Raw genomic sequence first — 72,089 nt, forward strand, 5'->3', positions numbered from 1 at the left:
ATGCACTAAAAATACCGAGACACTCGAAGCTTACTGATAAAACTTTATTATAAGTCAGTTTTTCATTGTTTTGCACACAATACTGCATGTTAACACAACAATAGGTCATGTGACTCAACACCTGTCCTCCACCTTTGCTCAAAGAGTCTTAAAAAGCTACAAATCTTTCATCGCTAAATGAAACGGTGCCTGTGCAGCAGCTCAAGTTCAACCTTATGAGAAGGAAACATGTAAAGCACATGGAAGCTGAGCTGTCACTACTTCATATTCCAGCTTGTGTACAACATGATAATTTTGCACATTCACTAATAAAAACACTTCGACTGTGTAAATACCATATAACATTAATATAATAATTATAGAGGTGTAGTGTGATTCTTACACAGAAAGCAACACACGTGCTTCCAGTCACGGTAAAATGTTCCAAAATAAATGATTCATTTCATCATTTTCTAATATTAGATTTTAAAGGTATTTGGTTAAAATAAGCCAAAAAAGTAAAAACTTTAATGTTCATCATCATTATCAGCAGGTTAGCACATCACTGTCAAAAACTAAACTATACACAGTAACTGTTTTTTCCCTCGTTGGTACTTTTAAATGGATTTTCCTGCTATTACTGTGTATTTCATGCACAACTACCCGCTGACAGTGCCGAGCTTTTCTTGGTTAGTCCGTGGTATTATATGCTGAAATGATAACTCAGTTATTACCATGTTGTTAACGAGCTGCATGCAAAGAACTGTGAAAACATGCTGAATGAACATATGTGTAAAAATGTAGGTTTAAGTGATCACACACGACTGTTTGGACACTTCTGATCCCTCTGAAGGATTTTACTAACCAACACCAAGAAGTGTGACAGTATCTGTGACAGTGTCCTACAAAGGTTTGGATACTAATGAATGCTTCAGTAATTTGCAATAAACCTGAAAGAAAACGAGCTTTTTTCTTCCTTTTTTAAAGCATGAGGACCAACGGACAGGTGTTGTGACACAACGTGACCAAAATCTATCTAGAAATTTCTCCAAAGATGCTCCATTTGTGCTTTTCAATCTACTCACACATTGTCATTTACATGTGAACATGCTTGAGAGTAGAACAGCCCCATCACTGGGCAAATTGTAAACATAATTATTACTCATATTATTCACTACCAGGAAACAGAAACCACAAGGACCGCAGAGTCCTGCATGGAGATTTGCATGCAAAACAACAGTTCATGCATCTGCCTCACCTGGAGATAAAAACTGTGGCGGATGCAGTGAAGGCAGCGCGCTTGTTCGTCTGGCAGAGATCCAAAATGCTTTACAACATACGAACCTTACGAAATTTAGCAAAAATCTCAATAAACTCTTATAAAAACAAATGAGGTGGGGGTGGGGTGGGGTCATACATTCCTTCATCGACTGTTCCCCGCCCATCATGCTGTCTGCAGGGAAGCAGCGTTTAATTGGTCAGAGTTGCTCGTTTGTGTGCTTTTCCATTTAAAATACTCCTGAACGCTACAGTCTGCTCAGCCTGCCGACCCTGCATGCACAGCGGATGCTAAAGGTGCTACGTTCGCAGTTTCAGGCGTGTAAGTTACGATGTGATGAATTCCTTCCTGACCTTCATCCTGTTCTTCCCTTTTGGGACTAACCCAGTTCTCAACCTTTTTTTCTGCTGCAAGTCTAAATGAAGTTTCAGAATGTTGTTTCCACCCACAAAAAGTCCCAGTTTGAGGAATGCTCACTTTACTTTGTGAAGAAAATTTAGGACGACTCGCTGAACATAGTTTTTTATGATTGGTTAAAGCTAAACGATGAGATCCAGGCTTCGTTACACGTTTTTGTCATCGTCCTTTTGCAATGCTATACGCCAAAAAAAGATAAATCAATGGTTTCACAAAACTTGCTAAATTAAAGTTTAGTTTGTCGAGCTGTTCCTTTTAATGCCTCAGCTCCACGGGTCACATCCTGGTCACCACAAAATCCATCTGTCCACAGGAAAGCTCAGTGTTGCAGTGACAGGACCAACATTTTTCCACTAAACAGACACCAACTTGTTTAATACTAGCAGTTTGCACAACACAGACAGGTCATGCTATTCTCTATATCAGGGGCCCCCAATCCCAGTCCACGAGGGCCGGTGTCCTGCAGGTTTTAGATCTCACCCTGGGTCAACACACCTGAATCACATGATTAGCTCATTACCAGGCCTCTGGAGAACTTCAGGATGTGTTGAGGTCATTCAGCCATTTAAATCAGCTGTGATGGATCAAGGACATGTCTAAAACCTGCAGGACACCGGCCCTCATGGACTGGGATTGGGGACCCCTGCTCTATATTCATTGGCTGTAACGGCCTCCAATAAGAAATGTTCTTCACTCCACCTAATAAAATAATAAAGTGAAATCTCCTGTTCAAGGCAGCGTCGCTGGACTACTTTTAAATCGCTCCCTGGACGTTATGTTCCAGTCACTTTCAGTTGTATCTGTGGCGTGTGCTGGGTTTACTCTAATGTGCCGAAAAGGTGTTCAAATCATTTTAGTGACAAATCTGAGAGTAATTCACGCGACTGGTTCAGGCAACAATTATGTTGGCGTAACGTAAAGTTCAGGCGGTCTTTCTCTCAGTTAACTCACAGCATCACTGCACAATCCAAACCAGGTCCACGTGAGCCTGACTGCACTCCTCCCCTGATGCAGCATGGCTCAGCTCAGTGTCACAAAAATCAGGTCAGTTTGACAAAAAAAAGTTGATATTTGCTCTGTGCATGCGTTTCAGGTCCCGGGTGAAATCACAGCTGTGAATGTTACTGCTGTTTGAACAGGACGTCCAGAGAGCGACACACAGAGATGACCCTGAAGAACAGATTGGCCAATGAAACGCGCCTGTTTGATTCTTATTTGGAACGTTTTGATTCCACCTCACACTCCACAAACACTCGCTTTGAGTTTTCTTTGTAGCCTTGAGCAAAAATGCTGATGTGAACAGATCAGGTTTAGTCTTTAAGGATAATAAGAATTACAGCTTAACAAGTATTTATAGCAGAAAGGTTCTCATGAGAAGTTCAGTCGTTCAGTTTGTTTCTCATCCAATGACACGGCCCATTTCCCCCCAAAGCATGCTAACTAAAACTCATGTAATCCAAACGCATCTCGCCTGTTTTTGTTTTGAACCAAACTAACGTAGAGGTTTTCCCAGCTACAAAACAGGCTTCCATTATGTTTAGCTAGACCTGAACAGACCCCAGCAGAGAGAGAAGACAACCAGCAGCAGCAGGATGGTGTGCGGTTGGTTATGCCGACCGATTAACAACAAAGAGCAGCAATATAATAAGAAGACTGTTCCACGGCTAATGCAGCTAAATAATTAGTAGCTCTACATCAGACTGAAAGCTGTGTTTCTTCTTATTGCACCCAAAATAAAAGCAGGTCTAAATAAAAACTTTGGCCATGATTTGCATAAAAGTGGAACAAACAGCTGACGCATCAGCAGGTTTTCTATTGTAAACAGCTCCACTTTTCCTTTAACTTCTGCTCTGATTTCCCCTCAGGCAGTTATCGTGATGATGGATGATAGCATGCACCCTCGGGTAGAAGACTGTATCGGTAACAACGAGACCTGACCTGGTTCAGATTGGTGGAATTTAGACCCAGCACGACTTCTACCCCAGAGACTGACGTCGTCTGCTCACCTTAGGTGCTCAGGTCTAAAGTAAGCCACGCTGTAATGATAGGACACTGCAGGTAGCACCTTCATCATCCGCATTAACAAAGAACAAAAGACAGTAAACATTTTTCTCAGTCCAGGACAGGATGTGCTGTCCAGCGGCAGCTGTGGCAGTAGGCTCATGGACCAAACGGCCTGGAAGACTGGTACTGGCTGGGCACTTTGGGCTTGATGCCCTTGCTGTTGTAGTAGTCAACCACCTGGTTGGGCACTTCTGCTAGCACGCTCTTAGCCAGAGCAGCTGGAGATGCCTGAGGAGGAGAGAGCAGAGCCGTCAGTGAAAATACAGAGTGCAGAGGGAAGTGTTGATCTTTAAATGTTCATAAAACCGCAGCAAAACACCTGCAAACCCCAACAACATATTAGGTGCCATTCTCCATCGCTGATAAAGCAGGTGTTTCACTTTGATCCACGGTGCACGTAGATGATTTTTCTTTTTCTCAAACTAAAATAAAAGTTCAATATTTTGCACACATCTTTTGGAAAATGTAAAATTACTTAAGGAACACTCTGATTAATGGAATAAAAACATAAGCAGCGACCTCCATGGAAGAACTGGTAACAGTTCAGTGACCGTACTGGATTTGTTTCACGTTCGGTAACTGTAGGTAGATACAGGAACCTACTGGCTGCATAGAGCGACCACTTGTGATTGCACGGGTCAGTGGCTGATGGTTTCCTGTCTCCCAACAGTCAGACTGCCTCTCAGGCTGATTCACAAAGATTTGCCAATAACTGAAGTTTAATTTATAAATAGATTGCCAACACACTGCAATGAATCGGAGTCAGTCTATGATGATGAGACTCTTTGCAATAGGAGACTCAACTCATCTGGTTACCAGCTGGTTGCTGACTGGTTACTAACTGGTTGTGCTCCTGTATAAAAGCAGGTTGATGAGGGATTTCCCTGCAACCACTTTCTGACTCTGTCTGATTCTGACTTATTGCTCTGTTGCACACAGTTGCAGTAACTTTGGTCGTCGTCTCAGGCCGCTGTTTTCCTCAGTGCGAGTGTGGCGTAAAAGCAGCAGCATAAATAAACCAGACCCTCAAATCCGAGCACGTGCAGATGTGCTGCAGATGGAATTTAATCTGATGTTCTGTTATGTGGAAGGTAGAACAGTTTAAGACACGGTCTTTAAATTTCATTTCAGCGTCTTTCCCTTGGGAAAAATCCCAGACAGCAGCGGTAATTGTTTGAAGCAGCGTCAGTCGCAGCTGCTCGTCTCTGCCTCGTTCTGCTGCTGTCAAATGAAAATTGCTTCTTTTGGGGTCCAAAGACAGAAAATTCATCACATATTAAATGCAGGACAATGAATCTTCCCGACGCCTGTAAAACGAGTCCGAACTGTGAATCTGTCGTACTGTACTGTCACTACGCTCCGACTGAAAATTCATTTGAGTGAAATAAAGAATTTTCCACTTGAGATTGGCCAGCAGATTGTCCCCATTTCCCTTCTTATAGGGTGAAAACAGATTTTTTTCAACAACTTCACAGCCTCTCCTCTCGTCCTCCTCCGCTTCCAATATGCTCCGATCATGAATTTAAATCACTTCCTCCTCTCGGTTTATTGCTTTCCATCACTTCCTCGTCGTCCGCTGTTATTTTAGGGTCACATGCAATTATATTTAAACACTGCATCTCCCACCAACAAGAGAGTTTTCAAATGAACACACCATCTGGTGCTCTAATTAGAGGTTTGTAGCTGCTGAACAACAGAGAAAGTGTTTCTAGTAATTTACACAAACATGCTTCATAATAACAAACAACACAAAAAAATTACAAAGTGAGGTTAAAGGTTTGTAAACATCAGTGAAGATGTGAGAAAAATGTATTACTGCACAAATAATATGTTATAGTTAAAAATATTTCAAATTTTATTTTTATTATAGAGCGACGGCGACGAGTAGAGTCATTGTTCGGGTCTCACTCTCCTCTACAGCGGTGCTTCAGGTCTTTGAGGTGGCAGCATTGTTCATGCACAGCTCTCTGAGCTCTGGACTCTGGACCGTTACAGAGCCTTCATTCGTTCGTTTCTCCGCTGTGCTCGGCGTCATTGTGTGTTTGATTTAATCCAAACATGCAGCACATGATGAGCAAACATCTCCACTGAGGTCGTGTTTGTTCCAGAAGTCTCCAGAAGCTTTGCAAACCTGATCCCTGCTGCCGTCTTCTTTTTGGAGAGAAGATGTTTTCTCTTCCAAACAAGCCACACTTGTTCATCTTCTTCTAATTGTTCTGTCATCAGTGTTGGGGAGTAACGGAATACATGTACCGCCGTTACGTATTCAGAATACAAAATATGAGTAACTGTATTCCGTTACAGTTACCGTTTAAAAAGGTGGTATTCAGAATACAGTTACTTTGTTGAAATAAATGGAATACACGGCGGTACTTCCCTGTTTCATATTGTCGCGGGTCAGGATTGTTTGGGTTTGTTTGACAGCTACGTTCTGTTGTTCCAGGCGGCAGCGTTACGGTTGCCATGGTTACAGGGTGAAGCGCTCTCTCTCTGCGTGTTTCCTGGGTGAGAGAGCGCTTTTTTGTTGTTGTTGTTGTGCTAAGCTAAAAGGCAGAATGCTACAGGCATAGCTCTAAAGAATGTAGCCTGATGGGCAGTGTAGTCCGTGCTGCAGGGAGAATGGACTACCATACCCGTTATGTGTCTGTGAGCGAGGGAGGGAGAGAAAGGAAAAGTCCGAGCTGTCACGGAGCAAAAACGGGAGCTGGAAGCATGTAAATATAATAATAACCACAGCAGCCAAGAAGAGTGCCTGACGAGCCCAGCTGTAAGTAAGCTATTAAGACTCAACTGTACACTGTGTTCGTGTTTTCCTCCGGAAAAATAAGTTCCGTTGGAGAAGCCTTTCAACGCCTCTCTCTGTCTCCGCAAGCAAAGTTGACCCAGACAACAAAGTAAAGCTAGTTTTTCGCTACCAGCCCGACACGAACCCGACGTATTAGCCAGAGGTCCCTTTACTACGTTTCGGAGCCGCGGACCTTCAGTAACAGTAATAAATCACAGCAATAGGACATTCATGTAGTTGTAAACAGCATGATAATATATTAAGTATTCCAAAGTATTCAGAATACGTTACTCTCATTGAGTAACGTAACGGAATACGTTACAGAATACATTTTGGGGCATGTATTCAGTATTCTGTAGTGGAATACATTTTAAAAGTAACCTTCCCAACACTGTCTGTCATGAACTTTGACCTTTAGCATGTGACCTGAGCATTGCATTGTGCTAACACACCTGAATCCTTCAGGACTGCAAAGGCCCCTAACGTCTACATTTATACACCTGCTGAGGAGCAGCTAGCCTAATTCCTCTGGAGTTTTCCACATGACTCTAAAAACCAACCGCACATAGATGTAACATGGCAGGAGTTGCACGTGTTCACCCTAACCAGCTATTATGTGTTAGTTTAACGAGCACGTTCACCGCGTGAGTGTGACGTTGCTCTGACACGGGACAGTTTTCGAACGCGATGGACTCACGTGTTTGAAGTTGCGGAAGGGGACGAACTGAACGATGTCCCGGAGGACGGGCTCTCCTTTGGGTGAGCGCAGGATCCCGTCGTCACCGTCCAGCATCTGCATGTCGCTGAAGTCGGCGTTCCCGACCCCAACGATGATGATGGACATGGGGAGGTGGGAAGCCTGAACGATGGCCTCCCTCGTGTCGGCCATGTCGGTGATGACGCCGTCTGTCAGGATCAGCAGGATGAAGTATTGCTGGAGGATTGAACATGAAGAGACCCAGTCAGACCAGCTCCTGTGGCCAGAAGTATCAGTAAGTTTAAATCCAGCAGGTTTTAAAAGAAGCAGTGGCAGCATTTCAAACTATTTATATCTATATGTATGTGGTTCGTCTATGTTTCTGGTAGAGTGCGGCTGAAAGTGGATGAAGACAAAGTGGTGGAGAAATCCCAGCGGAGTCATTATAGCAGCCTTGTTAGCGACCGAGCCGGCGTCTCAAAGCCTTTTGTTCCTGTTTCTAATTGCACGATCTTTAAACTGTACTCTGTGAGGAGTGTTTGTCATAAAAGTCTGGTTCATTTTATTATTATTAGGTTTTTATTTGAAGATCAAACAATAACTGAAAGTGTTGAATTGCCAGCCAGCCCGCTCAAATCTGCCCACTTGGCTGGCAGCCTTTCCCTGAGCAGCTCAGGGTGAAGCTTTGAAGTGTAGTTTCTGGTTGCAGTTAAGGACGCCTGCTCTTTCCTCGGCCTTTAAATACAATCGTTTTGTCAAAAGTCATCAGCCACGGTTTGTGGCGGTGACAGCACTGGTCCTGGCCCGTTTGACTCGTATGTCCATGCAGCAGGAACTCTTTTGCAGCATTTTTCGAGCGGCATGGCCAATATTTTAATTTAAACTACGATATTTTCCTAAACCTAACCAAAGAGTTTTGATAACTAAAGATCAGTAAAACAAAGTCAAACACATTTCCCACAGGACACATGATTACTGATTACTGTGTGCACAGTGACTTTTGCTTTTTGAGGCAGCACTGCGTGCTCTCGGGATGATATTATCAAAGCATCAAAAGAGACGTCGAGCATATTCCTGAGGCACTCTGGATTACTGGGCAGAGTTCGACGCCACGAGAAAGAAAACAGGTATGAAAAAGGTTTCCCGTCTGAAAACTTTATTGAAACATGAAACTAGATCGTGTCTCACCATGGCCTCTTTGGTGTGCACCTCCTGCGAGGCAGACTTGGCGACTTTCTGGATGATGGGGGCGATGTTGGTGGGGCCGTAGAGCTGCAGCTTTGGTAGGCAGGCCTGATACGCCTCTACCACACCCTGGATGCCTGACAGGACACAAAAACAATCAGAGACAGTCTTCTGGGGGCAGGGAAGGTTTCACAGCTGCTCGCTGGTTCCTGAAAACTAGAACCAGACAAAGCCAGAGCTGTCTTGGGTCTAAGAAAGCCAGAAAAAACTGGGTTTGGTTACCAGTAGTTCTTGACAGTAGATCTCAGTCTCTAGCTAAACAGTCTTTTTCCTAGAACTCAGCTGTGCACACCTCTTCATTCAGGATTTCAATCAAACTTTTTCCTTCTTATAAAGCAAAAATCACCAGCTTAGAATCAGAACAAGCTGCTGTTTGTTTTATTAACTGGTGGAAAAGGCTGTGGTTGGAAAAAGTCTCTGTTTGTTTGTCCAGTTTTGGGGGATTCAGAGCCTTTAACCGTGGATGATGCATGCGTGATGCTGATAATATAACACGTTGGGAGCATGATTGCTCTTTTCCTGATAAAGATGACACTGGGCAGCGTTCCCTGTACCTTTAATAGTTTTCCCACGAGTAGCAGCTCACTAATCACAACATCCACACCCAGTAACGTTGTTCAGTGAGCAGACAAGAAGCCGCTCGGTCCATAAAGAGCTTCAGGTATCTGCGCCCGTGTGATGCACCTGTACACTGGAGAGTTGTTAACAATGCTAGCTAGCGTTAGCTGCACCTTCGTGGTCACTTGATCACATGTGAAGTTGTTTTAGAGCTTCAAAAATTAATTCTCCATTATTTGAACTCGGAAACCAGTAGTGACATCATGGTTCCTGTTTACATCATTTATATACAGTCTGTGATCTTAAAGGTGTGTTTGAAATATTAATTTTGGGGCAGTTTTGTATAAAGATTCTCTTCTGTACCTTTATATTTGTGTTTTTATGTGTTTCATGTTATTTTATCTCCTTACTTCATTTTTTTATCAGTATTCTTAAATATACTGACGATTTATGTTTGTAGTTTGTTGCAAATGTCACACGGAGGCGACAGCAGGTAAAAAGTCCTGCCAGCCTCGTGTTTTTGGTGACGTGTCCCTGACGAAGCATCACTGTCGTGCCTGAAGCTCGTTCGCGTTGGTCCGAGCTCCTTTCATCCCTCGCCTTTTTACCCGAGCTGTAAGTGATTACACTTCAGTCTGTCTTTATCACACTCCGACGGTCTCAGGTCACCTCGGTGATAGAAATCAGATCCATCACGTTTATTCTGTGAGACGAACCTTCAGCATTATATTTAAACCTGTCAGTGATTTTATTCAAACTGAGTCTTTTCGACTTTTGGAAGAACACAAAAATGACACTTTTCTAATTAAATAGAAAGTCTGCACGCGTTAACTATATTTGGCCTAACTTCATACACGCTGCACAGACAAGAACCGGTAAACCAGCTGCTCATTAATTACATAACTTATGTTTATACATTTAATGTTATGAGTGTCTCCTTCTGTTTCGCCACGGACGTACGAGGTGTGTGAGGCTTCACGGTCCGTCTCTCTGGGTCCAGAGATCCCAGCATGCCCGGAGGCAACACTGATGTGATTTACTGTCTGAAGGTCATCGGGAAGATGCACTCAGACTTAATTAAGAGCGTCGGGGTTGAAGTGTCTCTGAGCTGATCGATGACCTTTAGCAGCCACGAGAGCGAGAGGCCTTTATCTAAACACTGTCTGCCTGTCTCCCTCCAAAACCAGGAGGAAACAGCTGTGAGGTCAGAGCAGCAACTCCAGCTGTCAACATCTGTATGTCTGCCTAAAGTAACAGCTTTGATAAAATAACTCTGCCTCATTTTCACTTTTCCATTTAAGAAGAAAGTCAAAACGTGACACTTGTCAATGTTTTAGCTGTCGGGAAGTTTTCTTCTTCTGTTTCTTCTCTGCTGCGTCATCTTCTGCTAAAACTGGTTCCTGATTGGCCCAAAGCTGTCAGGTTTCCTGCATCTCACCTACGAGGCGCCACATGCCCAAACCACCTCAATCAGCTTCTTTCACTGTGAGTGACGGCTCCACTCTGAGCCCCGCCCAAGTGCCTCAACTCCTCCCCCCGTCCCTATGGGAGAGTCCAGACCCCCTACAGAGGATCCTTAGTTACACCAAGTCCTCTTTGTTTCAGTCACTATGTAGAGATGGAGGTACATCGAGCACGGCACTGACAGCTTCTCACTCACACACACTGGCACAGCAAACGCATCACCGCCAACGCTGTACCGCTCATCTGTCACGTGCTTGAACTCCTCCTCTGGAGGCTCCAGGAAACTCCGCCTTTACAAAAATGTTCAAATTACATTAATGATGCTTCTCAATTATTTTTATGCAAAACAAGTGAAATAAGTTCTAATAACATATTAAGTCATTTGGAAATCGTCCTCCATTACTGCTTACAAAACACTTTCTTTCAATGTGCGTTTGAGTGAATGATGTATTCACTCTATGAAGTCATCATAGTCAGGATGTTTTTCCTCTTTGTTAACAGTGTTGGTAAAATGTGCTGCTGAGGAAAATATCTGTAATGTAGAGATTACTGTTTGGAGGTGATTTACAATATATTGTTTTTGAAAGACACTGAGGAGTTGATTCAGACTGCCAGTGTTAGTACAGGAGGTGAGGTTAGTCACAAAGACACCGCTGAACGATTATATATTTACTTCCACTTTAATCAGGAAGGAGCACAGAAAATATCGCCTGACCAGCTTTTGACTTTTTTCTGATTTTAAATTCATAAATGAATATTTCAAACATTTAGATGAGGTCAGATATCAGCTGTGAATCCTCTGAGTTCTAGTTTAGAGCTTTTCATAAATGTCTGTTGGCCTGTTTGAGTATTCGCAGCCTTTGGGCAAATATTCTTTCACTCATTAAATATTGATCGAGTCAAAGAGGCTGGGAAGAGGAAAAAAGAAAAGGTGAATTTTTCACATCTTTATTCAGCTCAATCTCTTTTTCAGCGCCCGATGCTGGAGAATGATTTCTCAAACTGGGCAGCAAAAACAGAAGCGAAGCAAAGATTCCTGCCTGATCACTGCCACCGTGCTAACGTATTGATCGGGGCTGAGCTCAGATCAGCTCGCGGCTCCGCTGTGTCCTGACCTCCACGACTGTCCCTCAGTGTAAATGTTTCAGCTCAGATGAAGGCAGACGTGCTCCAGCGCCGTCCTCCAAAATCCCAACTGCACGTCGAATGATGCATGTGTCTGCTGAATGCTGACTGGTTGGCAAGTGTGCCAGAAAAGTGAAGGTGAAAGTGAAAAGCAGGCTGCAGCGCACACGGTTTAGTTTTTCAGTTTCACGTCTCTTTGCGTGTTCGGCCGACGGACCAAAGACGGCACAAACAAGAGCGTCTGCAGCAGCCAGGTTAGCAGGTAATAAGCGGTTACTAGCAGTCGCAATAAACCCCTTTTGATTACTTTGGTTGCGAGGAGACTGCGATTGCATGGAAGACGCCGACTTCTCTTCTCTACTGAACGTTGATGCTTTTGAAAAGTGTCTGCTGCAGCAGTAAGGTAGTCTTTTACTTTGAAGGTGAACAGTTTCCCGGTGACTGCCAGGGGTCAGTAACCCTGCATATGTCTGTGAATGAGGCCTCATACAGCCCAGGTGAGGGTTACTGCAGGTCGGCATAACAACAGTGACATCAGAACCTCCGTGAAGACGACGACATGTTCACAAATACTGAATCTCAATGTAATACTTGCTAGATCGCTTCCACCTTTATCTTTTGTGTGGACGACTCTCCTACATGGTTTCTATGATCACCTCGTCACTTTAAGGCAAAATAAAAAATAAAACACTTCCCAATTTAGGAAATCAAACCGAGCCTACAGGAAACAGATCAGTGGCGCAGTGAACGGTTCTTCCTGATTCGCTGTCACCATCAAACTCATTCTCACTTCAAACAGCTTCTGAAGCTCGCTGTCAAATATTTGAGTGGTTTTTCTGCCTGTTTTTAATTTTCAAAGACAGGAAATCAAAGAACCTACCTGCACACTCCGGGTTCTCCTCATTAAAATTCACTGCAAAGTCGTGGGAGACCTGGAGCAGAGGGGAGGGGGGGGGGGGGACAGGAAGTCTGTTTGATTGCTGCATCAAGAAAAAAACAACCTGCAGAAAAAAAACTCACAATAAAACTCTTCACCTTCATCCCTCTTCATCTCTTCCTGCTCTTCTTCTTCTTGACATCTAAGCTGAGTAGTTGCCTGCCTCCTCCCCCTCCCTCCCCCCGCCTCACAGCACACTCACAGGACAGGTGAGTTTCTAGTCTAACCGACAGGTGAGGGAACACCGGGAAAAATTAAAGCTGTAAGCTTTGTAAAGCAAACTGAGGCCAGAGAGGAGCTGCAGTTCCTGCGCTCGGTGTTTTTCAGTGTGTTTTTACACTTTGCAGCGTTCAGAGGAAGTGGGCATGGTCTGCACATCGCGCTCGTTCCTGCACCAGGTTACAGCAGCGGGGAGCTGCTTCATCCAGATACGAGCTCGTCAGACGTGTGATCAAATACTTTCTAACTTCGGCTGCTCTGCCATTCAAAGTGGGATCGGCTGCTAATGTCTGGCTGTTCTCTAGAAGTCCCGGTGAACCTCTGAGTATTTGTGTATGTGTGGTGTGCGCTGACAGTCACCACAGTGTGTACCTGCAGGTTACAGTCACAGAGGGATCTGCGTCTCCTCCCAGGATCAAACTTTCACTGTGTACGCTTCCACACTCAGGAAAAAGTCTTACTGCCAAAAGTTCCTGATCACATTAGACAAAGTGTCTTCCTATTGGTGATTAATGTAACGGTGTGTAAGCTGAAGACTGTTTAATATTCTCGACTAATCTCGCTCCGGCTGCGTGCCGCGCGGTATTTTCAGGGCGCTGACTCGGACTCTGAATGGAGCTAATCAGGACTTTGGAAGCTGATTTGAATGCAGCGTCAGACTGCCAGCCAAAGGCTGCTGCACAGGACAGGAAGCATTCAGCCGACAGCACCCCGGGGAGGGGACGAGGGCAGGGAGGTGGGAAGGTAATCACAGGGTCAGCCTCAGCCTCCGCAGACAGAGTGCATGCTGGGAAAGCCGACGAGCCGGGCTGTTAAATTACCTTGTAGTCTGGAGGGATCCGAGCGCCGAAGCCGAACGCCGGGAACATTTTGTCACTGAAAGGAAAAAAGAAAAAGTAAAGGTGAAGAAGGAAAAAAGACACTGGAGGAGCTTTCTGATTGGATACTTGAGCACAAAGCAAAAGAAATGTCTGCTGATCGGCTGAGAAGTGATTACTTCCTGCTTCATGCAACTGATAAGTGAGAGAAAAGGACGGTCGAGAGGAGCGAGTTTCCAGTTTATTCTGGAGAAATGTGATGTTAGGAATCCCTGGAGAACACGCCACGCTCGAAGATGGAATCTGTGTCTGATTTGTCTAAAATTAAATTAAATACATTTTGTGATTTAGATGTTTGACCTGTTGTTAGCTTAGCACGAAGATTGAAGCGTAGAAGACCTCTAACTCTAAACTGATAAGAGTAGCTTTGTGTGATTTATAGTTAACAGTAATCCTGTTGGTTGGCCTGGTGACGTGTGCTAGTACATTCAGTTCAGGTGAAGCTAGCAGACAGGTAGCAGCTACCATCCACCTGTCAGTCAAAAAGGCCACGCCCCTACTAATGGAAAGTTTCTGTGTCAGGCTGTAAACGTGTTTATTTCTGCTGTAAAGTTTTCACATGGGGACTGACTCGCTGCTGCCTCTGCTGGACGTTAGAAGAACTGCAGCTGTTTGGTACTTTAAGCGGTGGGAGTGTAACCAGGCAGAATAAGTGATGTTTCTTTAATCTTCTGAGTACATAACCGCTGTTATAAATGGAGCTTTGTGATTGGCTGCTGAGTTGAAGCGACCTGTCGTAGTCCTGGCAGATTTCTCCCACAGCCACCAGAGCCTTCAGATACTCGTTGGGCTGGTACGGGTGGATGTAGTGCAGGGAACAGCTGTTCCGAGGGTCTCCGTTGGATGCTGTGAAGTCGATGGCGACCTGCAGAGACAACAGCCAATCAGGGATCAGAACCAGTCAGAGTCCCTCAGAGAAGCCACAGAAGAGCAGGAGGGAATGATGTGACTGTATATTTGTTGGTGCCATTACAGAGACAGATGTTATGATTTATGATTGTAAAGAAGCAGGCATGTTTAGATTTATTTGATTTTTATTGGTTATTTGGCTGAAATGAGCCTTTGAGGGTTCAAAGGTCGTGTCCACCAGAACCTAAAGCATGGACCATCTTTCTTCATTTATGGTTTTTCTTCATTTTGGGCCTCAACCTGATCCATGTGAAGAAATAACGATGGTGCTGAAGAGTGAAGCTTTTAGTTACATTTCCTCTAAATCGAACATATTCACTGGTTTGTTTTTATTGTTTTCATTTCTTTTTTGTTTTTGCTGTGTGTGCAGTTTTTTGTTGCTTTTATTGGTTTCATTTTGTGCGCTTGCTCACTTTTGATTGTTTTCTCATTGTTTGTGGGGCCTTTGAGTGCCCTGTGAACCAGTGTGGTGCCTCTGGGTGAAATGTGCTGTATAAATGCATCGGCTTCACGGCAGCAGCAGCTCAGCTGAAGAAGAAGAAAAGCCTTTATGTTCAGAAAGAGCTCCGAGACGTCAGAAGGTCTGAATCACTGATGAGTCGATGACGACGGCTGCGGACGCTCGTGGATTACTGAATGAGCTTAACTGATTGTCGCATAAAACTCTAAACTTTAACGTACAAAAAATCAACTCAAACAGTCAAGTTCAGAATGACTGAATCAAAAGAACAATAAGTTTCATATGAAGCTAAAACAGCTCAAACCGAGAAAAGGAAGAGGAAGAGAATTCAAAGGATTTTTATTATTGTTAGAAAAGTGCCGTTCAAATAAGCGTCCATTTCGAAAATCCATATAAACAATAAGACCACATCATGGAGTGTTCAGATCTTTAACGTCTGCAGGAAAATGTTCACAAGTATTTTTAAAAACAACTCAAAAAAGGCAACAAAGTTACCTTGAAACTGTGAAAAAAAAACGAGGCATAAAACGAGGAAAAACATGGTTGAAGGTTGAAAATGAGCACAAAGATGCAAAACTACACAAAATAAGTACAAACATGAAAAACAGCCACAAGAGGCTCATGAATCCACTCACAGGACACATGATTTCACCAAGCAGTGTTTTTTTCACGCTGAAACTCTCCACAGTGACCGCCTCACTGAAGCAAACACTGGAGACGGGTTCTGATTGGATCCCCAAAGAACAATAACAATGACCCCGAAACACATGATGGGTAGACCAGAATTACTGACCCATCCATATCAACAGCATTTAATTACCCCTTCATCCTGGTGGCAGTGAGAGGAAAGGAGCTGAATCACATGGAAACAGCAGGAAGTGTCGCTGTGGGTGCTGTGAACAGATCACACGTGACCAAACATGGAGTGGAGGTCCCAGCAAATTCAGCCAAAGTCAGACGGTGCAACGCTCAGAGAAACTCCAAAAAGCCGAGAGCTCCACCTCAGAGGCAATTAGAAAGAGTCTGAACAAGTGGAAGAGCTGCAGGAGAAAGCCTGACGCTGCATGGCGTGCATTTGCAAAGTTATATCTGAACAAACCACAAGATTTCTGGGACAAATGGGACCAAAGTGCAGAAGAAGCAGGTTTGGAGAAAACACTCATACCAGCCGTCAACACAGCGGTGGAGGGCTGAGGGTTCAGGCTGATCCTGCAGCCACAGGATCAAAGTCAGGACACTGACTTCGATTTTCACAGGATGACACAGATTCAAGCTAAACCTTCGTTTTCACACAACTGTAATGAGGACAAAGGAAAGACACACACACACACACACACACACACACACACACACTCTGAAGGCTAATTAGAGAAGAAGAGACAGGCTGTAACACAAACAAACGATCACGAGGGAGAAATAAAACTCAAAGCAAGATGCAAGAAAGCATTAAGTTTTCTGGCCTCTTGGCCCCGATTCTGCTGAAAAATAGATTTTAATCTCAATGAGATGTTTACCTGGATAAAGAAAAGATCATAAAGAAAAGAAATTAAAACAGGAAATAACAGGAGAAGTAAACTAAATACAGAGACAGAAACACTTCGACCCGGGGAGGCGAGAACAAACCCAAAGACAAAAGAGAAACTTTTACAAAAACCCCGACAGGTAGGCAAACTAAACCAACACGAGAACCAAAGCTCAGAGAAACACAAGCTCCAACACGTTAACGGAGAATTAGAAACAGGAAGTGATTTTAAGCCGTGCACATTCATGCTGAAGAGAAGCAAAAGTCCTCAGGAGTCACAAAGAAGCAAACTTTTAACGTCCAGGAGGCGCAGAGTGAAAGTGCTGCTTAGAGCCAAACATCAGTGAAATTGGTCACACGCTTGTTTCCTGTAGGACACGCTGTCTGTGTGAACAAACGTCTTCCCCACAGACGACCGTGAGCGCTCCAGGCTTCAGACTCATCTGGGGAAGAGCAGCGATTGGACGCACCGCCGCAGAGAAGCAAAGCCCTCGCTCCTGCCTCACTCTGTCAGCTCACCTCACTTACTCGCCTGTTAAGTGGGATCATGTGAAACACACGTCGGAGTTTGGTTATTAATCATGAGCTAAAATGTTTGCACAGTTCTAAGCTGCTGCCGTCTGATTGGTTGTTCAGTCAGGACGGCTCTGTGGTCGGAGCTGAAGCTGGAGGAAGTCCGTTTCCTCCGGCTCTGGATCAGAGCGAAGGATCGAGGGGTTTGTGTTACGTCCTCCAAAACAACCAGAGACACGAAACCTGACGGCATGATGCTGCGTGCTGGTCCACGAAGGCGAGATCACAGATCAGAAAGGATGCTCGCTGGTTGTAACGCTCGCTGTCACTTCACCGTGAACAATCTTTACGACTGCTGTGGATCCCAGCACAAACAGGAGCAGCCCACAGACCGGTGGGTGGACACGCAGAGCTGTGTGGAGCACCAACACACAACCATGGCGGTCCTTTGAGAGTGATCCACCACAGCACAATAAACCTTGATGTTGCACATGAATTATTCATCAGTGTCATGTTTCTAAATAAAATGTGTTTGGCCATGAACTCTGCACATTCTGCTGCTGTCCCTTTGATTATATACGGCAGTGTCTCCAGTGTCATGTGAGTGACCATCTCTCTGAGCTGTGCATGAGTTGAAGCCACACCCATTTTCCTCCATGACCATCATCCACCTGCTTTGGTTGGTCCCATACATTCACTTTGTCTGCGCGTCTCATGTGCTGCGTTCCTCTGAGGACTCTGAGATAAACCCGACGCCTGCCGCGGTTTGTTCAGCGTCTTTATCACTTTGCTCAGCGCTGTGAGAAATCAGAGCGAGCGGTCTCAGCACGAGTCACACCGTGAACGTTTATAAAGCAGAACATATTTTCTGTTGTTAGAAAGTTATAGAAGGAACCACAGATCACTACAAAGACAGGATCAGGACACATAAAGATTGGATTACTGATGTTTTATATAGAATAAAAAAGCATTAAAGAGCTTTAGAGATAAAATTCCAGCTTTTCCAAACGTTCGAGGATCCTGAAATTCTGACTCCAGAGCTGCCAGCTCATTATCAGCAACGTTCAGCCTCTCCTCGGTCATTTGACGGCTCTCACTGGTTAGATACCAGTGAGAGCCCAGCGAGGTGCTAACTGGGACACGGAGGCTGCTGAACGTGTCGCCTTGGTTACTGTTTCCAAGGTAACAGCAGAGATGCTTCAAGAACTGAGAACATACCGCCGGACGGAAAAAAGGAAGAGGACGACAACCCGAATATGACCCGAGTGTGTGTGTGTCTGTGTGTGTGTGTGTGTGTGTGTGTGTGTGTGTGTGTGTGTGTGTGTGTGTGTGTGTGTGTGTGTGTGTGTGTGTGTGTGTGTGTGTGTGTGTGTGTGTGTGTGTGTGTGTGTGTGTGTGTCTGTCTGTCTGTGTCTGTGTGTGTGTCTGTCTGTCTGTGTGTCTGTGTGTGTCTGTGTGTGTCTGTGTGTGTGTGTGTCTGTGTCTGTGTGTGTGTGTCTGTCTGTCTGTGTCTGTGTCTGTGTGTGTGTGTGTGTGTGTGTGTGTGTGTGTGTGTGTGTGTGTGTGTGTGTGTGTGTGTGTGTGTGTGTGTGCTCTCACAGTAAACTGGATCTGACAGCCTCCCATGATGTAATCCAGGAACGAGTGCATCTTGATGATCTGCAGACAGACAAACAGCCACGACTTTAAATATTTAACGTTTCAGCTTCACACAGTTTCACTGCTGCTTCGTCATCTTTCATCAGCTGTTTCTGCACCAGCTGATTAGCAGCATCCAATCACATTCACACAGGTGAAAAACAACCTTTGTGGGTCTCCCGGCTCTAACTGGGTTTATTATTGTGAGAATAATGATGGTGAAATATTTTCATTTCAGCAAACTGATGTAAAAAAACACAACCAAGATATTTAAAAGCTCTGAGTTTAAATTCTGAAGGTTTTGGAGGATTTTCACTTATTGAAAATACATCGAGTGACAATAAGAAGCGTGGACTGATGTCCAGTTTTTTCTCTCTTCGTGTCACCTGCCTCTCATGATCACCTGCTCCTGTTCTAATTTGTTGCACCTGCATCAGATTGCCTCCCGTGTGCACTGCAGCGGTATATTTTACCCCGGTCCTTTTAACTGTGCTTGGCCTTCAGCAATCGTCTGTAGCATGTAGCACCGGGTGTTTGACTCACTTCTTTCTCCAGAGATTCACTTGAATAGTGGAAAAAAACCCTTTTCCTCAGCACTTTACTTCGACCTTGGTGGAAAATGTCACGAGGACCCACAGCGCTCTGAGAATTCCTCCAAACTATGCTTCCTGTGTAATGTGATGACAGTTTCCTCAAAATGGACCGCAGAGAGAGAATCTTACATACTTCACCACATGAGCTGTGCAGGTTCTGCTTTTTATATAAAACAGCGATCTGGTTTCATTGCTCATGTTGGAATCAGTGTGGCTAAACTCATCCTATATACAGTTATATCATCTGAAGTGAGGGAGTCCTCTGCATGATCTGAGCAAACACTGAAGCAATAACATAAAACATCCCACAAACTCCTCTGGGAGATCACTGCCCTCCTGTGGTCCTACCACAGTGTGGATCAGGCAGAGGTCAAAGGTCGACTGAAACTGGTACCTCGCTGAGAGGGAAGAATCCGAGGTTGCGGTCAGAACTGAGACCTGCCCAAGTCACGGTTTGGGCTGTGGAACCAGTTTCCTGGAGACAGGGTGGACTGGAGACAGGAGGTGCCCGTGGAGGGAGGTGGTGAACGTGGGCGGGTGCCTGTTTCCTGCCAGTTCAGCAGGTGCATGCTGGGGACCTCCCCGGTGCATGAGAGGTCTGCTTCCCTGCTTCTTGAGGATCGGGAGTATTGCCTGTTATCCTGAGTGCCTGAGGGCTCGTTGGAAAGTTGGAATCCACTGTCCTGCTGTGGGACATTAAGAGTCATGCAGGCCATAAGAGTATAACCTGAGTGCGGCTCTGGCAGTGACCAAGGAGTTCAGTGGGACCTCTGGCAGGGAGCTGAGAGAGAGTGAAGAGCTTGGTCATTCAGATGGGGCTCAGACTACAGCCAATACTCCTCCACATCGAAGTTCCAGGCATGTCCCACCGGGAGGAGGTAGACACAAAGCACGTGAAAGATTACACCTTTCTGTTGGCTTGGGAATGTCTTGATGTTCCCCTGTACAAGCTGGAGGAGGAGGAGACCAGGGAGAAGAAGAACTGCTGCATCCGGTATCCAGACCTGGATAAGCAGCAGAAACTATCATCTGGAATATAAAACTCTGACTGAGGAGAGCTGTCTGTTGTTTTCAGTCTGGCAAAACTGCAAAGCTCTGTGTTGAATTTGTTGAAGAGGACAAAGTGAAGAAGGAGGCATGTAAAAACACTATTTTCATTGACACCTCAGGACTTTACAGGAGAACTCAACAGTCACACAAACCGTGTGAAGGCGTAGTGCTGACATGAAACCACTTGAATCACCTGTGAGGACTCCGAACATGCACACAGTTCCTTATTTCTGCACTGATTTGGGATCCGTGAAAAGGGATGACCTCACAGGGGAGATGTGCAAAATTTAAATCAGGTAGGTTTTGTAGAATTATTATTATTATGGTGAAATTATGTGGTTCCGCCTGTTATGATGGATGGAGGAGGACTCTGAGCCTCATCCATTAACTTTGTCGTACAGAAGAAAACACGTATTAACACGTTAAATTTACACCTAAATTGAAGCAGCGCTGAAGATTTTGCTGGGGTCTGCCTGGCTGTCTGAGTGCGGCCCTGCACACAGTGACAGATCCACTCTCACTCCATCAGTCTGCAGCTGGATTATCCTTAAATATCCGTCGATACAAGACGGGCAGCACTGAAGTGAGGATGGATGGAAAGCTGTTACCTGCCGTCGGTTTGTTGATCCCACCTCTAAACCTGCCTTTTCTTAAAGTATTCAGTTTCATTTCCTCTTCCATCGATCGAGTGTAAATTACCTCGCAGCTTAAGAGCGGCTCAGTAATTTGTCCATGTGTTGCGCTACGCCTCGATCTGAGTCCGTCTTTTCAAATGGCTCTGAAGTCATTTTGAAGTAGGAACTCTTCACGTGTCGAGTGGCATCAGGCTAAATGTTATCCGGCTTTCACTGAGCGGCGGGATTTCCCCAGACTCCCCTCGCTCCATCTGAACACCATTCAGCATTGTCTGGCAGGAAATGTCAGGTAAGTCAGGCTGTTCAGCGCTACATAATTGGTTCTTCTAACAGTGTGTCAGGCAGAAGCCAACATCAACTGCCAAGAAAAACAAGACAGGCGGCGAGGAAAAGGAAACGGGGCGTTTTTTACACCTTAAACGGTTTAAAAACATAAATTATGGAGCAAAAAAACATGCCGACGTCAGTCACCTTGCACTGGTTCAGAATAACAATCCCAGAGTTCTTGTAGTTCTTCTTCTTCACTTTGTATTTGGGATTTATGCACGGCCACTGAACCTGAAACACAGGAAAAACTCAATGTTATTGTCACCTCCCTGTCTCGTCTGCCCTCAGATTTTCTCATATACTCAGTTTAATCTCACTGGCGGCACCCAGACCTGATCACACCCAGACCTGATCACCCCCAGACCTGATCACACCCAGACCTGATCACCCCCAGACCCGATCACCCCCAGACCCGATCACACCCAGACCCGATCACCCCCAGACCCGATCACACCCAGACCCGATCACACCCAGACCCGATCACATCCAGACCCGATCACACCCAGACCCGATCACACCCAGACCCGATCACATCCAGACCCGATCACATCCAGACCAGATCACCCCCAGACCTGATCACGGCCACACCTGTCGAATGATTTCTATAGAAGCTGTCTTTCTAAGTGAAAGGTGTGCAATCAGTTAATCTTCGCTGACAGGTTTAAAAGTGAACTCAGCAGCTGCTTCTTCCAGGTGACCCTGATAATTGCTCCTCCTCAGGTAAATCAGTGTGTCTGAGATTGTCTGTCTGAGCTGTGGGGATGATGCCAGTCTGTTAATGGGAAGCTAACAGCCTGCAGCCGCCGCTCCCGATCACCTGCTCAGGTGACTTCATAAAACAAGCCTGCAGCTGCCCCTCACTGAGAGGATAATTTAGTCATAATCAGCTCATTGAAACACCATCAGTAAGACATCAGTCATCCTCAAATTAATGTTATCGTATCAGATCAATAACTCCAGGGTTTAGTCCTCGGGGTAAATCTAAATTCATCCTGTAGGTGGGGCTGTTTTTGTCCATACCAGGAAGTCTGTTTGTCCAATCACAGTTTGGCCGAGGAGACATGAAAGTGACAGCGGCAGCGTCGCCTTCCTGTTTTTCTCCCGGAGTTATCATACCTCTGCCACGCTGCTGCAGTGGACACACAAACTCTGATGTCTGAGGATCAGGGCATGCAGGCAGTTTATCAGTGCAGGCTCAAATCTAACAGAGGAAGTGACGTCTGAAGCCTCTGAGCTGAAGGTCTGTGGACGCAGCAGCTTCTTCCTGATTTTATATCTTTACTTTGGCTGACTGTGACTTTGTGTTCGTTCTGCTCTCACACAACATTTTAAGAGTGAGATCTCATCTCAGTGATGTTTGCTGGTTTAAAGGAGAGCGCTTTAAATCCCTGAGGATTCTCCGGGGCCGTACACATCAGCTCCGAGACGAACCGAGCGCCACGGAAACGTCTTAAAGATGTTTAACGATGCCAGAGCTGAGTGCTGGCTCGCTGTGTAAAACACACAGTGTCGGGGACACGTTAGGTTTCTTTTAATAATGAGGCCGGTCTCTCGCTCTGACATCATAACCCGTGCACACTCGTGAGGGACGTTTAGAGGCGCGGTGACAGTTTCTTTTTTCAAAGTTCAGGGTTCCACTTCTTGAATGTGGGCCGCGGTCACAGACGTGGATGCGAAATCCATCTAAAATCACCGTGTGTGATAACTAACGGCGTGAGAGGGCAGCGTGTCACCACATGTGACTGTGAAACAGAGTGGAGTGGAGATGGTGAGGCGTACTCAGCCCCTGATCGATAAGCAGGGGTGGAGAGGGTGGGTGGCTGTGCTCGGGTGGGTATGAGGCCACTGAGTGAGTACACTCAAAGACCACAAGGTCAGCTGACACAGTCAGCACAGGTGAGCCTGCCGAGGGCGGGGCACGCAGTTAGGGAGCGAACGCTAACAGAGACTCTGCTGATGAACTTGTGATTCGCACCCCTCCAACTTCACACCAGCGTCTGCAGAAGGTCATGAGGACAGCACAGGGCACCGCTGTGATGTCAGAGGCTCTGCTCTGACATCATCAGAGACTAAACCAGCAAACCCACACTGTCCACACCTTTCTCAAAATAAGCTCATCATTGTTGGGTGAGCTTGTAAAATGAACCATTTCCACAAATAATGAACATCCTCAGCGAACACGTTAGTTATACTAACCAGACTGACCCATGAGTTCTTCCATTTTACACATAACAAAACATTTGAACTGGTTTGCTTCAGGAAGTAATATCGACTGACTCGTCATATTTTATCGTATGCAGAGGACTTTGTTTTGTAACTCGGCCAGTGATGCTCAGTAAGGAAGCCGGCACAGACCTCAGCTCTGATATCCTGATCCAGCTGATTAAATGTTTCAGGGAAAATAACTGAAAATGATTTTTTAAACATAATATTATATTATTATTATAATGTTACAATAATATTAGACATAATATGTGAATATTTGACTGTTTTGAGTGTCATAAACTGATTATTTTTGTCTGTCAGATAAATAAAGGACTTCAGGGAATAACAATGAGAGTCGAGTCACTATTCTTTGACATTAAATACACAGACAAACCAAACTGTTATTAAAGGCAGTGTCTGTAATAATAATAAAGAACTTTGCTGCTGGTTGCAGTTCAGCAGTTTCTCTGATGCCATTATTCTCAGAGAGTTTGTTCTTGTTTCCAGTGTTTATGGCGCCTGTGAGCTCACAGATCAGTGATGCTGTATCAGGTTAGTCACCAGGGTTGAGGGTCCCTGGGCTGTATTTGACTACAGTGGACGAAGCAAATCGAGCAGAAGAAATTATTATACAAGTGCCTTTGAGGGCTGTAATCCAGCCTCAACAGAAATATCACAAACACATTTTTCTTTGTAAGATTCGTCCCTGCACTGAAGTGAAAGCAGCTTCCTGGGAGGTTCAGCTTTAAATCCAGAGGCCTGTCAGACAGGAGCATTAACCACAGGCCCTGCAGCAGGACACAATCCTTCAGCTGCCCAAACAAGACCGCCGAGGATTCGCCCTGACTCCATCACTCGGACCCGCCGAGACCGGGTCACTCGCGGCAGTTAAGACTCTATTTGTGTCGGGATGGAGGACGGATGGAAGAACGGGAGCTCAGCTCGGGCGGGGGGGGGGGGGGGTTCTTGTTTCTGTGTCGCCGGTCAGGAGGAAGCTGCCAGCTGAGGAAGGAGGCCAATAAATATCTTGATGCATTCTCAATCATCCAGGAAAGTAAATCTGCATATGCAAATGTACTGTTTATAAGGTTTGGGGAAACCTGCAGTCAGCTGAGACTGAAGAAGTCACTTGGATGAGTGACGAAACGTTTCTCCCACAAAACGCTACGTCCAGATGAACAGAATCAACTTTTGGAGAGGCCAATAAATACATTTTGTGTAAAAGAAGAAAGGAGAGAGCGAGAGTGGAGGATTCACTGTAGGACTGACAGCACGGCTCTTCTTGTTCTCTCTGTAGGAGGTGAACAAGTTCTCCTCCTGTGCTGGATTACAGCAGCATGAAGAAACGATTCAAACAGCAGTCGGGAATTTTCCTTCTTGGTGCGATGCATTTATACACCAGACAATAAAACTACAGCATTCAGTAACCCAACAATAAAAACAACAGAAGTGCAGCTCCTGTGATGTCCACCGAGTTCTGTTAAAATGTCCAACATGGGTTTTGTTGGTGCCTCGCCTGTGCTCCCTGTTACATCTAGTTAACCTGATTTCTGTGTCCCTGTATTCCCTGTTTTACTTTGACAGTCCCGTGTCCTGTGTTGGAGTATTCGCTTTCCTTCCTGTCTCGTGTGTCACATTAGGTTCAGCTGTGTTTCCCTCCTGTTACGTATTCCCTCGTTACCCTCTGTATTTATTGTGTGTGCTTTCCTTAGACACATTCACCCACAGACTCTCCGAGAGACAGCGAGGCAGCCCTGCAGGAGTCTTAGATGTTTGCCAGTTTATAAGTGAATCCCTGAATGTGTGAAAGCTGCGCTCTAGAATTCTGTGCATCAGCTGTTGTTCGTCTTAGGGTCGGAAAACCGGGCGGTGACAGTTTGAAGTCTGGCTGATTTCTTTCAAACTTTCCATATAAATTCCCTGTTTTTCAGCTGGTATTCATCTCCTCATTTCAATCAGATTTCCTAACGCCCAAACCAACCGATGAGGTGACGGTGAGCACGTTCATGTTTTCTGTCTGTGTGGTCTGTGGTCATATCCTTATGTGATGTCATCCAAAGACCACAGACAGAATATTAGACACAGCTCACCGAGCTGGCTGGATTTATGAAAACTAGGATGTGGTTTTGTCGTACGGCCACTCAACATCCTTCCAGTGAAGATGTTCAGCTCTTTGTCATCAATAATGAGACAGCTGAGCCTCTGGCTCTGCTGAGGATTCCTCTGCAGCTGATTGTTCCTGTCCTTTCAGCCGTGTGTTGTCATCTTCAGGGAATTTCCAGAGAAAACTCACAACCGAAGCATCTGTAAGCAGAACGGTGTTAACGGACAGTCGGAGAGCACTTTAATTAGCGGTCGTCTCCTTTCTGCAGCAGCTTTGCTCTCCGACAGCTGCGTCTTCATTAGCTCTCGGGGTAATCACTTCACACCCTCTGCCTAAATAACCTCGGAGGCACTTCAGCCCCCGAGGAGCATTTTAAAAGGGTGGTCTTGCTGCTAATTGGTGCTTTTCTGGAAACCCGGGAGGTGCAGGACCTAACGGGGTCTTTTCTGCTTCAACCTGCCGAGTTCAAATGTGTTTAGCTCAAGAGAGGTCATCATTATAGGTCACCACTCCCCAGGCTGTTTCTCATTCCTCCTGTTTTATCTGTAATAATAAGGCTACTCCGTTAGTCAGTCATCCGGTTTCTAAACTGGAGTATCTGCACGTCCGGTTCCCACCATGAAGCATGAAGGAGGAGCTGTGCTAGTGTGGTCTGAGCTCTGAAAGAAAAGCATCTGAACTTCTCCTTGAAGAAGTTTCATCCAAGAAGCTTCTTCAGTTCTAAGAGCAACTGGTGGAGAGTCCCAGATTTAAGCCCTGCGGGAGTGCCCCCCGAGAGGGTCATGGACCTCCTATTGATCCTCTACCTAATCACACAAGCCAAGGTGTGAAAACAGGTGTGGGTCACAATCAGCCAAGGTCTCAGGTAAACCCACTGTGAACCCTAGCCCCGCCCTATCATGTGATTTCCTGAGGTCAGATGGCCCAGGGTGTGAGTGGGCGTTAACGCGTCTGGGAAGGATCTCAAAACTGGATTATAGATGGCAGACAGTTGGTGTCGTAAGCCCCGCCCACTGTTCAAAGATGGCCGCTCACAGTGGACATAGATGCTTCTTCACTCCTCTTTCAAACCATCTGTCCAACATGTGAACACTGACATCCTCAAATAGTGACCTTTGACCTTTAGATGCCGATGGACAGCCGAGTCTCGTCCTGTCGAGGTGGATAAGTCTTTCCAAGCTCCTGAGACTATGATTACCTGGATGACTGAAAACCTTCACAGACATATGTGCTAGTGTGGCATCCCCACAACACTGTGCAGAGTGACCCCATCCTATCAGGAATGACCTCATGAAGCTGACCGAAGGATGAAGAGACTTTAAAAAACTCTAAAAGCATCGGGCGTCTGTATATGTCACATGCTGCTGGCATCTTCTGATGGTTTACTCTCCCTGTGAATGGAAACCTCGTAAGAATTTTCTATAAAACATGCTTGGAATCTACACGTAGATATCTGAGGTTATTTGGGGGAAATGGTGAGGAATTTTTGAGGAAACTGTCTGGAAAATTCCTGAGAGGATTGCATCAGGATGGCATGTGATGTAAAAATGTTGCATCCATCTGGAAGACCCTTGTGGGTGAGGGAGCAGCTGAAGGAAGATGGCTGCAAAATGCAACCCCATCAAAACAGAGCATTGCTAAAGCAACACAGACATTAACTGTGTTTTCTGAAGACGCTGTTTTAGAGCAATCTTTGGTCTCTGCCACAGCTGCAAAACTAAAACTGTGAACTGCAAAAGGTTTCCCTAGAAATCTTATTGAAATGTGGAGATGAATACCAGCTGAAAAACAGGGAATTTATATGGAAAGTTTGAAAGAAATCAGCCAGACTTCAAACTGTCACCGCCCGGTTTTCCGACCCTAAGACGAACAACAGCTGATGCACAGAATTCTAGAGCGCAGCTTTCACACATTCAGTGATTCACTTATAAACCGGCAAACATATAAGACTCCTGCAGGGCTGCCTCGCTGTCTCTCGGAGAGTCTGTGAGTGAATGTGTCTCGCCGTGTAACTGTAATGGTGTGTCACAGCGTGTGAGCCGTGGTGTCGCTCAGTCTGACTCTCACTGAGCCATTAAATTGATTGAATAGCTGAAGGAGAAACAGGGTGAACAGATACCTGCCTCACAGGGAGCTTTCTCCTTCAGGAGCATTGGGCAGAGGACTCAAACCACCTCCAACCACAGCAACACGTTCACTGAAATATTAACTGCATCTACTGTAGCTGCTCCAGCAGCAGGAACACTACATGACAGGTTTCTGGTACAATATGACACGATCAGGCTACACGTCAGGCATCAAACATTTAAATAACCTGCCTGATATCGACTGCACAGTACTCTAAAGCTCTCCTGTGCAGTACACGCTTTATGTTTTGGAAGCTACGAGGTGAGGTTTTTCCAGCATGTCCAACAGATTTAGACTGGATTAAGATCTGAGGAATTCAAACTCCATCGCCTTTAAATTCTCATCAAGTTCCTCAAACTTTAAGAATGATCCTTCTGGAAGAGGCCACTGCCTCAAGGGATACTGCTCACATGACCGCAGGGTGTCCGTGGTCTGAAGAAATGTTTGGGTACATGTTTCATGTCAAAGTCGGATCTTAAAGAATCCAAGAACCGGATGCTTCCCAGCAGGAGTTAAGCTCTGACTCTTTAGGCAGGATTTGTACTTTTCCAGTGACTGATGGTGAGGATGGCTGATATTTGAGGGGTCTGGATGTGATTCAGGGTAAGCTTCAAATATAACAACATTGTGCTGTGAGCCAGTCTGTGATTGAATCGGGTCAACGTGGCAGTTACATGCAATCTGTTTGTGATAACACAGCAATTAACTGTGATAATTCAGCAAAATCACAGAGTCAAGCAGTTCCTCCACAAACAGAGATGTAGCTGCTGCAGTCAGCCAGAGTCAGAGCATCATCCTGTGGAGACAGGTTCCCTCCCACCAGGCAGCCTGCAGCACCTTTTGACCACCTTGTAATTGAACGTCGCTCATAGTTGAGGGTGAAACTCCAGACGAGCAAACAAACAGTCTCAGCAACGACCAGATGCAAAAAAACCTCTGTGCCATCACCAGGTGACCACCATTTTTTCTCCACTATTGGGGCAGGCACCAGTAGCCCCAGTACCTGAGCTGCTCTCCCAGGCTGGTTCAGGACCCCTGAACTCCGTCCTCCATAAGGGAAGAACGATTACAAATCATGTTATCGTTAATTAGAAATGAGACTTGTTTTATAAGGAAGCAAAAGGTAAAATAAATATTGGATTGCATTTATATAGCGCTTTTTAAGGCACCCAAAGCACTTTACAATTCCACTATTCATTCACTCTCACATTCACACACTGGTGGAGGCACAGCTGCCCTGGGGCACACTGACAGAGGCGAGGCTGCCATATCGCGCCATCGGCCCCTCTGGCCATCACCAGTAGGCGGTAGGGTAAAGTGTCTTGCCCAAGCACACAACAACCAGGACAGAGAGGGCAGGGGGATCGAACCAGGTTACAGATAAGCTTCCCAATCCAACTGAGCCACGGTCGCCAATTTGGATTGACATTATCATTGTCAATCCAAATAAATATACATACATATTTGACTTCCTGTAAACAGTCAAAGAACAGAATCAGAATCATTTCCCAGCAATTACAACAGTCAGTGAAGGCATCACACCTCAGACACCGGCTCTCAGAAGACAGAGGGTTGAAATGTGAATCACAAACAGGTCGGCTCAGGTTTTAGAGGACAGCCGCTCACCTGCCGTCCATCGATGGCGCCTCTCATCTCTTTGAACGTAGCCTCGAACTCACCGATGTAGTCGTGTTTCCCGTTTGAGTCCCAGTCCCATACGGTGCACTGAGTGGACAAAAAAACCAGAAACAGTTATTCCATCTGAATGATCCAAGGCCGGATTCCACCTTCATCACTTTGTTGGGTTTTCTGTTCTGTGTCCTGCTATTTACGGCTGTAACCCACAAAGCTTCTGTTCGCTCATTAATTGGATGTTTTGCCTTGAACTGAAGGAGATCATTTCAGACTCAACCTGTTCTTTTGTTCTTGTTGTTTTTAGGTCACAGCTTGTTCGGCAAATTGAAACACAGAATCGGTTCAGCCCGGAGCTGAGGTATGAGCGGTGCATGGCAGGAGGAGGTCTGTCAAAGCCTCAACATCAAATATGATTTCCTGTATTCACATTATGATGTTTCTGGTTTATTTCGGCACGCTGTGATTTCTATTAACGAGTCTACTGCGTCTCTCTGGGCAGCAGAGACTGAAGGAAACCACGAGGAGGAATTTATTGGAATTTATAGCTTTTAAAAATCATTCACATTCATTGAAACTGTGAAAATAAACTTGACTAAAACTCAAAGCGAAATATAACAAATGCAGCAGCGGTTCAGTGATGCGATGGAAACAGACGCTCGTGTCATTAATATGTAAATTCAGAGCGTCGCTGTTAGGATATGAAATAAATATGAGGATGTGTCGAGCCCGAGTTAAACCACACTGTACCGCACTTCAAAGAAAAGCCCAGCTGGAGGCTTCGTCCACCTGACTAGTCCTCCCAGCGGAGCGAGCGGACAGCTCGGACTGGCAGCACCGGGACCAGAACGAGCAACGGGAAGTAAACGAGAAGAGACGGCGGACTGAATCCAGGACAGTTTGACAGGGTTCATGAAAAATAGATGGTGAAGAGGAGCGCTGACAGTCTGCGAGCCGGAGAGGAAGAGCTGCATGACTTTACAAACACACACACAGTCTCATGTTCCAGTTCCACTCTGCTGGTTTAATCTTTTCATATATTCATGCAGGAGTTTCACTGAACAAGTGGGCCATTTCCTGCGTGTCCCATCCATCTTTGTGAGGACCAATGAGAGCTTTATGAGGACAGAGTCATTGTTTTCTGAGTGCGTACTCAGAGGGTTTACACGGGAGCTCCGTCATGTAAACCTGGAAACACTCGGGAAGTTTGAGGATTTAGAAAAGTTCTGACATGTAAAAAGGTTCAACTATGTTTCTACGTCATCCGTCAGAATGAAGCAGATCGCTGATGCTGTCAGAGGTCAGACTGACGGATTTGATGGACTCCTCAGTGGCTTCTTCAGCTAAACCAACCTGTAGCTGTGGTTCACATCTGTGCCTCAAGCTACCAGCTGAAAACTGATGAATGCAATTAACAGCAACTAAGTCAGGTGATTTTTAGAGGCTAAACCTGAAAAAAGAAAGACGAACCATGGGCATCGGTCTCCTGACTGATAAATCGCTCACTGATCCAACCAGCTCTTGTGGGGGCACCTCTAGTCTGAGCTCGTCACCGTGTTTCTACGGCTGAGCCCAGACGCCCACAGTGGGCACTTCACCATCAGAGTTAGAGGTGCTAATTCGCAGCACTTCACACTCAGCTGCAGACCACCAGTGTGAGTGTAAAGTCAACATGAGCAAATCGAACATCATCCACAAAAAGCACAGATGAGATCCTCAGCTGATCTCAGCCCAGCTGCACCTCAGCTGGGCCCAAAGTTTCTGTGCATTAACGTCACGAACAGAGTCGGCGATGAGGTCGAATTCCCCGGCGGTCCGAACAGCCCAGCTCCCTGCTCTTTAAAAGTACCACGTGTGGTTGTCTTCTGCAGGTTTAACTAACCGACCTACTCCCAGTTAAACAGACACGAATGCAGAACTTGTGCAGCAAAGGAGCCGTTCTACTCTCTGGGATGAAAACGTGTTGATGGGCAGATCACCCATGAGCACCTTCATCATCAGAAGATCAGGAACATCCTCAGAAACAAGCACAAACCCTCCTGTGTGCTCAGAGGACGTTTCACAGTGGAAAAGCTGATTTTCCTGATGAATCTTAGGGATTAGTGACAGAAACAGGAGGGTGAATGGAAGGCGATACAACAACACATCAAACCCACACAGAGACTCAAATCTGACCATCCTTCAGAGGCGTCCTCCACCCTCTGTTTTGATCTCTGCGGAGAAGGATTCGCCCTGCGGCAGATAATGAGCCCAAACACTCATCGAAGCTTTGAAGAACTACTCGACTTTGGTTAAAACGTGTCCGTGTTTGCTGAAGGGATGGGTCGCAAACATCTGGAGTCAAGTGTGCGAGCAAATTAGATCAGTGTGGGTAAATCTGCATCTGCTTTTATATGCACACATTACTGTGAGCCTGATTATTTCTGGGTGTAAATTTGTGTGTGTGTGTGTCCTTCCCTCCTCATTATACTGAAGATCAGCAGCAGCAGAGATGGCAGCAGCTGTGTAAAAACCTCCTCTTCACACAAATTAGCAGAGCCATCCGGGATTAAAGAGAAGAAAAGGGATCGCAGCGCTTTCTATTCATCTACCTGAGAGGCGACACGCTGAGAGTTTTAATGAGCTGTCACACTCACGGCTTCATTCACTCAGCGACATTAGCAGCTCAGAGGACTCATCACCCAAATCCTGAGACCTGTGATGTCCTGTCTCAGAGAGCGGCTTCACCTTTAACGTCGATAAATGGGAGCCGGTGTCACGTAACACTAATGCGAGCTGTTCCTGCTCGCTCGCTCCTTTCTCATCCTGCTGATTTTAAATGTTTTCGTCCTGAGTTTGCAGATAACTCATCTTTAGTATTTCTTCTTTCTTCAGCATTTTGGATCATTTTCTGCTGCTTTGTTGTAAAATCACTCATTCTTTCTAGGTGTGACAAATATCTTCACATCTGTACTAAAATAAAAACGTTTTTACCATTAAGTTAGGGGGGAAGTGCTGGGGGGTTCCCATGATGCACTGGGTGTTTCTTCCTCACTATGTGTTAATAGACCTCTCTGCATCGAATCATATCTGTTATTAATCTCTGTCTCTCTTCCACAGCATGTCTTTATCCTGTCTTCCTTCTCTCACTCCAACCGGTCGCAGCAGATGGCCCCGCCCCTCCCTGAGCCTGGTTCTGCCGGAGGTTTCTTCCTGTTAAAAGGGAGTTTTTCCTTCCCACTGTCGCCAAAGTGCAGCTCATAGGGGGTCATATGATTGTTGGGTTTTTCTCCGATTTGGCGCTTTATAAATAAAGTTGAACTGAATTGAAGTTAGGACTCATGATGTTATAATACAGGGTATAAGTTATTGTGCAGCTATAAAGACTTTACCTTCAGTAATGAACAACACTGCAAGAATCTTGAGCCAACTCTCAGTTCTCTGTCTGTTGTAAGAAAAATGAGCAGCAGGTGCAGCGATTTAATGAAACGTCTTTGTACAATTCTAACAATCTTCAAAGTGTTCATCTTTATTCCTCAGCACAGCCCGAACCCTCTCAGGCTGCTTCCTGTGAGGATCTTCAGCAGCAGCTCTCCAGCCTTCTTCTTTAGATGTTTCTGCCTGTTGTTCTGTTCTCTGTCAGGATGATCCCACGCTGCTTCAGTGAGGCTGAGCTCTGGGGAGGCCCATCCATGACTCATCGTGCTCCACTCTGTGCTTTCACTGCACAGACGGTGTGTTTGGATCATTGTCATGGCGAAAAATGAAGCTGCCAATCAGATGTTTCCAGATGTTACTGTGTGGTGGATCAACACCTGACTTTTCAGCATTTGTAATTCTATGAATTTTGATAAGATCTCCAATGCTACTGGCGAATGAGACGTGTCATGAAACAGGAAGTGCTTAAGTAGAGTATCTTGATGCATGCTCAGTCATCCCGGTATGTAAGTCCCAAAAGGTTGGACGTTTCAGTCTCAGCTGACTGGAGGTTTCCTCAACCTTATAAAAAGTTTATTCAGTGGTGCAAATGTGCTGTTCATAAGGTTGGAACCTGCAGTCAGCTGAGACTGAAACGTCCAGATGAACAGAATCAACCTTTTGGGACTTAAGTAGATCAGAGAAGCACTATATAAGAATGGGTCCATTTACCATACATACTGATGATGATTTGAACCAAAAATGCCCCAAAATGCCTTTCCTCCCATTTCTCTTCACTAAGACTGGCTTCCTGACAGCTGCTCTTCCTCTGAGAACATTTCTGATGGGTGAACAGTGAACAGCAGATAAATCTCCTCGGTCCTGTGTGAGGTGTTTGCTGGATTTTTCACATTTTTAATAACATGAATGTTAGATGTTGTTCCTATTATCTAGATAAGTTTTTAGACCTCACACGCCCGCCTTTGCCTTTTCACCAGCAGACACACAGCCCACCATGCTGAGATACGCCACAGCTAACAGAGATCTGGGAATCACCCTGTTGGTGCAAAAACACTGCATGAGTGTCACAGTGGTGTCAGTGTGTTTGAACCACTGTCTGCTATACGTCTCCCACCCGATGACTGCTCTTCTGTCTTTTGGCTAAGGGCACTAAAATGTAATTATCAGGAAGTTAGCTAGTGTGGCTCTTCCCTGCATCGTACCAGCTCGGGTGGATTTTCACTCCAGCTGTAAACAGATAATTACAACACTGAGCTTTATGCAGGTATAAGACACGGGGCTGTTCATGTAACAGAAACCTCCCCCACATCTGTGTTCACCTCACAGAAACAATCTTGCCTGTGGAAAATAAAACAATATCAGAGCAGTATTTTAATTTGAAAGGTTTTCTCCTCCATGATGGATGTTTAGGCGCAGTAACTGGCCTCGGCGCTAAATTAGCTTTTACAAGCAGCAGGTTTTCAGCCTGAAGCAGAACAACATGAAGCAAACAGCCTGCTTCAGTCTGCTAAAGCTGCCGATGACAGTTATTAATCACCTTTATTTGTCTCACTTCAGGAAACCATTAAATGATATCCAGCAGCTCTAAGCCTGCCACTGTCTGATCCCCATTTAATAAAGTCCATCTCTAATCATCTATGTGCAGCTTTAACCTGACATCCACTCTGGCACTGATGAAAATGCCTTCAGGTAACGATAACAAACCTCCACTCGGACGGGATTTATGTCTGCAGGTGAGTTTTAATATTACCTGTTTGCTGATATCACGAGTTATTCTCAGCTCCTCCCCAGCTGTAAGGATTACACCTGAGAGTACTTCCTGTTCTTCAGTGCACTGGCTCCTCCTCCTGTTTCTCACACATACACTTCACCTCTCCAGGTATTAATAGCCGACTGTGTTATCAGTGTTTGGGCATCGTAGCCGTTTTTCTTGATCAATCTGAGAACAGTGTGATTGCTTTTATTTTGCAAGTCTTGCTGCAGGATCACAGCTCAGCCCGTTCTCACTCCCGAGGCGTAACATCCCGACGATTTTTCAAGTCCCACGGCGTTCCTGAGGAACGCGAAAGGTGACCTTATGCTACGCGGCAGGTTGTGGGTGAAATCCAGTAGAATGACGATCCCGCCGTAATACACGTTCCAACCAAGTATTCCAGCCCTAACCTTAACCTTTATCCCTAACCAGCACTTTAATGATGTTAAATCGTGTTTTCCAAAGCGATTTAAGTAAAAAGAATGAACATGTGTAGATTGATTCCAAACGGTTCTCATGTTTCCTCATTTTTCCAAAGTCATCATCAGAGATGGGCAGTAACGCGTTACTTGTTACGTGTTACTGTAATCTGATTACTTTTTTCAAGTAACGCGTAATGTAAGGGATTACTGTTGCAAAAACGGTAATTAGATTACCGTTACTTTCACGTAGGAACACTGCGTTACTAAAACCGTGATTTTTTGCGAGAAAGTCTCATGACAGTGAGGTAAGCGTGTGCCACGTTCGTGACAACAGCTGTCTGCAGATCATAATATATCGAGTGCGCGACAGAGTGTAGCATGCAGCGTTTAAAGCGTGGAAGTACTGACCTTACTTTGAGTTTGATTCCATAAAAAGTGACAAAAACATTAGTGTCCGTTGTGCGTGGGAAGAAAACTTCTTTTTACAGCGAAAAACCCCTAAACTTCCAAGCAAGCACCGAGTGCACTACGACGTAATGTGAAATTCACAGAGAAACTCGCGGATTCTTCCACTGACCGCTGCAGCACACCTGCACCAGGGCAAACCTCCGCCTACCCCAGTCCTGCTTTACAGGTGAAAATAGAGCAACAGGACCGCTGAGTCTTTGATTTTATTTATTTTCTGCTGTGTTTTACTTGCATCTATTTGAAAGAGTGAGTGTAAACACAAAAAAATATTTTATTTTATGTGCTGGAATGTGCAGAAAATAGGTTTAAATGATAAACAAATTTCTTACAGTCAGAGAATGTTGCATATAATTAAGTTTTTGCTTGATGCATAAAGTTAAAAGATTTAAAGTTTAAAGTTTTAAAAAGAGATGTTTCCATTTGATTACATTTTGTATGATGGATTATGCAGAAAAAGTAGAATTGGGCTGAAAGATCTATCGCTTTATCACCTATTCAGGTTGTAAATCGTGTTTTTAAAAAGTAACTAAGTAACTAAGTAATTAATTACTTTTGAAAATAAGTAATTAGTAAAGTAACGGGATTACTTTTGGGGGGAAGTAATCAGTAATTAGTAACTGATTACTTTTTTCAAGTAACTTGACCAACACTGGTCATCATTTAGGGACGTGTTGGGTGCCCGGAAGCGTAACATGTTAGGCTTTGGGAGTGAGAACATGTTGCAGGTCTATGCTGATGTCAGCTGGTTCAAGTGTGTACAACAAGTAAAGACACACAGACTTCCTGCTGCCCCTCTGTAAGCTTCCAGAATTGGGCCAATAAGAAGAAAGCAGGGTGTTAGTGAGGGAGGTCTTAAACGTGAGCTACAGTTTGTGCAAAGGCCAACAGACAGGCTGTGATTTATGCAGTCAGTGAAATCCTCGTGTGCGTATACACGAGCTGTGGAGTAGATCAGATTTAAAGCCATGTTACGACCCGGCTCATAGCCGCAACATAAAAGAAGATGAATACCAGATTGTGGGATGAGAAGAGGCTTTATCTTAAAATGGACAACCAGGTTGGCTAAAAATGGCTGGTGCCACTATGGCTACGTTCACACTGCAGGCGAAAGCGCATCAAATCCGATTTTTTCGCCCCTATGCGACCCGTATCCGATCTTGGTATGACAGTGTGAACGGCACAAATCCGATATTTTCAAATCCGATCTGGGTCACTTTCGTATGTGGTACTGAATCCGATACGTATCCGATGTTTTAGAAAGCGACTGCTGTGTGAACGGTCATGTCGCATTAAATCCGTCTTTTACGTCACTGACACAAGACAGACGCCAATTATCAGCGCCGGAGAAGCGCCCGATAGGACATCGCGAACGATTTCCTACCATCCGGTGAAACTGTTGGGAAGACAACGTTGGAGAAATGTGAACATTTTATTTTTACTGTATTTTCTGCAGATTCTGACAGAAATCTGCAACTATCCTTTGAAGCACCGCTCCTCTAAAACAGCAAAAAGGATCGTTATTAGGTCATCTACATTATTATGTAAATAACAAAATAACTTAAAGCAAAAATCTGGAAACATAAAGTCCGAAGTCTTTATATTAAGGGCCATCAGTCAAACAATATTGTTTGCTCTGGGTCTAAACAGAGCGAGTTCTGTGTGACATCTTCTTTTGCGCATGCGGGCCGCTTTGAGCGTTCACACTGGAGAGCGTTTGATGTCGCATTTTATTTGTAGTGTGAACAGGCAGACAAAAAAATCGGATTTGATCAAAAAATCGGAATTGAGCATTAAGACCTGCAGTGTGAACGTAGCCTAAGGCAAACACAACAAAAGAGATGGACAAAATGGTAAACGGAGAACTAAACTATACTGGGAAAATTAAACTACTGACCCTGAACAGAAACACAAACCTGAACACGAATAACAGCGAGCAGAAAACAGATGACGGTTGGGCAGCAGGGAAACACACGGATGAGACATGTAAAACTGAACACACTCACATGAGACGCAGACCTTCACAATAAAACAGGAAACGAGAACAAATCCTTAAACATAACATAAAACAAAACACTGACAACATTAAATCATAACAGCCAACTTTTGTTTCCGTTTTATCTCCTCAGCTGTTTAAAAATGTTTTTGCCATAATTTGACCCTCAGCGCCTCGTCTGTATTAGCCGTCTCTTTTTTCTTACTTTGGAATCTTTTTTATAAATTTCTTAATTTTCTAAACTGCAGTTTGATGAACTTTAATCTGAATCAGAAGAGGTACAAGAAATGTGGAGGTATGTCACAGCGGCTGTGAGTGCACGTCATGCTTTTAATGTGAAACAGTAAATCCAGCTGAATGCTGCAGGTCAGAAAGAAAACAATGTGTTGGTGTACAAAGTAAACCACTTCTCCTCCTGGCTGGTTCCAGATGAAAGTGAGCACACGGGGCACTATCACTGCAAGCTGGTTGGTTGGTTGCTTTCAGTGTCTTGCCCAAAGGCCAGCGGGCAGCCCGAGCTGACAGAGATTAAACTGCCAGCTGTGAAATTAGTGGGCAGCCCGCTGTACCACCTGAGCCAGCTCCCTCTTCCTGTCTTAACCATCAACATGTCCAACGGCGCAGTTGTAATATTTGCTTACGTGTGATTGACGGGAACACCTTAAGGAAACATCTCGCTGATTTGTAATTCTCTGTGTCATCCGTATAACTCACTCCCCGACCGCCCCACTGCTGCCGGCGCCTCTCCACAAACTGCACCGTGTGTGTGAAGTGTGGCGGCAGTGGGAGGTTTCGCAGAGACGGAAGATTTCTGGACTGGAGGGAGGAAATATTCAGGGGGAAAAATTATTTAAAGTTATTAATTTATCAGAAAACACTTGGGATTATGATGTCACAAATTAGCAGAAATTCCATCTATTTTCTGCTTTTTATCTTGTTCCAGCTCCAACATTCAAAGTGGAGACACCCGGACCTCGTCTCCTCTCAGGAGCAGCTGAACATGCCTGAAACATCTCCTTCCTCCTGGAAACACCTCACTCAGACCCTGAAGCATGTCAAAGGGCTCCTTTCTGCGTGGAAGAGCAGCGGCTCTACTCTGAGATCCTCGTGAAAGTTAAAAAATTAAAATCACAAACTGTAAACTTTGGAATTACACTGTATTATAAAACAGTTTCTATTAAAACACATTTATATTTTCTGCAGGGAAACATTTCTGAATCCTCAGGATAAGCTGAAACTGGAAGCACAGGCTGCCCTCTGATCAGAGGAGCCCTCCCTCAGTCTGCAGCAATCTAAAATTCATCATTTCCTCGGATCCATTTCACCTCGGGACATCCCGCTGTCCTGCTGCTGATCATTTCACTGGAGGTGGCTGACCTCCTCAAACCTCATCTCTGTGCTGCTGACAGGGGGTCCAGCCTCTGGCCCCCGTGACTGATTGGAAATTCGGGTCAAAAACGGTGAATAATGAATAGAGGACAGGAAGAGCGATGATGGATGTGTTCCTCTGGAGTCACTCAGCTCTGTCAGGTAAAAACCTCCCACCTCTGGGACAAATGCAGCCGTAGTTTCAGGTTACAAACAACAGAAAAGATGCAGGAGACTCAGTGAAGCAGTCGATGCAAAGTTAGTTTGGAAATGTGCAAAAATTCCAGCTGTCAATAAAACTTAAATAAACAAAGAATGAAAAGTTTTGTTTCCCTGCTGACTGAAGTTTGACCTGCTGCTGCGGCCAATCAGATGTCTGCATTTAGACTGGAGCCACAACATCCATCGACTGACACAAGAGACACGAGATGTGTGTACTGGTAACCTGTGAGGACGTGACGAGTGTGCAAAGGGTCACAGCACGAGGACAAAATCAGCAGTGTAAGTAAAAGCTCTGACTGTAGCCACATGGAGACTCATTTAAACACATTTATAAAAATACGTTTTTGTCCTTTCATCAACTCAAAGTCTTGTTTTATGATGAAACATCTCCCAGCAGTCTTTGCTCCATGTGTGTCACGGCTTAAAAAAAGTTATAAAGTGAAAGCTGAACCAAGGTCTCGAAGTTACCAGGATGTCGGGTCAAGAAAAACAATGGGAAGGAAAATCCACCTCAATGATAACTGTCTGTTCCTGTCTGTGTGGGCTGTTGGCGCTGGTTCAGTTTGCCTTCTCCACTACAGTCTGCCCACAGCAAGGCTTCCAATGATCAGCTCGATTACCTGCCTGCCCTCCTGCCTGTCATATCTCCTTGGATCCCCTCTGAAGTCTCCAGAGCAGGACCTCCACATCTCAACACGTTCACTCCCTGCATATGACACTCTCATGGACACCTTCCTTGGAACAAGACTGTCTCAACCTGCAAAGTTCCCGGTCTGTATCTCTCTTTGTGTCTCCCCGTGATTAATCAGTTCCTGGCCTCGATCTCCTACGGTCCCCTGCCCTGTGTCGGTGCTCCTCGTGTAAATTCTTGTGTTAACCTTGAGTCTCATTTCTGTAAATAAATTCTTGTAAATAGTTCATCGCGTGTTTGAGTCTATGTTTGGGTCCCAACTTCATATGAACCTCTGGTTCATGACACTTTGAGTTAATGGATCCATCCATCATTCATCCATCATCCATCCATCCATACATCCACCCATCCATCATCCACCCATCCATCCATCCATCCATCCATCATTCATCCATCATGACTCCATCATCCATCACTCCATCCATCACTCCATCACTGTCCACCCATGCATCATCCATCCATCCATCTATCCATCCATCATCCAGCCATCACTCCATCACTATCCACCCATCCATCCATCCATCCATCCATCCATCACTGTCCATCGATCCATCACTCCATCCATCCATCATCCATCACTCCATCCATCCATCACTGTCCATCCATCCATCACTCCATCCATCCATCATCCATCCATCCATCCATCCATCATTCCATCACTGTCCACCCATCCATCCATCCATCCATCCATCCATCCATCATCCATCCATCCATCCATCATCCATCCATCCATCCATCACTCCATCACTGTCCACCCACCCATCCATCCATCCATCCATCCATCTATCCATCCATCATCCAGCCATCACTCCATCACTATCCACCCATCCATCCATCCATCCATCCATCACTGTCCATCCATCCATCACTCCATCCATCCACCATCCATCACTCCATCCATCACTCCATCCATCCATCCATCACTCCATCACTGTCCACCCATCCATCCATCCATCCATCCATCATCCATCCATCCATCCATCCATCCATCCATCACTGTCCATCCATCCATCACTCCATCCATCCATCATCCATCCATCCATCCATCCATCACTCCATCACTGTCCACCCATCCATCCATCCATCGTCCATCCATCCATCCATCATCCATCCATCACTCCATCACTGTCCACCCATCCATCCATCCATCCATCCATCCATCCATCCATCACTCCATCACTATCCACCCATCCATCCATCCATCCATCCATCACTGTCCATCCATCCATCACTCCATCCATCCATCATCCATCACTCCACCCATCCATCCATCCTGCCTTAGGGGAACTGTTGCTGCTCAGCACTGATGTGTCAGTTTCCATCTCAGAGTGTGATGTGTGATGATAGTTGAAATAGAATGAAATCCTACAATCCTGCTTGACTTCCTCTGAGGTTCAATTTTTTCTTTATCTAGATGAAAGTGCAGGTGAACCAAAAATTGTCAATAAGCTCCTCCTCCTTTTCTGACGGTCAGAGGCATGAAGAGAATCCAACTCACCCAACACTAATTAGCATCAATTTGCCTCATTTTATAGACTTTACATGTAACTGTTAACACTTCAAAGGACAGACTGTCACTTTGTTTGTGGTCGGGGTCATGACCTTTGGTTTGCTTTCAGAGCGGGTGACCAGCAGGGCGTCTAACAGTTATGACTTTGATGTTTCTCAAAATCGTGTGCAGTTTCGACCAAAATGTGAGAAAACTGTCAACAGTGTTTGGTTTTAACACTTTAAAGATTTTTTTTAAGCTGTCAGTGAAAGGTCTTTGGAAGCGATGTTCAGCGTTGCAGCACTCGCAGGTTTCTGTGTTCGGCTTGTTCCTGAGTGGGTTCCTCCCACAGCCCAGTCTGATGCTGACATGGCCGGGGATGTGAGGAATAAGGAGCTGTATGAATGTGTGTGTGTTAGACTGTGATCTTTAGTCAAAGTGTGTGTGTGTGTGTGTGTGTGTGTGTGTGTGTGTGTGTGTGTGTGTGTGTGTGTGTGTGTGTGTACGTGTGTACCTGCAGTTTGCGTTCATGGTCTCCGCTGCAGAGCGAGTTGAGGGAAACTTTGAAGGTTTTCCACACAGGATTGAGATTATTCATGACGGTCTGAGAGACACAAACACAGAGCAAGGTCAGATCTAAAAACAGCTTGCGCTGCATCTCAGCGCGCTGCGCTGCGCCTGCTGCAGTCCTAAACTGTGTAAACGTGCAGCAGCTCTGAGGAGAACCGCTGGCTGAGAGGAGTCATCCTCGTTTTTCCAGCCTGGTGTTTTTCCTGGAAGCGTGTGTTGTGTCTCGTGGGTTAACTCAATAAAAGACTTTTGTTGGATTTTAACCTGTGAAAGTTTTGTTTATTGTGTCGGTGGCTCCGCCTCCTCGCTGCTCGCTGTGTGTTAGAGAGGAGAGGCTGGAGCGTCGTTGCCTCACGGTCATCTTTACTGCTGTTTTGTAATTAAAATCATGTTTTAACACATTTTTCTTCCATTCTTGGGTCATTTCACAGTCTGCCTGCATTTAATTTTACTCACAGGTGTAAGAGAAACGCTCTCCTCTGTGATTCCATGCCACTAACAGCGAGTAAGGTCAGAGACTTCCTTAAATGTGCAAACAGACAGCTGACTGCAAGAAAGAAACTTTTTGGTACTGAGGGCTCGCTTCTGCTTGCTCCTAACTGATTGGTGGAAACACTCCCTGCCCGGCAGCTGGCCAATCAGCAGCTTTTATTGGGCCACTGGTTATGTCGAAGCCTGCTCTCCAGCTAATCTCCCCTTTATAATAACCACGCAGGGTGAAGCAGCTGGGAGCTGGAAGCAGCTGTCAACTTGTTGCATGACCTTCTACGATCATGTGATGAAAGCAGAGCCTCCATCCAGGGAAACTTGTTGCCTGACAGTGGCCTGCCTTTTTCACACTGAGCTGCAGGCAAGGAGCTAAATTGGATGGGAGACGGGAGGAAGCAATCAGAAAGGATGTCCCTGCTGTCAGCTGGGGAGGACTGTTGCTGCGCTCTGTGGGACCTGTTGAAAAATCTCCATGTGCTCACGAATGAGAGGAATCCCAGCTGTGCAGCTACAGCTAACCAATCAGCAGCTTTGATAAATATCGCTCCTCAAGAGAAAAACACTCAGAGCTCCAGAAAAAGCTGTTATAACCATAAAAAGAGGGTTTTTGTGCATTTCCAACTCTCCGCCTGCCTGAATCCCACCGAGGGAGGTGGAGAGTGCAAAGTTTGCATGACCCAGAGACACACAGCAGACACACAGCAGACACACAGCAGACACACAGCAGGCTGAAAATCAGATCAACACAATGGGTCAGCCAACAAATATCTCTGGGGGAATATTCACCAACCAGGTCACCAAAGTCCATCTAAGCAAAGTCGTAGAAACAAGTTAAAGCTGAACTCACTGTTTACATAAAGAACAATGAACCAGATTATACAACTTGACTTTGATGACACTAAAACTAACCACCGATGCATTATTATTATTTATAATAATAAACAAGTGAACTGCTGTATTCTACTGTTGATACCCAACAAATCCTGACGATGGCGTGTTGAATGCAGTTTGTAAGTAGTAGTAAGTAAGTAAAATTTATTTATATGGCACTTTTTAAGACAAGAAGCTGTTACAAAGTGCTTCACATGGGAATGAAGGCATTGAATAATTCAGCGTTTAATGTTAACAGTGGTGTTTGTGTGAGTGGAGGACGCGAGTGTGCCGATGTGTGTTTGTACCTCAGTTCTGTAGACGAGCTGCAGTGTGGCGTCATCGTTCAGTCTGTGGATCTCCAGGAACGGATCCGACTTACTGAAGAAGTCCTAAAAGTACAAACGCAGAGTTCACTCCAAACACACAGTCGGGACATTCAGTCTGATCATGTTCATACTGGCTTTATATGCAGCGCCCCCTGGTGTTTGTACACAGACTTTGTTTCCAAACCAGCACAGACTGGATATAAAAGATGGATGTAGCCACCAGATGGTTTGTGGACATTTTGAGTTGTTGCTGTCACATGTTGGTTTATTGGAGCTAAAAGTGAGTACGAGGCTAACAATATCAGCTAACCATAGCTAGCTTAGTTAGCAAGCTGAATGGATCAGAAACCTAAAGCTGCACATTATCTGTGTAATGTAATTACATTAACATGCTCCACAGCAACATTCAGAGGTCTTAGTGTCGGCACCCATCTGTCAGGTAAAGAGGCCACGCCCACAATAATTAACAGGTAAGTTATAAGACTCTGGTTTGGTTTCTGTGAAGTTTTAATAATAATTTAATTTTTGTGATATTAAAACTTTTTGGTTCCTGTTTTCACTTCTTAGTTATTGTTCTAGTGATGAGGTTCAGTTTTATCTATATCATTCTGATCAGTAGTAGTATTGGTAGTAGTTATAGTACTAGAAGCAGTAGTTTGTGTTGTTTTTCTGGTTATTCTGGTGTTTCTGTGTTTTCTACCTCTGTTGTTGTGTTTGGTGTGCGGTTGTCTCTGTTTTACTTTGATAGTTGGCTTCCTCTGATGTCCTGTTTTGGATTTAACTTCCTGTATGTAATTATATTGATTATTGATTATTTTCCCCTGTTCAAAAAGCCTTGTGTTTCCAAGCTGCGGCGAGTCCTCGGTGTATATATAGCCCTGACTGCTTTCCCTGCAGAGTTTCTGTCTTCTGGATTTTTACTTCCACTGACGTCTCCAGACTTTATCAGTTTTTAAATGTAGCTTGTTTCTTTTCTTTTACCCCATGTTTTTAGTTTGCTTGAACACGAAACATTTTAAAATGTGCTAACAGAGGTGATGGTTTTGCATTATGAACGTAACCACTGAGTAATGCTTTCATTCAGACAAACACAAAGACTCTCAGGACTTGTGACGTTTACTTTCTAATCCTTACCCTGTCGCTGTGATCATTACTTCAGTGATGCTCGGGTTACACTTTGTGGCGTGGGTTTCAGAGCCCACCATGCCTGAGTGATTAATGACTCCCACTCATGTTCACGGTGGCTGTTTGAACATTAGCCCTGTGAGGTCTGAGTACTGTAACCCCACCCAATGCTATCAGGACGTGTCATTTCTCATTAATGGAAGTGATTCAAAACACAGATACATGTATCAAAAACTATTTATGTTTTTTACTTTTCATCATTTAACCTTTACTAAAAAGGTCTTCCTGTGACCGTGTGGTGTATGGGGCACACGTACTTTAACTACTATAAGTACACTTAGCTTTCAAAATTCTGTTTGTTGTTGTATTCCTTTTATGTACTTGGAAAACTGCAGCTAAGCTGGTGTAGATGTTCTGCACACTGCTGAAAAAGAAGCCCAAACCTGCAGTTCCTCTAATGTCCACCGGAGGCTCCAGCAGTGAGTCAGTCCCCATAGTCCCCCATGTTAAAAAGTCCAAAATTACAGCAGAAGTAAACTTTATGGAGACTTTCCCCATTTATAACAGTTCAGAGAGTGGTGAGGTCCTCCAGCTAGATAATTCGGTCACTTTAATAGGAAGGTTTCCCAGCGCAGGCAGGTGGAGACATAGGTGGAGTGTCGGGCAGGCCTCATCCAATACTATGAGTACTTAAACTAGGATGACCAACCGTCCTCTTTTCCCCGGACATGTCCACTTTTCACGTTCCGTCCGGGGCGTCCGGGGGGATTTTCAAGATTGATAAAAATGTCCAGGTTTTTCTATAGTCCGACAGAGGACCCATATGTGTGATGTCATCCTGCTGCTTTGTGAGCGCTTGTTCTGCACTCACAGACCGGACAGACAGCGCGCAGCAATGCGCCTAATGATGTTTAAAAGATCCCAAAGCGCAAGTGCTTCTTTTCAGACGAACTGCAAAAGAAATTTTCCTCGTACTGTCCCGGTACTGGTAATTTTTCTCATGCAGATGAGGCCTTATTTCTGTACCATTATTTATTATTCCAGAGGCTTTTAAGTTATTTTATTTTTTTGCACTTGTTGACTTGTAAAAGCCTATATGAAATATTTTATTTCACAATTCATTAACTGCACAGAGAAGGCATCGTTTAAATATGTTAAATATGTTTCTTTAAGCAAGTTCTTCATGACTCAGCCAAGTGTCCTCTTTTTTGGAAATCAAAATATGGTCAACTTAAACTGGACATAATGTGTCTGTCCTGTAGGAGCCTTTTAATGTATTTATCTGACAAATATTATAATGTTTAAATTCTAAAAGTTTATATTTTAGAATTGAATCTTATTCAGTGATTTCTTTTGTTATTTTGCACTAATTAGCGAAGCATCTGTGCGCTGCATCAATAAACTCTGCAAAAGCAGCTTGCTGATCAAGCTAACTAGCATTAGATGATAATTTAGCATGTTGCTCCATCGAGGTAATGTCTGACATGAAAAAACAAAATATAACAGAGCCGCAGCCCAAACACTGTCCATGAGATGGTGGAACCTGCCCTTCTTACCTTATTATAGAATTTAAATAAAATTCTATTTACAAAAAATCAACCAAACAAACAAAAAAAGAATTGAAAAGTGACATTTATTGAGAAAGACATTCAGGAGGTAACTGGAGGGTCCCGGAGTGACAGGTGCAGTTTTTACCTTATCATCCAGCTTCCTGGCGCTGAAGGAGAGCTCGATGTAGTCGTCGTTGCCCGTCAGCTCCTCTGCTGTGATCTGAACACAAACACACACATTTTTCCCTTTGATAAGAGCCTCATTATGAAGCCAGGGTGCAGCCATTAAGTCAACAACAAACTCTGAATATTCAGATCAGATTGTGTGAGATCAAACGAGCCACCCTGCTCAGGGAGCTCCTCCAAAACAATGAGCAACTTTTAGCATCAAAGTCGGGGAAATGTAAAGCAAAAGGCTCAAAGTGCTCAGTCAGGCTAACGGGGAAAGTGAGGGCGCTGCTGCAGATGAAAACGCAGGCTGCAGAGAATCGGAAAAACAACGTTCTGGAGTTTAAATGCCTACAGACACACGGGGAAACTTTTACAGGTTAAAGCTGAGACTTCCAGCAGTTCCTGATGGGGGCAGTGTTGTCACTGTCCCGCTGCATAAACCAAGACGTAGTTATACAAAAGTGTGGCTATTTGGCCTGTTGTCATGGTAACGTGATTCTGCCACACCTGGGCGGCAGGTTTAGTGCAGAACAGCAGAAGGTTTCTGACGACAGCCGCTCTGCAGGCGCAGCTTCTGCTTCTAAGAAGTGAAGCTAAGTGTACACCTGCATTACTGCTAATGACCAGCAGGGGGTGACTCCAATGACTGCGAAAATGTGTGACTGTATAAAAGTCGTAGTAAGCAGTTTTCTCACTCATTTTTCTGTATATAGCAGCAGAGCACAGCAACACTGGTTTCAGGGTCCAACTTTCTTTTCTTACACAATAATTTCATAGTTTGTCCAGCGGAGTGACTCCAGCTCCTCGTTTAAGATACAGCTGATCAGACACGTGATGTCATGGTCTCAGGGTTTTGTGGTATTTTTGAATCCTAGTTTCATGGCTGTTTGACTGATGTGGAGTTACTGAGGTCGGTTTCCATTTTCAGACGTCTCTCCCGTCTGTCCGTGCCCTGCTCCACACAGGAGCTTTCTTTGTCTTAGCTGCTCTGAAACATCCAGTCAGTGATGATGCTAACTGTCTCTGCTTCAGTCACATACAAAGGCAGTTTTGCACTCATTTCTCTTCTTCTACAGAACACTGAGCAGCGACTACATCAGTCAGACGCGTCATCAGAGGAACGGCTGAGTCGAAGGCGGCACTCGTCCTGCACACAGTCCAGGTCACTGTTATCACCAGATCACAACAACTGTCCCCTCGAGGTGCTTTGCATTGTAAGGTGAAGACTGTGCAGCATTAAAGAGAACATAACGTGCTCCAGACCAGGACACGTGTTCAGCGTACGTTGCCGTGGTGATTTAAAGAGCCGCACGTCCCTGACACTACATTGCTCTCTAACACAGGTTGAAGGTTACGTTGTTTTTCCTGTTTTGCCATCCTTACTGACCATCTGCTCCACCTCTGCTGTCTTCACCTGTCTGAGCTGCTGCTGTTCCTGCTGCCTCTGCTTTCTCTGCTCGTCTTCATTTTTACTTTGGCTCATTTGCTGTACTCCACACCAACACTGACATTATCTTCTTAACTGGTTTGTGAAACAGGAAGTACATATTTTACATATCAGGACATAAGAAGTCCTTACATGTCTTAGGGAAATAAAAAGTAACCAACACATGACACATTGTAACATTTTTTAACAAAAGTTAAGTCAAAATGCAGAAACACTGTGAAAAACTAAGCACAGCCTCCCTGTAGCCTCCCTGCAGCCAGGCAGGAGGCTGCAGGCTGAATTCACTTAACTGTTCCTCAGTCAGCGTGAGCTCCTCTGTAAAGGCAGATGTTTTGGCAGTTTGTTGGTCTGAATCATTCGGATGTGTTAACAGTTAAGAGGCAAGACTTTAGCGATGATCTCAGAGAAGCAGCTGTTGCTGCCCGTCGATGTATTTGACGTTAACGTGCCAGACATCACAGGAGTGGACATCACAGCAAATTCACCCTGAGGTCAAACAACACAATGCTCAAAACAAACACACACGTTTTCGTAACTTAGTGGGGACATCTACATACTGCTTTCCTTAGTCTGTGAATCTCTCTGGCACTTTTAACAGTTTGTGGAAAATTCTGACGTGGGTGTTGAGCTTCTGTCAGGATAAAACAGACGTGAGGAGAGCAGTTTGTCTGAAAGCATCACTGCAGTTCCTGAGCAGCTGCCCCTCAGCAGCTTCTAGCTGGATAAAGCCTGAGCACAGCCAGCAATGCAGCGTGCATTCTGACAGTCAGCATAAGTCAAATCCTGCAGCAGGACTCGCACAAATCCAGCTGTAAACATGAAAAAGGACCAACAACATAATCCCTGCAAATTTAATTAAGACGACATATTACGAGGCAGATAAAGAAACAGCTGAGCAAATTTAATCCACAGACTGAAAGCATCACAGCTCATTTCCTGGGCAGTGTGAAATGTGTTGTATGACTGATGAGGAAGAGACGCATTTATAGACCAACATCAGCGACCCGACAGGCTAACAAGGCCTCCAATCGACTCACCAGTCGATTAAAACCAGAGATCTCAAACCTGATGAGCGTTTATCATAAATGTTGGTTTCCTGCTGAATGACTGACATGTTTACATGGTGACGGATGGCATTCAGACAACAGCTGATCAGATCGCACGTGGAGAGACGACACATCGCTACACACATGCAATCAACACAAACACACGTTTATCTTCATGGAAACACAGAGTTCATCTGCAGACGGAAAGAAGAGGAAACAGAGGAAGGGGATAGGAGGGAAAAGGAGACAGGACAGAAGGGGACAGGATAAAAAGGAGGGAGGGGGGAAGGAAACACAACAAAAGCTTTAATTTTCTGTAACTGCAGCTTCTTCCTGCACTGAAATCCCTTTGAAATAAATCCCCATGAAGCATTTCATGTGTGCACAGAGGTGAAGAGGAACATCAGAGGGGGATTTTCCAGCTGTGAATTTGGGGATAAATGAAGGAGCAAATCTGTGTGAGGAGCAGACGCCGGCCCGTCCTCGGTCCAGCTGAGAGCATCCCTGCTATCAGAGCTGTGACCAGAACACCACAGCACCAATGAAAATCCCCGTCTGATGGAGGCTTTAATGTCTGGCAGTCACAAACTGTAAACGGCACAGAAACAAACTTTAAATTCACAGAGAGAAAAGAGCTGACAGAGAAAAACCCCGAAGGCTTCGGCGTGAGAGGAGGAAGGACTCAGAGACGCTACAGAAGCAACACGAAGGAGGAGAGGGCGGGACTCACCGTGATGATGGCTTTCCCCACCGTGCCTCCAGGTCTGAGCAGAGCTTTGGACAGTTTCCTCTGGGAGATGATCTGTGCGCGCACACACACACACACACACACACACACACACACAGTGTTAATACACACAGCTACTTCTGTACATACATGATTGATTTACAGCAGGAAGCTGTTTGACAAAGAAAATTGCCAGACAGCAATTTTCTTGTAAATTAGACATTTTTGTGGAGTGGACCACCCATAATTTCGTTCAAATACAATGACAAAAAGGACTATTCTATTCTATTCTATTCTATTGTAATTCTGCTCTGGATCATCTGCTTACCAGATTAAAGGTCCCACATCTCCCCACTTTAAGTGCAACAGGGAGCACGCCCTCCATCAGCTTTTAGGACTCTTAAATCCTCACCCTTCCCTGCAGAGTCACACTTCTTCTGGCTCACCGTTGTTCCTCCCACTCGGGTCAAACAGTTTGTTTGTACCATCACCTGTTGAAGGTCAGGTGGTGATCGAGCTGCTGAGGCTCAGCTGAGGTCTGCTGGTTCTCCGGAGCCTTTAAAAAGTCTGATCTGTGTGTTTGAGACGTTAGGATGAAGCTTTGTGCCAGTTTGGCCATTCTGGTGTTTTGTCTTTGATTCTTCTTCTGATCACAGCTGCTTTCACTATCACACAGTCTGTGAATGTGTGCTTTTTAGTTGTTGTTGTTGTTTTGTTCAGTTCTTTTGAATTTTATTTTGTCTTTTGTGTCTCACCTGCTTGTTTTTAAAGCTTTGTTCAAACCTACTCTTCGTGCTGGATCTGATTTTCTTGTAGTTTTTAGGCGATAATCTGTTTTCGTTTTTTTTCAGGATTTTCCGGGACATGCCAAGCTGTTAACATATTCTTTAATGTGTTTAAATACTGCTCCTGAACCATGTTTCCACTTCAGTTCCAGCATGAAAACCTCTCCTGCTGTTAAAAATCAAACCTGTGCTATCGGCGGGATAGAAAAGAAGCTGTTTTACTTCATTACGGAGTGAAATCTCGCCCCTCTGTGTGCCAGAACTGCTTCTTCCAGGCCCGTTAAAAACCTGCGGTGCTCCGTCAGCCATCTGGCTGCTGAACGAGCTGGCAGAACTGACGCTGCTGGCAGAAACAAAGACGATGGTGAGGAGGAGGCTTTTCCCGACTTTCCGCAGTCATCCGAGCTGATTGTTTCATCACCCACTTGGCTCCTTCTCCTCATCTTCTTCTTCTTCAGATAAGCGTGTTAAAACTCTTCCAACACATTTTTACTTCCCTGCAGGAAACTGAAAACAGTCGGAAGGAAATCCACAACGAGGCTCAGCTGACAGACTTCCCAACTTCAGTTTTTAATGACACCAACAGCAGGTGGAAAATCTGTCTGTTCATCCGATTCTTTAGCTCTTCGAACAAAACACCAAACAACACGTAGATTCCCTCGCACTGCATTATGTGTGGATTTATCTTTTCATTATAGCGCAGACTGAATTTAGGTGATGCGTCTGGAGCCCGACTCCACCGTTTTCCTCGAACTGAAAACTTTGTTTCAGCTCAAACTTTGGTAATGACAGCAGATGGCTGCCTGTTGCCACTCTGCTATCTGACTGGCATTTACTCACAGTTGGCAGAAATTCACTTAGAAACAAAGCGAAGCTGCAGTCTCTGTGAACAAAGACGATTGTTTTCTCCAGAACACATCTCAAAGAAAAAGGACTGAATGCAGCCGACCATCAACCCGAAATATCCTGAATGCATCCTCCACACGGTCCTCGCAGTAACGCGCCACTGCGTTTAGTCAGGCTGACATGTGGAGACGAGCTGGAGGGTGAATACGTCTGCGATCAGGTCGGAGAGCTAATTTATGTGTTTTCCTTGAGCCACACTTAAAACAGACGTTTCAGATGATTCATGTGAATTTTTTCCTGTTGATTTGATTCGTTTCGTGACACTTGTGCTCACTCCCACAAGCCGTCCCTCAGCCGTCTCAAACATTAGCTAATGCCAGGTTAGACTAATCACAAAGTTCAACAGCTCAGACACAAACACAGACTCCACATAGAGTCGAGCAAACAGAAAAGACGGCAGTATTTTGTGAGCTCCAAAGTAAACAAGCAAGCCAAGGTTAGCCAGGTACACTTGGGGTCATGCAGTCTATCTACAGTAGCAGGTAAGCTAACGTTAGTAGGAGAAGGTCAGTTTCATCTGATGGTGTTGAAGACTTGCATTCTGCTTAAAGGCCACCAGGGGGCGATACCTGTGGTCAAACAAAGACTCCCAGGTCTATATTAGACGATGGGAAAACGTCCTTGCCTAGACCAGTGTTTCCCAACCTTTTGGAGCCACGGCACATATTTCACATTAGAAAAATCACACGGCTCAGCACCAAACAAAAATGTCACAAAAAGCATATTGATCTTTTTTCCCAGCGCACCAGGCGTAGTGGAACTGGCTCGGTTTGTCCCCAGTATCCCTTTTTTGCTTTCTTCTGACCACTACTCATGCTATGGCCTTCATCTGGGTCGCAGTTTTCTCTAGGACCAGGTCAGACTGACTACTTATTCTTTTCAAATGTTTATCTATTACTATTACGCATTGCATCGTCTCACAGCATGACTATTATGTAATTTCTCCTTCATCTTCTGTTTTATTGGCAGTTGGCAACCCATTTAATTAGAGCGGGTAGTTGTACTGCCCCCTAGTGGAAAATAATGTAATTGTTCTGCCCGTCGCTTACAGTAGTAATCAGGTGGAACCAGATAATCTTCCACGGCACATTGGATCATTTCAGTGGTTGGGAAACAGTGGCCTAGACATCAGTCAACACCTTCCTGATGAGTTTCGGGGCTCAGTCACTCATTTCAGGTGAATTATCCTGCATACGTAACCTGCTTCCTCACAGCCGGATCTGCCACTCACCACATATGGTTTCAGCTCACAAACCAATGGGTGAGGTTCCACTGACTACATCCATCTATGCCCTGAACAGAGACGTCCGTCTGCTGAGCGATCATCATTCCAGGTTTCAGATCCTTGTTTGGGTAAAAATACGCTCCTTCAACCAGTGGCGGTCCTAGCCTTACTCCCAGCAAATGGGCGATAGAAAACCGATCGGTGCCTATGCCATTCCCACTATGCCGATGCCTGTGATGCCACCCCCCACCACGATGCCGCCCCGGGCAACCGCCCGTGTTGCCCGTATCAAAAACTGCTACTGTCTTCAACCTTCAGGCAACAACCAGTGAAATAACAGCTGACAATGTAAATTTCCAGGTTCTCAACTTGGATGCAAACAGCTGAAGTGACAACCAATTAGAGGGAAGGATAGTGCTGATTGACACATGAGGGTTACCTAGGCAACCAGAGCCTGGAATTTCCACTAGCAACCGACTTACAGAGGGACTGTTGTATATCTGGAATGTGCTTAACTCTGAACATTGACAAACGATGCTTACCCATTAGGCACTGGGCTTTTACAGGCATCCACGTGATGAGCTGTGTCACATTCAGTGTTTTGTCTTTTTATTTGTTCTATTTTTTCTTTTTCCATCCATCTATCAGTGTAGATTATTGGCGCCAAACCCCCAAATGTACACTTAAAAAATGGAAAGTTACCAGCAGACTGTAAACGTGTTTATTTCTGCTGTAATATTGAACTTTTTTACATGGGAGTCTTGACATTTTTGGGGCCTCTAGTGGACATAAGAGGAACTGCAGATTAAGTTTAAACACATGAAATTAGAAGTTCAGGTTTTCAGTTTCAGTTTGTATTGAAAACATTCTGAAAAAAACAGAATTATGATTTTCAGCTGCTGCTCGGTTATCAAACACATTTGTGTGGAGAGGCTGAAGACTCATTTCGTGTCTCCGGCAGACAAATGATGATTTCTATCAAGTCAGATTTTTATAAATGTTGTGAGAGCGTGCATGAACCGGTCATTCCACAACTTCAGTGAGCGAAACACCACACACACACACACACACACACACACACACACACACACACACACACACACACACACACACACACACACACACACACACACACACACACACACACACACACACACACACACAGAGAGAAATGTGTTTAATTCCCACTTTATTGTGTCTGCTGCACTCAGGCTGTAATGGAGTCTCTGAAAAGCTGCTGGCTGACAAAAACACAGCAAACAATTAGCTTTTCATGGAGAAAAGAAAGAAGCCTGAAGAGAAGCGCAGACTTCTCTGTTTACTGATGTTTTTCTGAAGTGCTGATCTATTAGCAGAAGCTTTGAAAGTCTGTCAGTGTTACAAACTTCACTGGGAACAAAAAGAGCCGCTCAGACCTTCAGCTGAGGTGAGGCTGATGACTGACAGCTTCCTAATGTTTACCTGTGAGAGCACACACACACACACACACACACACACACACACACACACACACACACACACACACACACACACACACACACAAACGGCAGGCGTCCTCTGGCAGATCTCAGTCTCACTCTTCAGTTTCATGACACTCAGGCTCATTTATTCCTGTTTACTTGTTTTCATTGGCTCTCAGGTATTTGTCAGGTGTGTGGAAAAATAAAAACTTCAGTTTTCATTCAACTGTTTCAGAGAAGTTTCTTAAATGGAAGTAAGATTGTCTGACGGGAGGCTTGAAGTTAAATAAAGACCATAAATAATAAAAAGGGTCTGCTGATAGCGGTGGAACTGTGACTCACCTGTCCCAGTGTGCACTCCACCGATCCCAGGAAGATCGCCTCCTTCAGGCCGTTGTGGCTGCTGTTGATGTCGTACAGCTCAAAGCGCAGACGCTGCACCTCTTCAAAATAAAAGTCCAGCGTGAAAACCTTTGAGTAGGTGGGGTTGACGCAGCTGCGGATCACCTCCGTCCGATCCACCTGCAGGACACCAAAGGACAAAATAACGCGAGTTATTGCTCGATGACTTTCACCTGCACGTTTACTGCGAATATTATATGAATCCTGTCGTGCACAAATATGTGTGATTATTAATTTTCCTCGGCCATGAGGAATCATGACGACCTGCATTACATCGGTTTTTTAGACCACTTGCAGGTGCAGCAGAAGCAGCATCATGTAGAAGTCTGAAGGACTCCAGCAATCATCAAGCGCGTCTTCACAGTGAAAGAGCCACAGATCAGAAGCATGTTCAGGTTCAGACTCAGACTGCTGAGTCCCTCTTTAATCTCCCGGGGCGTCTCTGGGAGAACATTTAGCAAAAACAGCCTGAACTCTGGAGCCATCGTGGCCCGACATCCAGCCCGTCAGCCTGAGTTTGCCGTCGGAGACTGAAGTTGAAGGTCACAGTTTTCACACATTGGGGAAGTCAGAGCGACTAACCTCAGAATTTCTTTAATGTGACTTTTTTTTTAAACTTTAACATGATTTTATGATTTTATTATTTTCTAGGTAAATTATATCGATGATGAAAACTATTTTCTATGGTAAAAGAGACGTAAACTCAAATACAGATTGTTTTTATGTTGTCTTTTTAATCTTTCCATCTAAAACAGGATAAAGTGAAGCTCACTTCTGTCTGAGGACAACCGTCCTGAGGTGAGCTGTGAAAACTTTTCCATCAGTAAGTGCTGATGTTATGATGCTGCTGTTAGCTTCTGTTAGCTGCTGTTAGTCTGTGTTAACAAAACTGTCTTTAAAGTGGACCCAGGACACGTGGCATTAGCTGGTATAATGTTAGCTTATAACCAGCTGTTGTTGGTTTAGCCGACTTGCTGTCAGCTGTGCAGAGACCAGAGGGTCACATGTCTAATCTGCTTGTGACAATATCAGGGATAAGTGCTTGTTTTCCTTAGAGACCTGACTTCAGTTCAGGAGACGAGGCTTGAGGTGAGGAGGATGGTGCTGAGTCAGGTGACCCAGTGTTGATGTTTGGATTTTGTGCTTTTTGTATTTTCTGGCTCTCCAAGTTCTTCAGTGTTTTGTGATTTCTAGTTCGTAGGTTTTGTTCCATGTTTAGTGTGTCATGTCTCTAATGTAGGTTTGGTTCTGTCTTCTGTTTGTTTCATGTTCCACACTCAGTCGTGCCTCCATGTCGTAGTTTGTCACTCTTGTCTCTGTGTTCCCTCTGTTCCTTATGTTCTGTCAATTTCAGTGTCAGCCTGTGGTTTCCTGTTTTATTTTGATAGTTCCGTGTGAGTGTATTCAGTTTTGCTTCCTCTCCGTCTCGTTGTGTCAGATTAGTCCCAGCTGTGTGTGTATTTGAGCCCTGTGTTTTCCTCTGTCTGTTGTCGCATCGTTAACCATCACACGCCCTCATGGCTGACTGTTTCCTCTGTTCCCAGTAATTTCCCAGTGTTCTGTTCCTGGTTTGTTTTCTAGCTCTCAGCTTACTTTGTTGTATTCATCGCTCGCGTTTTTTCAGCAATAAAGTTGTTTTGAGTTTCCTCTCTGTGTATCAGTCCTGCGTTTGGGTCCTACATCCTTCCTACCACACAGCTGAGGGGAGGTGGAGGAGGAGAACGACATCATGAGAAAGACACAGTGAAACTAAACACATACAAATGTGAAATAGTTTAAAAGAGCTACTTGTGATCTTTAAATCTAAGAGTATGTATGATGTGAAACTGTGATGTCAGCCACTGTATTCAACATGACAGGGCAAGATGGCGGCTTCCTAGACTTGTAGTCAAGACCGCCTAATCCGAGACCAAGACAAGACCAAGTTGAGACGAGACCAAGACCGAGACAAAAAAAGTCTTTAAACTGCAGCCAGATGCTGCTTCGTTTACGGGTGTCAGGCATATTTATGTGTTTTTGCTTTCGCACAGCCCTCCTCACCGCTGTCTACTGTCTCACTCACTTACTGAGAGGAGAGACGCATGCTCCACCTGACTGTCGCGTCTCTCACCCTCTCTGTTTTTCACATAATGATATTATCCTATATCCTCGCATGTGATTGGCCACAACATGGAGGGATTGGAGCATAACTGAGCCACTGTGTGAGAGCTGAGCAGCGAAAGGAAATTAAGTGAGGGTAGAAATGACTGAAAGATTATAAGGCTCTGTTTTGAGTTTTGTTCAAAAAAGAATGACTTCATATAGGAAAAAAAATATATATCACTTATGCAGGACACCTTAAACTGTATCAAGACACAGGGACTAAACCCCAATTCAACCAGACCCAGAACTGATCCAGAATTAAAACAGGACTACAACAGTTCAAAATCAGGACTACTTAGGACTTAACCAAGACAGAACCAGAATCAAAACTAGACGATAGTAGCACTAAAAATCATTATAGACCTGCACTACACTTATTTTTTAATTCTACCAAAGTCCACTATTTAGATTCTGAAAAGTTTATATAATTATTTAGCCTTCATAAGCCTGCATAACTTAATAAATATAGAATTTGAAAAGTAACAAATGGTATCTAAAAAGTTACACTAGGCACTCGATACATGTTCTGATGAGTTTTGGTAAACAACCATTTGACTAACATGTGTCTCACCTGCTCTTGTTCCATCTCCCTCTCTCTCCCTCTCTGTTCCTCTCTCTCCCTCTTTGTGCTGACAATCAAGCCAAACACCAACATCATCAAATATACAGTTGAAACCAGATATTTACACACTCTTCAGATAAAAACACAAACACTTTTTTAATTGTAACATCAAATCAGACTAAATGTTTATTTTTTTAGATTGATAAATATAAAAAACATATTTGTTAACTTTTGTATTTTGTATTCAAAACTGAGCCACACTTATGGAGCTCCACGATTCTTTTCCTGGTGTTTTGGTTGACATCTCTTGATTTTCCCATGTCAAAGAAACAGTCTCTGTGTTTTGCCTTATATGCATCCACAGCTGTGCCACCAATTTACTCACATGGACTCTACTAACCTTTCAGAAGCTTCTTCAGCTCAGAATGGAATCGTCTGGAGTTTTCTTATTAATTAACAATAAACTTAGTGTATATGTTCTCCTAAATTTGATGAAAGTGATTAAAATAGACAGCTCCCTCTTTTTATTCTGACATTTAAATAATTCAGAAGATATTTCAACATTTATTTATCTAAAACAAAAAAAGTTTAGTGTGAATTCATGTTTAACAGTAAAAAAAAAGTTTATGTTTTCTCCCTAAAGTGTAAATATCTGGTTTCATCTGTGAATATACTGCTGTGTATTGGAATTTCTCTTGTTTTGCATAGATATACTGAACAACATACAAAGCATAATATATAAAATAACATCTACCTGAGTTTTTTCTTTGAAAGAAGCTCCTTATGTCCATTGTTGTGTTCATCAGTACACAATTGAAACTGATTCAGAGAGTTTGTTTAGCCGTGGAGGGTAACAACTGAAAACATGAAATATAAGCTAAGACTCTCTAAAAAATCAGCATTGTTGTTCGACTTTTTATCCATTTGTTGATTCACTCGAAGAGCAAGTAACGCAACCAACTGATCAGTTTGATATCAATCTTTTGTGATACACCGTCATATTTACATTATTTGTACAGTACGAACAGTGTTGGGAAGGTTACTTTTAAAATGTATTCCACTACAGAATACTGAATACATGCCCCAAAATGTATTCTGTAACGTATTCCGTTACGTTACTCAATGAGAGTAACGTATTCTGAATACTTTGGAATACTTAATATATTATCATGCTGTTTACAACTACGTGAATGTCCTATTGCTGTGATTTATTACTGTTACTGAAGGTCCGCGGCTCCGAAACGTAGTAAAGGGACCTCTGGCTAATACGTCCGGTTCCCTGTCGGGCTGGTAGCCGAAAACTAGCTTTACTTTGTTGTCTGGGTCAACTTTGCTTGCGGGAGACAGAGAGAGGCGTTGAAAGGCTGCTCCAACGGAACTTATTGTTTCCGGAGGAAAACACGAACACAGTGTACAGTTGAGTCTTAATAGCTTACTTACAGCTGGGCTCGTCAGGCACTCTTCTTGGCTGCTGTGGTTATTATTATATTTACATGCTTCCAGCTCCCGTTTTTGCTCCGTGACAGCTCGGACTTCCTTTCTCTCCCTCCCTCGCTCACAGACACATAACGGGTATGGTAGTCCATTCTCCCTGCAGCACGGACTACACTGCCCATCAGGCTACATTCTTTAGGGCCATGCCTGTAGCATTCTGCCTTTTAGCTTAGCACAACAACAACAACAAAAAAGCGCTCTCTCACCCAGGAAACACGCAGAGAGAGAGCGCGTCACCCTGTAACCATGGCAACCGTAACGCTGCCGCCTGGAACAACAGAACGTAGCTGTCAAACAAACCCAAACAGTCCTGACCCGCGACAATATGAAACAGGGAAGTACCGCCGTGTATTCCATTTATTTCAACAAAGTAACTGTATTCTGAATACCACCTTTTTAAACGGTAACTGTAACGGAATACAGTTACTCATATTTTGTATTCTGAATACGTAACGGCGGTACATGTATTCCGTTACTCCCCAACACTGAGTACGAATGATTTGTTTTGGTACCTGGTCAAACTTAAGCTCTCCTCTGTCTGCAGCAAACTCGCAGGCAGCAGCTTCTCCCCCCTCCCTCACATGCGTGCTGTGCTCAGTCGCCTAGTGCCTGAGCTCGGATCATACCAAAATTAGGGGGAATTTACGACAGTGCGCTCTGTGCTTCGTGTGTTGTTTTTGTTTTATACAGTTGTCAGTCAGGCATCTAACTAACAAATTACACTCCAAAAGACACCATGCTTCTGAAAAAATGACCCTGGGTTAAGCCCAGTATGCCCCCCCCCTCGCTCCGCTGATGGTTGACTCCAAATCTCCCGAACACTACGTCGATTTGAGAACGCAAGACCGAGACCATGACCGAGACAGCGAGACCAAGACAAAAGTCCGTCGAGACCAAGACGAGACCAAGACCATGTAAAAGTGGTCTCGAGACATCCAACTCTACGGCTTCCACAAACTCTCATCACTTCTATGTATTTTCAATGGATTCAGTCTATTTTTATCAGCACACACCAATTTGCTGAAAGATGTACGTCCACAGTAATCAGTGTATGAGTACATATTCATTTTTGAATACACTTCTAAACATGACATTTTTACCTATTTTTAGATTATTGGTGCAGTGTGTGACTGACTGTGAGAGCTGAGTCCACACTTCCCGTGGTGTAAAACGTTCCAGCTGGAGGACGCAGCTCTAAGGATCACCGTGTGGGATCCGCTCCACAAGTCAGAGCAGGAAAGTGAATGTGGTCAGAAAGTGATGAAGTCCTAAATTAGCAGCGAGCTGCTGAGAAGCTGCGTGCAGTCGAAGTCCTCGTCCAACAGTCAGAGTCGTCCTCGTCTCCTCGTTTTAAGGGACAGATGGTGAATCGGCTGAAAAGAAATCCAGCGTGGAGCGTGACAGGAAACCCCACGTCCTGCGAGTGTCTGAACTTTTCCTGCTTCTGTCTGAGAACGAGTGTAAGAGCTCCACTGGCTCCGAAACATCTGAAAGCAGGAAATCATCCCGCAGGTTCGCTCAGCAGTTTGATGTGAAAACAAAAGGTCCTGAAGATCTGCAGTCTCAGCATCTCTCATTAGTCAGAAACAGAAGCGTTCAAGCATCAAGGCTTTTTTATTTCCTCTGTAAAACAAATGAGCAGTTTATGATAAAGAGAAGATGTCAGCACGAAGCAGAAGGTCCCGCTCTGATCATAAATTCAGCTGCTGCACGTTTCACTGCAAAGAGTCTGAACTGTGAGAGAGACGACGAGCAGATTTCCATTTAATGGGACTCAAACATGTCACCACAAAAAAACGCAGGCGATGAAATCTGAATTTGTTTCAGGGAGAAAAACTGAAGACAAGCGTTTCATACCTGCACCTGCAGCACCGTCTAATACATGGAAGTCAATAAATGTTTAATTTTCCACAGGTGCCCATGAGCAAGGCTTCGGACGCTGCCCAGCGAGCTGCCCAGCGAGCTGCCACAGCTGCGACAGCAACCCTGAAACGTAAAGAAGAGCACGAGGACCGAGTTCTGGACTGGACCAGACTGGACTCCAAGCTGAAACCTGGAACAACAGGACCAGAACAGATCCCCCCTCCCAGAGCTGAGACCGAGCAACACTGGGAGAACATCTGGGTCGAGGAGGCGTCCCACAACACCAAGAGACTGATGGAAGTAAGCACAGACCACAAGAACCCGTCCTCACTGCAAAGCCTGAAACATGCAAATCTGATCCTGGGGTCTGGAGACTCGGAGGTTTGTTTTGTTATTATCTGTGATTTAGTGGGTTCATGTCCTTTAGTCATTGTTTAGTGTTTTCTGGTCTTTAGGTTTTTATACTGCGCCTCCTTTCTGTCCCTTGTGTTACGTCTAGTCATTGTTGCTTCTGTGTTCGTGTGTTTCCTGTTTTACTTTGACAGTCTGCGTCCCGTGTCAGTGTATTCAGTTTTGCTTCCTCCCGGTCTCGTCATGTCTGATTGTTCACAGCCGTGTTCCCTCCGTTCCTCCGTCTTCCTCCGTGTTGTCCCTGCATTTCCTGGTTTCTCAGTCCTTGCTTCTGGTCTCCGTCCTCAGGTTGTGTGTTATGCTTAGTTTTCCCCAGTCTGGGCTTTTGTTAGTTTTCTCACTTCCTCCTGTTTACAGTGTTTAGCAGCCAGAAATAAAGGCTCTCTTTTTGTTATCATCCACCCTCGTCTCTGTGGCTGCATTTGGGTCCACAATGTCCTCACGCCATGGCGTCTGCGTTGGCAGACGTGATACAGAACAGCTAACACGGGACAGAACATGAAGGATGTTCAAACTGCTCTCCTCTCACACATCATCTCATCCATGAAGCTCATCTGGAAGCTGAGGGGCGGGCACTTCCTGAGAGACTGCATTTCCTTTTTACTTTATTAAATGTAGTCATATTATACAGTACTACTCAGATTACCATCATCACCTTTGGTCAACCCTCAGCATCCGTTCTGTTGGTTCAGATACGGTCAGTGTGTGAATATGAATGACATTCAAAAAGAGAGAATATAAAACCCGACAAAAAGAAACACACACAACATCATCATCATCATCATCTTTGGTTCCTTTTAGTTTATATTTAATTTCCCAAACCTCAAATGGAACATCCCTGGGTCATCTGAGGGGGACTCAGGACCGTTCCAGTTTACAGAAATAAGATGATGAGCGAGAGAAACGGCGTTATAGATAATTATTGACCAGGTAGCATTTTAAGCTCTCGCATTAAAGATGGCTGTCGGAGGATTTGACTAAAATCCAGAATGCACTGAGCACAGCAGGAGGATTAAAGCTGATTCGTGCCAGAGTCCACTTTAGTGTAATGGAGGCGATGCACATCTAGTGTCCAGCATCCATCTGAAAGGGTCTGCTGATGAGGCCACATCTCACAAATGAATCCATAAATCTGGGAAATAAAGTCCTTATTATCTACACTGTGTGTGTGTGTGTGTGTGTGTGTGTGTGTGTGTGTGTGTGTGTGTGTGTGTGTATGTGTGTGTGTGTGTGTGTGTAAATTTCCCTGGTAGTTATTCAAACGATGCAAATATGCCAAAGAACAAATCCTTAATCAGATGTATCCCAGTCCTGTGCCATGCCTGGGAGGCCGTGTCCGTTCCAGTAAAATGTTATTAATATAACAGATAAAACTTATGAAGTGACTCACAACAAAAAGGCCAAAAATATAAAAACCGAGTGTAGAACGAGTTTAGCTGCTTTTTAAAAGAGTCCACAGAGCTGAGGTGCAGTTGGGGCGTCGTCAGACCCCAAAATGTTTGTTTTCTTAGAACGCACCAATCAAAGCAGAAATATTGCGTGACATCATTCATGAGTCAAAAACACCGTCATGGATACGCTGGCTTCTGCTGGGATGGTGTCGCTGCAAAGCACGGTGATGGAAGCGCTCTGTGCTCGCTTCCTGAACCACAACCACATGTGAAGTGGAAAACTGAAGCTCGAGCGGGAGCAGAAACTAATGAATGCAACGTCCAGCATGCCGTCACTGATGTGCACACACAGGAACTCATGTTTCAACTCTGAGCTCATCTTTTACCTTCACTTTATATTTTTACATGCTGCCATTTTTTTTTTTTTTTTTTGGACCATTTCAAGATGCTGTAGATCAATACAACCGTTATATCCCAGATTTTAGTCATATGTATGCATTCAGTCCAGAGTAAGTACATAAATTGCAAAAAGGGCAATAAACTACAAAAACACTGAAAATCGTTTTTGGTTTTTTACACATATTTCTAGTTACAGAAATTTCAGAGGTTTATTCCTCAAAACTGTAAATGCAGAAAAGTTGCACAAAATAGTTTCAAACCACAGGAAATTTATTTTGAGTGTCTTCATAGTTTCATTTTTGAGATGCACTAATTTTTATAAACTGCAAGAAAAACGAAAATAATTATTTTTGTCCACAATTCGCAAAAAAAACAAAAAAACCCAAAACAGCATCAAAATAATCGATTTCCAACAACAGTGCAGTTTGAGTCTGAGCCTCCCAGAAACGACACAGAAAGTCAAACACCAGCGAACCTCTGAAAAAACTACGTTTCCCACAAAAAATGACATCACTTCCAGTTTTCGCAGGTAATGGTGTGTGATAGTTCACGCTGTTTATTCCATTATAGGAAGTGCTGTGAACAGCTGATTGGCTCGGCAAAGCGTGTTTCTGGATTATAATGTTTTTGTTGTTGTCAGCGCTTTTTACATGATTTTTGAAAAAAGCCATATGTGGAAGGAAACCGTGACTGAGGACAAGCTGAATGCGTGTTATGTCAGTACAATTCCTTTGGTTTCATGTGCAAAATAAATATTGCGCTAGTTTATGTGGTTGCAATTCTACCAGGATTTAAAAATACTTACGCAAATCGGAGCGTAAGGAAAAGGATTTAAAAGGGTTAATGGCATCTTTAATGTATTCAGCCTCGAAAAGAAGGAAGAAAAACAGAAAGTACGTGAGCATTGTTGCTAAGCAGATCCATCTATTCCATCTACCTGCCGTTCCTCTTTCAGCTGGTCCCTTTAGGGTTCAGTTAAAATAACATTTTTCTCATTTCCACTGATCTGAGGTGAAAACATCATCACAAAAAACACATTTAACAAATGACTCGGTCGTCCTGGTGAAGACAAAAGAATAAAGACTGAAGTAAATCTGTTGAGCCAATCAGAGAGCTGCTTCAGCAGAAATGCCACGGTTACACTTTTTCTTCTCATTAATGTGAAGCTGCAAACACGCAAAATGTTCTGGAGAAAATCGACCAAATTGAGCCAAAAGTCAAAAAGCAGAGACTTCAGCACCAAATATGAAAGCAGTGTTTCACTTCTTTGGGTTTCCAGGAGAGAAACTCATGTTTCAGTCGTTTCCACGTGACAATGAGACCGAGTTTATCGCGTCGGCGCTGACTCAGCTCGTCTGCTGAGGATCACACACAGAGCAGGTCAGACTCACAGGAGAGACGACACCGACGAGCAAATTCTGCTTCATATCCGACAACGACAGAGTCACTGATTGACCCAGGCGCTGTGTTAGTCGACAGACAGGCTGCAGCAGCCTGAGCAGCTCACCTGTAACAGAGCCTCATCAAAGACAAGCAGAGATCCTCCTCACAGACTGCAGCAGGACGATGAGCCCAGACATCCAGGTCATTATCCTCAGGTACACAGCACATACACCTGAAACATGCAGCCTCAGTGTGGCAGCACAGAGCGAGCAGAGCTCCATTAACTTATTTTATTTCCTCCAAAACATTAAATCAAACTTCTTTTGGCACTCGCTAACATCGTCATCCTCCCCCAAGAGTCTGAACTGTAGGGGGCAGTAAAGAGAGAAGAAGACACGATTTCCCAGAAGAAATTTACCACAAATAACAGACGGAACCTCGTGCTTGTTAAAGAAAGCATCAGGAGCAACACATTTTCCTTTGGTCCTGCAGGTGAGCCTCAGATCACCTGTTCAACTATCACTTTTAACATCTCAGTGTTAAAGTGTGGCGGTGATGTCATTGGCGGGCCTCCCCGCGGCTGCAGGTACGACCTGCACCTGCTAACGAAGTCACCAAAACAAACACAGCTGTCATTTTCTTTGAGCCGTTTTCACTTTGACCGACGGCTCCGAGCGAATCCGTCTGCCTTAAACGGGCCGGACGGGTTACGCGGGCCTCATGTTTGACAACCCTGATCTAAAAGCTTTAAACCTGATGTCCTGCTCGCAGCTTGTCCCGCGCGCGCAGCTTGCACTGATAAGATCCCAGGAATCACATGTGATGCATTTGTGTTTAGATAAGATGGAGAAGTTTTTCACTCCTCAGAGACATCTTTGCAGCAGCAGCACAAAAACACTCGAAGCCTCTGAAATGCATCTTTCTGTAAATGTGTCTGTAAATAGATCCAAATGAATCCGGGGATTTCCAAAGGCTTCGCAGAACCTTTCTTCCCTGTCGCACTACAAAGAGCGTTCGGAGCTTTGAAACAGGCGGGTCTATTACAGGAAAACCGGCGTATTACTTTAATGTTGTTCCGTCTTCATATACTTTTCTCACATCTTTGTCTCCTGTTCACAGCTTCTCTAATGAAGCAGCAGCAAAAATGCACTATAAAAATAAAATGTGGTCTTAATGCACATTCATATATACGTCGGAGTGTGATGAGAGGATTGTGGGGGTTGTGTGAAAGAGAGGTGTGAAGATTCGTAGTTAAAATTACAATCTGACAAAAACACAGCTGCCATTGTTATAAATTAGATCTGTAACAAAGACAAAGAATACGAGGCTGAAGGACGCCGTGCACACTTCGTTATTTACATACAAATTTAATATAAATCTCATAACATGCGGTACACTATCATCATATCACTAATAACTACAATAGCTCCCCACGGGACACTTTATTGTGGCGATCATGGAAGAGGTTTGATTTGTTCCATATCCTGATTTGAGTTTCTAGTTGACTTCTCCTGTCTGTCTTCCTGGTTTCCACTTCATGGCCGTTTCTCAATTCTCAAGTACGCGAGTACGTACTCACCGAGAACGCGAGTACGTACTCGCGTTCTCGGTGAGTACGTACCCGCCGAGAACGCGAGCACGGACTCGCGATATGTACAATTGGAACACCAGCGTACGTGATGATGTCACAGGTCCGGAGTCTTTACTGCCGTCCCCTCCTAATTTAACTGTGAGTAACATGTTATGAAGCTTAACTGTAATCACAGCCAAACCGGTTTACTCAGGAACAAATAAAACACTGAAATAAACCAAACATTAACATTTAGAAGTGATCTAAGTAACTTATATATCATTTTTAACCTCAGTAGTGAAACCTCTATTAATAAAAATAGTGTACATGTACATACGTGTACATACCTTAATAAAAACAAGCAGGTGAGATGTTAGAACGCTTTTATTTCTATTCTAGTGGACACTCAATACTATAGACAGCTGCTGGGGTTTCTTTAACCTGAGTAGTGAGAAGACCGCATGGCGGGGGTTGAAAACGATGTGCCGGGAGTCCGCTGTTGAGTTTTGGACGAAATGCATTCTGGGATATATAGCTGTCCCAAGTCTACACCGATGCATGCTCGATAAAACGGGCGGAGCGAGAACACATCCGGGACTTTTTCGCGTTCTCGGCGTGATGCGTACTTCGAATTGGAACAGTACTTGGTCTCCGACTGATGACGTATCACGAGTACACGAGAACGCAAGTACGCACAAGTACGCATATTGAGAAACGCCCCATGTTTTACTTTGACAGTTCCTCTTCCTTGTGTCTTCCTGTCTGACTCCTCCCACTGATTCCCTACGTCTGTGTCGCCGTCTTATAAAAGATGGACGTAGTTTCTGTGTCTGAACCAAACATAAGGGTCGCGTAAACCTGCAGTATTTTTAGTGCCTGCAGGGGGCGACACCTGTGGTTTTTATATTGCCTACTTCCTGTTCTCTCTGTGATTGCCTGCCCTGCCTTAATTGTTCCTTTTTGTGCCTAATTGTGCATTCAGTCCTGTCTGTATACACTCATAGCCACATCATTAGGTACACCTGTGAGTATCAGGCTTGACCCGCTTTTGTCTTCAGAGCTGCTTTAATTCTTCGTGACAAAGATTCAACGAGGTGCTGAAAACATTCCTCACAGATTTTGGTCATACTACCGTGACATCATCACACAGCTGCTGATCACTTCCTGTAAACCCCAGAGATGGTTATGTGGGAAAATCCAGCAGATCAGCACATTCTGAAACAACAACCACGTTTAAAATCTCTAAAATCTAATTTCTTTCTGATTAATTTGCACTGAAAGCAGTTCAGAGGTGCAGAGATGGACGTGAGAGAGATCAGCCAAACATTATCATCACAACTCAAACACAATGAAGTCTCAGCGGATGATGAGAGCTTCAAATTGGAATGCAAAGGAAAGTGATTTGCATCTAAACAGAAGCTCACACAGCTTCTATTTAAGTTTGCATTTTTACTTTCAGCCAAACGATCAGAAAACTGAGAAGTGGAAAGAAAGCCGGGAAACACGTGCTGTGATGTGACGTGCACAAACTTCCTGTCATCTATCTCAGGAAACACACAATTCCTCAAAGTCTGATCTAATCTGCATCTGAAGAACAAGAAGCATCATCTTTCTCCACATCTCAGCTCTGCCAAGACAAAGAGAGCAAATCGTTCTTCAGACTCTTCTGTGACACCATCCCACCTCCTCTTTAACCTCCCGTCACGTCACGTTGGGCAGAAAGACGCGAACCTGAACAGAAAGCGAAACATTCAGAGATGAAGCGAAGACAAAAGTGGGACGAGAGGAAGAATAAGAGTGAGCGCGGAGAGAGAACAGAGGGGAGGAAGAGGAGGAGTGTGTGTCTGTGTGGACACCGAGCGACATGTCATCTGGATTTGCAGACGGCTAAAAATAAAAACACAAAGTGGGACGACAGAAACCAGAAACCAGGTCTGAGCGAGTCTTACAGCAGGCTTCATCAGAGCCCTGCGCACATAAACAGCCCCTCCTTGGTCTTTAATGACAGCGCTGTTGAAATGAATCTTCCTCTGTGATCATTTGATTTTCTACCGGGGCGATCGTGGCTCAAGAGTTGGCAGTTCGTCTTGTAATCAGAAGGTTGCCGGTTCGAGCCCCGGCTCCGACTGTCTCAGTCGTTGTGTCCTTGGGCAAGACACTTCACCCGTTGCCTACTGGTGGTGGTCAGAGGGCCCGGTGGTGCCAGTGTCCGGCAGCCTCGCCTCTGTCAGTGCGCCCCAGGGTGGCTGTGGCTACAACGTAGCTTGCCATCACCAGTGTGTGAATGGGTGAATGACTGGATATGTAAAGCGCTTTGGGGTCCTTAGGGACTAGTAAAGCGCTATATAAATACAGGCCATTTACCATTTGCAGCTGTTTTGTTGTGTTATCGTCTCGAAGCTTCCATCTCCATCCCTGAAGATTTCAGTGACAGAGAGCGACGAGCAGAAAATGTCACAGTGCATACATTACCATCTCAGCTGTCTGAGCCAACACTCACAAACTTACTCTGCGTCTGTCAGAGAGGACAGAAACCGCTGCAGTCGCACCTGTTTGCATTCTGTTACACATCCAGCACGTAACACACGAACACTGCCCGGCTGTAGACTCATGAAAAAGATGTGTGTTTCCTGACAAACGGCTGCTTTAAAGACACGAGTTTCGAAGGAAATCTGCTCACTGGCTTCTGTCAGTGTCCAAACTGAAGCCCGACAGCTGACTAAACACAGCGCAGGCAGCTTGAGATGAAATTAGATTTAACTGAAGGGAGAGTTCAATTAAAAACATGAGGGAGAGAGAAAGAAGCCAGAGGGAGGAGAGAGGGGCGTCCACAGCACTAAAGATAGTCCCCGGGCCAATAAAACATTTATAACCACAGCCTCCGTGCAAACATTATCTATAATAAAACCACCATTACACTTTGATGACTTACTGGCATTTCTGGGCCCTGAACGAGCATTAAGAGCTGCAGCAGAGCCGAGCTCGCCCAGAGACTCAAACCCCACAGCAGCAAGAACAGCACTGGTCCACTCGCAGCAGGGCTCCTGCACAGACGCCAGCACAGAGGCGAGGCAGGCGGCGGCGCGCCGATCGCCTCCATCCTTCTGTTATGTTGGATCATTCCTCCCTCGGTGGGAGATAACGCACTATCAGGATGTTTGTTTGTTTCAAAGCATTTCTCAGAGTTAAGTGATAAAACAGAAGTGCCGTACCTGCAGCAGCGAGTCCGTCCCACAGTCCCCATGGTTCAACTTTACAGCAGGAGTAAACGTACCTGCTCTGGTCCCTATAGATCATTTACTCCTTCACAGCAACTGTATAAACTGGACTGTTGGAGTATTTTAATGATGTGCCTGCTGTGAGGTTAATGGTGTCAGAGTCACTGAGGTTTCTGGTCCACGTGTTATTCTACAACATCAAATATGTAAGTATTACACCAGCGACGCTGTGGTGGGTCCCAGAGGAGGTGTTTCCTGTCAGCTGAATCAGACCGTCTGGATGGATACAAACGCAGAAGCTTTCTGAGGGCAACATTAAAGTTCTTTATAAATCAACTTAAATATTTTACTTTTTTTGATTTTCTTACATAATCCAAAAGCTTTTGGAGAACTCCCATTTGCTGTGAAAACATCCCTGCATGATTTCCTTTTAGTTGCTTTTTAAAGTAAAACGTGGGTTTAAAACAAATCACAGCCGACTGTGATAGGTTTGTAGCTTGAACCTATTCGCTGGAACGTTGAAGACAATGTAATTACACAGCAAGCAAGACACGAAGTAGGCAAAGTTCTTTATGTTTCACGTGCACGGGAGAGAACTGGACAAACGCCGTTCCTTTGCTTGACCCCAGTTGCTCTCGTCCACTCTCCCGTAACACTGCTCTTTTATTGTGGTTACATGAATATGCATAGGTTCATTAACATATGACATCTTACATAGGTATGCATGTGAACAAAGAATACCCTGTGTGTGTGTGTGTGTGTGTGTGTGTGTGTGTGTGTGTGTGTGTGTGTGTGTGTGTGTGTGTGTGTGTGTGTGTGTGTGTGTGTGTGTGTGTGTGTGTGTGTGTGTGTGTGTGTGTGTGTGTGTGTGTGTGTGTCTGTGTCTGTGTCTGTGTGTGGGGGTCAAACTGTGACCCCAGGAAGACTCCCCAGAGCCGTCCATCTAAACAAAGGGCACTTAGACTAAAACAGTTTATCCTACCATAAAACAATAAGACAAGGTACGACCTCTCCCATGCTCCTAAAATGTGGGTGTGAAAGTCAGAGAGCTCTGGAATGCACACAAGGCCTTTTACAGCCTACTAAAGATGACACATCCTATCACTACACAATCGATTATACACTTCTAAGCATATTAGAGATGGCACGATACTAGGGATGGGTATCGTTTAGGTTTTATCCGATACCGGTGCCAAACCGGTACTTTTGAAACGGTGCCGGTGCTTAAACGGTGCTCAAACCGGTGCTTAAAGAATGGAGAACACAAAATTGGTCCAAAAACCTCTCATGTTCAGCTTTTTTTTGTAAAAAGATAACAATGTTAGCCTTTTCTGCAGCTATTGGGCATATATGGTATCACTCTTGGCTGGAAGCAGTGCTTAAACAATGGAAAAAACACAAACTTTGTCCAAAAACCTCTCATGTTTAACTGTTTTCCACTTTTTCTTTGGGCTACCTTTTGGCCAGGGTGAAGGAGTATCTGCCATCAAACAAGAAGACAGCTGCATGTAACTACGACGGTGTTTGCTAGTTCACCTTACATGCATTAATGTAATAATGTGGTTAGCCTACTCAACGTTACACACGAACAACATGAAGCTACTCACGCAGAGAAGAACGGCTGCTGCTGCCATCATCATCATCCGTCATCATTTCTGCTACGCTGACAGGGCTAGGGGCCAGGACTCTCTATTGGGGGGATGTTGCTAACTCCGGGTCCGATAACAGGCACCACACCCGCAGTAGATGTGCAGTGTGAGGTCTCGCAGCAAGCTATCAAACACGGCTTATTTCTCGGCTTTAAAAAAACCGCTATGCGTCGCCAGGTGTTTCATCAGATTTGAGGTGTTACCTCCTTTGACAGTATCACAGTATCAGCTTAAAGCACTTGTTGCAGGCTGCTGAGTTTGCATCTTTTGCTGTGAAGTACAGCCAGACTTTTGATCGCTTCGCCTTGGGCATTTTTAATCTGTAGCTCTGCTCTAAAAGAACGTACGTACCTGGCCCCGCCTACTATCCTCGGAAACGTAAAATGATTGGCTAGAATTGGCTCAGGGGAAAAAAAAGCACCGAAATAAAGCACCGAAATGTGCGCTGCTTTTCGGTCTGGTTACTACCGTTTATGTCAGCACCGGTGCCATCATGGCACCGGACACCGGTACCCATCCCTACACGATACCACTTTTTTATGTCCGATACCGATACCATAAATTTGGATATCTGCCGATACCGATATGAATCCGATATAGTGTGTTTTTTAATCAATAAAACTGTTTTTTAATATCTTGCTGCATTTTGTATAAGTTCATACTCAAGTTTAAATAAACAACAACACTAAAGCTATTCTGTTATAGCTGTATGTAAAAAATACACTGCACCCAAAATATTTCATAGTTCAGCAACACTGATCAATCTAATAAACTTAAACCTGCTCCATCCTCCCTATTCTGGTATTTTAAAGAGTACTTTGCAGAAATATTAAGCAACCTAACTAATAGGGTTGCAAACTCCCAGCAAAAAAAAAAAAAAAAATAGGGAACCACCCCCCACCCTCCACCTCATGATGCTTAATCGATGTAATCAACTTTAATTTGATGCAGGGTGAAAAAAATGCACAGAAATAAATTATTTTTCAAGAATAATTAAATAGATTCAACATCTTTCTTTAACAGAATTGCAGACTGCACAGATGGTACCTTCCCAAAGGAAAAAGTACTATAGCTTACTAGGGTATATTAGACTTAACAGTTACTATATACAGTAATGGACTTCTATACATTTTACATCAGATTAAAACTTTGGGTGTAAGATTCAGATAATTATTTATTAAAAGCTAGACATTTTAAATGAGAATAAGAAAGAAAAGTATGTCTTTGTGCCCCTTTTCCTGTTCATGCCCCTATCGGCCCCCTGGCTACACTTTGCTAGATCCGCCCCTGCACAGTTACCAGCCGTCAGCTACGTAGAAAAGGATCCTGGTGTAGAAAGTAATATTAAATAAATTCTAACAACAGCTTATCAAGCTTAAACGTGCTGCTGTTGTTCAGCCGCTGGTTTCCTCTTTCTGGCGCGAAGTGGGCCAAAAACAAAGAAGAGAGACGGACTCGCGACAGAAAAGCCGATCAGCTGATCATTGATCAGTTTCACGATTGAAGTAGCGGCAGGAGAGAGAGAGAGAGAGGCAGTCGCTCCATATATCGGTTAAGCTTAACATGGGAACTACAAACATTCAGAGATGAACTTACACACTTGCTTTACTTCTCTCTGGGATAACTTCCTCGGAGATGAAATGCTGGTTTGGTAGCGAGGCTACAAATACACACAGCCGCTCTATCACTTGATGCACACTGCTCCAACGTGCTACGGTTA

At 44.5% G+C, this 72,089-nt stretch overlaps 1 protein-coding gene across 1 annotated transcript; it reads right to left on the bottom strand.

Moving 5' to 3' along the window:
* Positions 1-2,288: 2,288 nt before the first annotated feature.
* cpne4a (copine IVa) lies at positions 2,289-59,223 on the bottom strand. The gene is made up of 16 exons (XM_039619904.1): positions 59,219-59,223; positions 58,998-59,049; positions 54,228-54,407; positions 49,513-49,584; positions 46,264-46,338; positions 43,423-43,506; positions 41,700-41,789; positions 29,357-29,455; positions 21,439-21,525; positions 18,651-18,710; positions 14,379-14,512; positions 13,591-13,645; positions 12,494-12,545; positions 8,410-8,543; positions 7,222-7,458; positions 2,289-3,967 (listed from the first exon to the last, which is right to left on the bottom strand). Exons 1-16 carry the CDS (start codon positions 59,221-59,223, stop codon positions 3,836-3,838), a joined length of 1,548 nt encoding a protein of 515 aa, XP_039475838.1. The 3' UTR covers positions 2,289-3,835.
* Positions 59,224-72,089: the final 12,866 nt, after the last annotated feature.

Source organism: Oreochromis aureus, linkage group 11 (genome assembly GCF_013358895.1).
Source record: "Oreochromis aureus strain Israel breed Guangdong linkage group 11, ZZ_aureus, whole genome shotgun sequence".
In the NCBI taxonomy this organism is placed as follows: domain Eukaryota; kingdom Metazoa; phylum Chordata; class Actinopteri; order Cichliformes; family Cichlidae; genus Oreochromis; species Oreochromis aureus.

Bases quoted from the DNA above. Each gene is read 5' to 3' on its own strand.
- cpne4a (XM_039619904.1), bottom strand. The intron at 46,339-49,512 runs GTGAGTCCCGCC...GTTTGTGTTCAG, and splicing joins TGGGGAAAGCCATCATCACG to ATCACAGCAGAGGAGCTGAC. The intron at 29,456-41,699 runs GTACACACGTAC...TTGTCCACTCAG, and splicing joins ACCATGAACGCAAACTGCAG to TGCACCGTATGGGACTGGGA.